Source organism: Giraffa tippelskirchi, chromosome 3, assembly GCF_054371585.1.
Source record: "Giraffa tippelskirchi isolate mGirTip1 chromosome 3, T2T-mGirTip1v1.2.pri, whole genome shotgun sequence".
In the NCBI taxonomy this organism is placed as follows: domain Eukaryota; kingdom Metazoa; phylum Chordata; class Mammalia; order Artiodactyla; family Giraffidae; genus Giraffa; species Giraffa tippelskirchi.
The window spans coordinates 45,066,052-45,137,880 of NC_137277.1; the positions used below are offsets into that span (position 1 = coordinate 45,066,052).

General features: G+C 38.0%; 2 protein-coding genes and 1 long non-coding RNA gene across 55 annotated transcripts; 2 read left to right on the forward strand and 1 right to left on the reverse strand.

The window, feature by feature from the left end:
* Nucleotides 1-1,873: 1,873 nt before the first annotated feature.
* On the reverse strand, nt 1,874-15,282 carry C3H17orf75 (chromosome 3 C17orf75 homolog). 4 transcript variants are annotated; one of them, XM_081579796.1, is made up of 10 exons: nt 14,961-15,282; nt 14,054-14,134; nt 11,699-11,824; nt 10,700-10,843; nt 10,255-10,312; nt 8,633-8,752; nt 7,795-7,859; nt 7,508-7,644; nt 6,121-6,224; nt 1,874-3,140 (listed from the first exon to the last, which is right to left on the reverse strand). In XM_081579796.1, the coding sequence occupies exons 1-10, from the start codon at nt 15,098-15,100 to the stop codon at nt 3,120-3,122; spliced, it is 996 nt and encodes a 331-aa protein (XP_081435922.1). In that variant the 5' UTR covers nt 15,101-15,282; the 3' UTR covers nt 1,874-3,119. The 4 variants fall into 4 exon arrangements, with proteins under 4 accessions (XP_081435922.1, XP_081435920.1, XP_081435921.1 ...); XM_081579794.1 differs by having other exon boundaries at nt 1,874-4,249; XM_081579795.1 differs by having other exon boundaries at nt 14,054-14,137.
* Nucleotides 15,283-18,675: 3,393 nt separating this feature from the next.
* On the forward strand, nt 18,676-42,142 carry ZNF207 (zinc finger protein 207). Of its 50 annotated transcripts, none has more exons than XR_014079443.1 (16): nt 18,676-18,861; nt 20,264-20,390; nt 25,370-25,508; nt 26,455-26,625; nt 26,744-26,819; nt 27,346-27,393; nt 28,493-28,563; nt 29,548-29,705; nt 30,778-30,870; nt 31,865-32,107; nt 32,720-32,879; nt 33,023-33,206; nt 33,426-33,508; nt 36,236-36,290; nt 39,961-40,026; nt 41,854-42,142. XR_014079443.1 is itself a non-coding variant. In XM_081579777.1 (13 exons), the coding sequence occupies exons 1-12, from the start codon at nt 18,821-18,823 to the stop codon at nt 33,181-33,183; spliced, it is 1,485 nt and encodes a 494-aa protein (XP_081435903.1). In that variant the 5' UTR covers nt 18,676-18,820; the 3' UTR covers nt 33,184-33,206; nt 33,426-33,876. The 50 variants fall into 50 exon arrangements, 12 of the variants coding, with proteins under 12 accessions (XP_081435903.1, XP_081435906.1, XP_081435913.1 ...); XR_014079452.1 differs by having other exon boundaries at nt 33,023-33,169; nt 39,964-40,026; XR_014079447.1 differs by having other exon boundaries at nt 26,458-26,625.
* Nucleotides 42,143-58,150: 16,008 nt separating this feature from the next.
* Nucleotides 58,151-63,876, forward strand: LOC145541966 (uncharacterized). The gene is made up of 2 exons (XR_014079478.1): nt 58,151-61,268; nt 63,314-63,876. It is a non-coding gene; the product is annotated as an uncharacterized LOC145541966 (long non-coding RNA).
* The last annotated feature ends 7,953 nt before the right edge of the window (nt 63,877-71,829 follow it).

A 71,829-nucleotide genomic window follows, 5' to 3' on the forward strand; every position in this document is an offset into this window, starting at 1 on the left:
CCTGGTGGGTATCTGGCCTTCCCCTTCCACTTTTACTCTATACCCCGATGAGAGCATAATATTCTATTATTATTGGATGAGTCTTCTTCAAAATATCCTAGATACTTCTTTCGTTATCCCAACAGCCCAGTCTTTAGGTCTTTTTTTTTCTTTTTTGCCATGCGGGATCTTAGTTCCCTGACTAGGGATGGAACCCATGCCCTCTGCATTGGAAGCATGGAGTCTTAACTGCTGGACCACCAGGCAAGTCCCTACATCTTTCTCTCGGCTGTCAGAACCCTGATCCTAAAAAAGGAATAGGAATGACCTCAGGGTAAAAGAGCACAGACAGTTCACTTACAGAAGGGGAAAATAAGAGGAGCGCAAATGTTAAAGGTAGTCTGGTGCTTGGTACGTGTAATAATCAAGTGGGCTTTGAGTGGGTGAAGCCTGAGGAGGTGAATCGTTCTCAGCAGTTTCTCTAAGCTACTGGCAGTGTACGTAGTATCGCCATTCACAGCTTTCAGTGGAGGATTAAATTACCCTGTTAAAATTCATGGTGGGAGTTGTCTCCTATCATGTTTTCACATCAGTTTCTTGTGTATCATTTACAAATATTTCTAAATGCTTTCTGGAATGGCAGAAGTCATCCCAGAACAAATTTTAGAGCATGGTTCAGGCTCAAAATCTACGATCTGTTTGGTGTGGGGAACAGAGCCAAGAAAGTCGCACCCTGTCAACAGCTGGGCTCCCGGGACTCAGTTCCCAAAGGTAAGCTCCCCAGTAGCCGGAAGTAGTTAAACCAGCTTTGCCTCTGTCCTCTTACCACTCTGCTCTTCACTCTTTTGCTTCCTCCCTTGTACCAGCTTCTCATTCTTCCTGTAACTTAAAAGTTACTGATATTAGGGTAATTATACAGACCACTTAGTGGGTACCTACTATGTGCCAGGGCACTGGGCAAGGCACTTTCAGTCTCATGTAATTGCACAGCTACTTGAAGTGGGTATAAGTACACCCATATCTACACATGAAGGGAAGGCTTAGAGAAGTTCAGTAACTTGCCAGCAGGATCACAGCCAAGACGGCCTGGTTCCAAAGTTCATGTGCTCAGCCTTCGGCTGTTTGTATAGAACTTTAAGGACACTAAGTTGGCAGAAGCGTCAGGGCGTTTGTTTAAAGATCCAGTCTCGATGCTCTGGGCCTGGGGCCATCTGGTCACAGTCATGAACCTTGGTGTATTTGCTTGATTTTCACTTAACAGGATCTCTACTTTGTCGGCCCTCCCAGAAGTAGTTCACAAGAAAACTCACAGCTATCAATTCTTTACTGCTCCCTATCACCGCCCCACCAACCCTGACTTCCGAAATCTAGCATTTATGCCAGCTTAGAGTGATATGAAGTCTGTGAGGCACATTTAAGATGTTTAGCGGGTATAGGACTGGAGCTGCCCTCTTAGGCCTCCAAGTGGGAAGGCTTCCTTGAAGCCAGTGGGGTTTCCATGACAGAGAAGACACATGGTTAGCAGAAACATAGTCCTGGTAACTGAACCTGAGAAGCCTGCAGGCTTTCCTGGCATTTGGTGTAACTAATCCTCTGCTAAAGGACAGGCATTCTGTCACGGTTAACAATGAATGAGAGTGGAAAGAATCGACTTGGGTCATTGAATTAGACAGATGTAAGTGTACTGGACGATGAATAAAACACTGTGATGGAAATTGCTCATATACTCTGCCTAATGCCTCCTGCAGGTTGCAGAAAGATGTCTCCTAGCAGGCGATTTGATTTTCTTCAACAAATTCCTTAGCCTAACAAGTATAATTTCCCCCAAAACTTGTTGTGAATTAATAAAAATGTCAGGCTGGAGAATTGAGCTCACTGAATAAAAATGACTGTGTTGCTGAGAAGCTAAGTTTTATTATTATAAATATAATTACAGGTAAATTGAGACCATTTTTGATCCATGACAAACATACATTTCCTGTGTATATAGCACACAAATAATAACACTATGTATTCCACACTTGAACAAATGCTTTTTAAAACTTTGAAAGTTAATATATTAGCTTATTAAAATTTGAATATGATACATGTTTTTGGTCACGAGCTCTTTTCTCATGGCCCACAAGATAGTCAGCTCCATGTCACTATTTTCCTTGTCTACAGCAGGAAATACAGTTTATCACACACTTTTAATATAAGACTGTATTATATATAACTGTGTGATGTCATGAGCCTACAGTACCAAAAATATATATAAAAGTACATATAAAGAATATGTAATTATGTCTTGACTCTATCCATAAATGACTTGAAGCAGGTAATACATCTGCTTTCAAATGCTATTTACAACATGGACTCTTGAATGATATGTGAATTTGAAAATGAAAAACATGTTTTCCAGACTCAAAATGTTGATGTCTTAATGTTATTTATTTAAAAAACTGATTTCCAAGTGGGCAACCCTACCTTGGAAAAAGTCAGATTCAAGGTTGTGCCATAAAATTGCTTGTTTCCCATAGTCATTCTGAATGCTATAAAAAAGATGGTACTTGGATGTTTTTCTACACTGACTACAATCCAAGTTATTAAAGTTTAAAACTATATGAAAGCCTTTATGAGGATCCTGAATTGTATTTCTCATTAAAGAAAAGAAATGGCTCAGTGAGTCACGTCTCTAGATTTCTGTGGAAGAGAAAGCAGAAGGCCGTTGTCAGTCATCTTGACAGTTAAAACTCAGCACTTAATGTGAATTTAGATGAGTTTAGGAGAGGAGTTTGACGGGCTTCTGTTCCTCTGAGCATCCTGAGAGCAGTGAGAACAGAAGACTTCCGATCTTCCAAACAAAAATCATTATCAAATGGATTTATTAAAGAGCTATGCAGAACAAACTGCAGTCATATGTGTGTAGCTACAGCTGGCTTCCATGGGAATTATAAATGGCTCTAACACAGGGCACTTTCAGTTGATTCAGAGTGAAACAATATAAGGCTTGTAACAAATGTACAGAAAACTAAAATCAATGTGAGGAATCTCTGTGCGAGTTCTTTATTTTATGTTTGCTTGTAAAATTGATGTACTTTGTTTCTTTTTTAACACTCCATTTAAAAACTCCAGCATTTTCATATAAAAGAAAAACGAAATTATAGGCTCTTGGCAAATACCTGTGAACAAAAGAATAAAGAAAAGTGATGGGGCCACTTCTGCAGTAGCTTTCCATCAAGAGATAATGTCTTATCTTGAAGCTAGTGCACCTATTTTTAAAGTTCATTTAATTCCTTACACACTCATGATTTATTTGCATATTGACATAAAAGCTGCCTTCATCATCCATGCCATTATCAATCGGACAAAAAAAATACATCAAGCACCCACAGGATGCAGAGATCTGTCTTTGAAATGGCGGCATGGTGTTAATCTGTCCTAAAACTAGGAATAAGTTTTTTGAAAGAAGCTATAGTACATTGAGGGATTCCCTGTGGCTCAGTGGTAAAGAATCTGCCTGCCAACGCAGGAGACGAGGGTTCCAGGGTTCGATCCCTGGGTCGAGAACATCCCCTGGAGAAGGAAATGGCAAACCACTTCAGTATCCTTGCCTGGGAAATCCCATGGACAGAGGAGCCTGGCGGGTTGCAGTCCATGGAGTCGCCAAAAGAGTCGGACATGAGTTAGCGACTAAACAACAACAACAGTACCTTGAGGAAGAAGTATTATGATTTATCTTGGAGGGAAAGTTGCTAAATAGTGCAGCAAACTCCTCAGAGAAACTGCAAAATCACCTCTGAAGGTTTTAAGCAACGACTCCCTGAAGCTAGAACTTATGGGACCAGCAATGTAAAAATTTCACAACTCTAACATACATCTATCTATGACTGTGAAGACATGCCTCAGATTTATACATCTAATTAGGTTTAATCTTGAAAATACAAAATGAAAAAATCTAGAATGTGTTTTCAAATAATCTGAAATAGCAATCCTATAACAGTTATAAAACTACCACAGTTTTAAACACCACGACTTGCATGACTTCACAATACAATCATCTCCAAATACGTCATCAAAAACTCTGAGCAGGAGCTTCTTTCATGAATTCCTCGAGGACAGCTACCACATTTTTGGCTTCGGGCATTTCTTCGTGTTCCACTTTAACAATCTTCAAAAGGATATCTCCACTACCACAGTTCTTTAGGAACATGTAACATTTAAACAAAGCATAATGATTCATTTCTGCCTGCCGGATAAATCTCTTCAAATTATTTGTGTCTTGTATGGCCTAGAAAAAGATTACCCAGTTAAGTGTGTGTTCAGTAAGATAATAATGAAGCTTGAAAGAGATCTCCTGTCCAGCTGAGAACTCAACTATATGTTAATGAAATGTTTGCCTTTTATTTCAAATATTTTAATTGCTAATATGCTTTGCCCTTGATAGTACAAAATCTTTTATATAAAGTAAAAATACAAATCTCCTAAATAAGGTGACAACATGCCTCCCCACCAAAATTCTGAACCTTTAGGCATGGAACTACGTTTTTTGTGCTTCCCAACTATGATATGCCATAAATTATAAAAGACTGATGTCCCTGTAATATAAGCAAGCATTCAATACAATTTATTGGAAATGCAATGATATATACACAGAGGCCACTGAAAAATATAAATGAACGCCTTCTGAAGATTCTAGCTTTTATTTGTTTTTCAAAAATTAGAACATTATTTTAATTATTATGAATAAGGCTTGCTGCTGCTGCTACTAAGTCGCTTCAGTCGTGTCCGACTCTGTGCGACCCCATAGATGGCAGCCCACCAGGCTCCGCCATCCCTGGGATTCTCCAGGCAAGAATACTGGAGTGGGTTGCCATTTCCTTCTCCAGTGCATGAAAGGGAAAAGTGAAAGTGAAGTCGCTCAGTCGTTTCCGACTCTTAGTGACCCCATGGACTGTAGCCTACCAGGCTCCTCCGTCCATGGGATTTTCCAAGCAAGAGTACTGGATAATGCAAATTTATGGTTAAGACTTGGACTTTACTTGACAATTCATCAAAAAATATAAAGATACTGTTTATATATAAAGAATGACAGGTAATACCTTTCATTAGTATTGCCATTACTATTTATAATGTCACTGTATCATAGTGAATACATTTGCGCCATCAAGATGTTTTTCTGTTTATTTGCTAATAGAAAACGAACATAAAAAAATGTTGAGCCTGAATAATAATTAAAGACAGATTTGAATAGCTATGGAGTACCAATATTAAAGTAATAAAAGTAAATAAGACTGATAAAAAAGTGTTATATTAGGTTCTGCATAGAAAACCCATACATATTGCTGAACATTCTGTAATTTGTTCCTATTTTTCTTTTGAAGTACAAGCTGGCAATTTGTAACAGAAACCAAAGCATTCAAACCCTTTGACTTGGTAATCCCACTTTTGGGAATATACATTAAGGTAATAATCCAAATGAAAAAAATACCATCCAGCATTGCTCCTTCTGGGCATCTCTCTGAAGAAAACCAAAGCACCTACTCAGAAAGACATCTGCAGTGCCATGTTCCCTGAAGCATCACCAACAACAGCCAAGACATGGAAACAACCCAAGTGTCAACTGATGGGTGAGTGGACAAAGAAACTGAGGTATATACACACAATGGAATACCACTCAGCCAGTAAAAAGAAGTATGAGATCTGCAACAAGGGCTTCATGCTAACAGGTTCAATAGAGAAAGACAAATACCACATCATCTCTTCTACATATGGAATCCAAATATATATATAAAAAAAAACACAACTCATGGACTCAGAGTACAGAGGCAGCAGATAGGGAGTGGGAGAAATGGGTGGACTGTTTTGGTTTTGGTTGAAATAAATTGAAATTTTTATATACAAATAAAAATAGTGATATACCATTGTCACCTGTCAGACTAGCAAAGACGAAAAGTTTAGATACCCAGTGATGTCTGGGTTTGGGGAAACTGGCACTTTCAATACTGTTAGTATAAATGGAAATTGAGGATTATAGTTTTGAAAGTGTCCTAGTTAACAGATATCATAGCCGTGAAGCAGATTTGTTTCCTGGTCACTGGTACTAACTAAACTTTATGACAAAGATTATATGTGGCACTTAGCACACAGCCAATTAGTTACCTTTAGTTTAAAGTTCTCCAGGACTTGTCGAAAAAGAAAAGGGTTACCTCCTTCAGCACCATTCATAAAAGCCTGCATCCAATCCTCACAAAACCGGTTGCTCCCTATAAAATATTTTAGAAAAATGAATAAAAGTAAAATAACAAGACATTTATTCCTTTCTTTTTATTTCCGTTTTTAATTGAGGTATAATTGAACCATATAACGTTAGTTTCAAGTGCACAGCACAAGGATTCAATATTTGTATACATTACAATATTTTTTCCTCATTTATAAAAACACTTATAATGCATTATTTAAGACTTCTATATTGGTCTAAAAAAACCTTAACTCACCACCTGGCTAAGAAATACTAAAATGGTCGAAGCTCCCACGTGCACCTTCCCAGTTGCATACCCCTATTTTCTTTTTTTTTTTTTTTTGGATAGTAATCCCATGGTGCAAGGATTTCCTGCAAAGTACCTTTAATATGTTTGCATCAACAGCAAGCATTAAGATGTTCTAATTTTGGCACCATAAGTTATATGTGTAGTATTACACAATACCAAGTCACCACTCCAACCAACATTTATCCATATGAATAGAAAAACTGAACAAAAACATAGTTCTGATAAGGCTGCATTCATAAACCCAATACAGTTTAAGGTAATTTTTTTTCCACAATCAAGGACTGCTATTTTTTTTTTTTTGCCGCCCCTCCCGCCACCTCCCCCCAACACCCAAGGACTGCTATTTTAGGATTGTTTTGTTAACGATAAAAAATAGGAATTATTTAGAAGATAAAATACTTCATTGTTCTTTACTGTTATATATAATATTGAGTGTTTTGCTATATAAAATATACCCCCCATACCCCTATTTTCCCATCAGAAAGGATTATCATGCCCATGTCTTTCTTTAAACTTTTGCCACATACTTTATCTCTAAGCCCTATATAGTATAAAAAAATGTGCATATGTTAAAACTGTACTTTTCTTTAATGGCTCTTTCACTATATAGTATGTTTGGATGCTATACGGAGAGATACAGCTTTAGTTCACTCATTGTCACGGTTGTATAGTATTCCATTGTATGAGTATAACAGCTTATCAGTTCTCCTGTTAACAGACACTTGAGTTGCTTTTAGTTCTTTACTGTTGCAAACAGTGCCCTTATGAACGTCTTGTATTTGTCTCCTTGTGTACATACATAAGACTTTCTCTATACACCTAGGAGTAAGTAGAATTGCTAGGCATGTCATGATTTCCATGTTTCTAGAAATGCTATTGTTTTTGGTGATTTGGGGATAAACATGTAAAACTGCACAAGGCAGGGAGGATAATTTGCATCGTTTGTTTTCAGTGTGAAAACGGTGATTGACAAGGCTGTTCCCAGGGTTGTGGCTCACCTGCATTGTGGAACTGAGGCTGGGAGCTGCTGCAGTCGATGATCACAGACTTATGCTGCTCCTCCGTCATGGCCATGCACAAGGACGTCATGGTGCCTTCGTGAATAAGGCCTTGGAGACTAGCCACGCTCAGAAACCTGCCACACATACAATCTTTTTCCACAAACTATATTACAGGATGGGAGGGAGAAAGCAAATTCATTCTGCATTGTGTGGTGGGGGAGTTAAAAATAGAAATATCAGACTGGTTGTGGGAAAGGTTCTCTCTTTGCAAAACTGTTCTTTACCTGTGAATGTCTCTCTTTGTTTTTTCATCTGATCCTTTAACCTCAACAGGAGTATAACTCAGAGCCTATGAGAGAAAAATAAAGCCCAGTTGATACATGTATGCCAATTTTCCTTGCAGAGCAGGTAGTGACTAAATGTCACCTCCCCCAGTAACCACTGCATCAGACCACGTTTGCTGGGCACCACCCTGGAGCTCTCCAGAGCTGTGTTCAGCTGCTCACTGACAGTTGGGAACCTAGCCTTACCACCTGGGTTTGAGGGGCTGTCCAGCCTCAGATGCATCCAACCACCACATGAAAAATGAAAAACCTGGCCACTTACTCAAGTCTTCCCCACTGTCCAGATATTTTAGTGAATATTTTATTTGGACATTTTTATATAGTTAAAAATTACTTTGGATTTCTGTTTTCCTTCTCAAGTTGTTTTAGAAATCACATCTCTCCCACATCACTTCAAAAAGTAATTATTTTAGAAGAGTTCCCTGGTGGTCTAGTGGTTAGGATTCAACACTTTGACCTCTGTGGCCCAGGTTCAACCCCTGGTTAGGGAAATAAGTTTCTATAAGCCATATGGCACAGCCAAAAAAGAAAAAGTAATTAAAATGTTTTATTGTATTAGAAGATAGTATTCGCACCTCTACCTTCGTAGTGTAACTTTCTGGATCTGTGTAAATAGAGTACAGTGTATCCTTATTGCAAGCATAGTCTGAATGAATATTCAGAGGGCAGGTGGAAGTAATAAGTAATGTTCAGAGAAAATAAGTATGTCTTTAAATAAACCAAACTCTGCCAAAGTGATCTTCAATGAAGGAAATACTTTCATTTGGGCAATACTTACAGCATGTAGCAGAAAGGTGAGCTTCTCCTGAAAGAGATGGACCACCCTTTGGATGGGGCAAACAACATCTGCAAACCAGCTGCTCAGGTAAGACTGGATGTGGTTCTCCCCACTGCTTTCCTAGATTAAAAGAGAATGTCATTTGCTTTGATATAAGCCTTCACCTTAATTAATGGCCTTAAACATTTTCTTCGTGATACTCTTGACTGAATAGAAATGGGGACCGACACCTCCTTCTTTTTTTAAGCTAATGCCACCAATTAAAACAAAAGGAATTGTAGGAATTTCCTAGCAGTTCAGTGGTTAGGACTCTGCCCTTCACTGCCAGGTGCCTGGGTTCAATCCCTGGTTGGGGAACTAAGATCCCACAAGCAGAGAGGTACAGCCAAAAAACAAAAAAAGGAATTGTGCTATAACTTTGCTGGGCTTGTTAGGCAGAGAGGGGATTAATTCAGTACTGCATTTAAAAAAACACACTAAGACATGTATTATATAAAACGAAGAGACTGACTTAACAGGGTTCTATGCTATTTCTTCACTGAAAGGAGTTAGGGCATTTACATGTCCATCTCCTCCCACTGTGCTGTGAACTCCCGGAGATACTCTCTTAATAATCCTTATCTCCAAAATTAATGCATAAAACTTCTTTCATTAAAGGGGAGGAAAAAAAATCCTCATCTCCCCAAGCATCTGGTACAGGTTCTGAAACACCCATGGATGAGCTTATAAAGTGCCTGCCGAATGACTGAAGGAAAGCAGACAGCTCATTAACAACTTGAAAGTGAACAGGGAAGAACACAGGTCAACACATCAAAGTGCTCAAGCCCACTCTGGTCAGACACACTGCGAGGAGCTCATCCAGCTTCCCTGGCTCTGCTGCTCCCGAGGGACTGGTGGGAGAGCCCCATCCTGGGAGAGCAGCTACCCTAGACTCGCTTGTATCCCCGGCTCACTCCAATGCTATCATTCCCCTCTGTACTGCCTTGTAAGCACATGCACGACAAGCAGAAGGAATTATTACCACCTGTAATGGGTAGAAAATTAATGAGTTATGACTTAACTCCCACAAACCAAATGCACAGTATTTAAAAGGTATGGATAAAGAAATCAATATGGATGTATCTAATTCACAAAAGATCGATTAATGAAAAACGGATGTTTCTAAACCTCTTTGAGGTTGAGTTCAAGGACAGTCATCCCATTGCATAGCATGTCTATGGTGCCAGCGGCTTCGTAGGCCATTAGTTCTGCCCAGAGTATAAATCTTATATGTCTAGAAATCAGGAAAGCAGCATCTTCTTCCTTGCTTGGCATGTTACCGTATACCTTTGAATTTAATGTTCACAAGCAGTCTTGTGAAACTTGTGAAACTTGTGAATACCTTTGAATTTACCGTATACCTTTGTTACCGTATACCTTTGAATTTAATGTTCACAAGCAGTCTTGTGAAACTTAGAGGACTGTGTTCCCTGCTCCTCTTAACAAGCATCTTCCTACTGGCCCACAAAGTAGCACATTTTCAGAATTTAAGTGTCTGTGCCCACCTGGATGATTTGATAAGAACAGCAGTCACATAATGTTAGTCATTCGGGTCTTTAAAAATATTAATGTAATTGTCTTACCTCACAGTTCATGTTATTTTTCAGCCCTTGAATGTATTTGTCCAATTCAAGCCTGAAAGTATGTTCTTAAGGAAGTGATAAAGGATGAATCAAGACAGAGTTTTATCTCTCAATGGATAATAGGAAAATCTCTTAAATAACTATCGGTTAAAACAAGCCACGATATGGGAATTTCTTGGCAGACCAGTGGTTAGTACTCCATGCTCTCACCACCTGAGGGCTCAGTTTCAATCCCTGGTTGGGGAACCAAGATCACACAAGCCGAGTGGCCAAGAATAAATAAATTCATCATAAAACAAGTGAAGACAAACTGGTCATATGAAGGTATGAAGTTGAAGTTAATGCATAAGATGTAGAAAGGCTTTTCAGAGGTTGGTAGTGATAATCCTCCACTTGCCTGCCAGCAGTTCCTTCCTGATATCCTCAAAGACCAAAGAAAGGATATAGCTCAAGTCCTTTTTCAGACCCTCCTAAAAAACAGACCACATACTCTGAAGACTTCTGCTCAGAGTCCGTTGATGCTGTTTGGGGAAGCAGTTTTTCTTGTTGGAAAAGGCAGTAATAACAACCGACTCGGTAGCCTGGAATTCTAGAAAAGAAAGAAAAAGCTAAAATGCATTCTTTTGATAACTCATGCATGTGGTTTTGTAGGCTCCTCTGAGCCCTGGTCATCCTGATCTGGCAATATCATTAAACTGCTCTGTAGTTCAGAGCTTCCCAGACTTCTCCTTGGTTTACTGATAACAACAGAGGAAAGTGAACATACATCATAATGAGCTTGAGCTAAAACAGCACCTAACAAACACAGAATTTCTTTGAATTCTGCTGTCTTATGTGAAAAATTCACACAAATTTCACTCTTGTTCAGTTTACCCATGTTGACATGGTTTATCTGTGTTTTCCCTCCCATAAACATACATGAATCACTGAAGCTCCAGGAAGATGTGAAATGTTGACCCTGTGGTCTTACCTTTGGGATGTGTCCTCATACTCCTGAAGGGACCTGATGTCAATATCATGGTCTGAAGTGAACTACAATCAAGGGGTGTAATGGAAAGATGGCTGGAATTCAACCAAGGACACCTATATTTAAGCCTGAACTCCATCAGTGTGACTGGCCTTAGGACCTTAACTTCTCTGAGTTTATTTCCTCATCTGAAATAGGAAATAAGAGTATCTGCTTTATCACCCTTTGTAAGGAGAATGGCATTGAAGCTTGTGAAAGCCCTTTACAACTGTACAGTGTACAATTTCAGTTTTGGTAATGAGCTCTTTTCTCCCAAGTACGTGTGTGTGTGTGTGTGTGTGAGGCCCAGGGCTCAGCTGCCAGGAAACAAAGATGAACTTCGCAGCTCTAGCCAGAGCTGATCTTTTGGAGTTTCTCATTGCTTCCCATATTTAGCTAAGAAATAAAATCTCAGGACACAGCACATTTTACACTTACCTCAGCTCTACAGCTGCAACATTACCCAGCCCTTCAAAGACTGCTCCCTTAGAAAGACGCTTTGCAATGAAACTGCGTAGCTCTGGCTCCACTTCAGATGGTAGATTAGTATCCACCAAAGAGAGGCTGGACAAATGAAAGACACACGTTCCTTAGCAGTGGACTCTGCATTTATACCCCATAAGTCAGACATTGGTAAAAGCCCTCACTAAGGACTTGGCAGAGCTTTCTATTTGACTCCTGTTGGTAAGGTTTCTAGGGATGTATGTCACCAAGTACGATCTGCCTCATTGGTTTAAAGTAGTTCTAACTTTCTAGCTCGTTCTCTTCAGTATTATGACTCCACTGGGACCCCCCACCCGCAAACCCACTGACCTTACCTCTTTTTCACAGTAACCTCAAGTTTCTCATCCTCACCTCCCTTCTCCTTACCCAGCTTAAATTCCATGGTCAGTCATTACGATCACCGCCCCACATATATTCTCATTCAACCCCTTGTTTTCACCTCCTGGTGAAACCTTCAGCCCTGGTTAGTCCAGTTCTCTACCTAGTCCGCACCTGCACCTATGCAGCTGAATGTGGCTGGACAAAACCCCACAGCCACAGTGGCTAGGCTCATTTTAAATTAATGATCACTAGCTACCAGCGGGCCCTTACTGCTGCCCAGCTCTCATGCCATTTCCTGGTTCACTCACTCTTCTACATCACTATTTCATGCCTCCTCTTCTTTCCTCAAACCTCCAACTACTCACTGCCCATGAATAAACACACCAGCTCAGTGATTATTTATGACCTAAACACAAACATTTCAGTTTGGTTGAGATTAGACTATAAACAGAAACTATAGTTTGAATATGTAAGAAGATTTTCCATCACCAAACTTCCCAACAGAGAATATGAACCCAATATGCCTCACATCTTTGGTTCCATATTAAGGAAAATTTCGAACACTGAAAAGTAGAAAGAACAGTATAATGAACCCACATGTACCTACCACCCAGTTTTGACAATTATCAGCTTATGGGGGAAGGAAGGGATAAACTGGGAAACTGGGATTGACATATACACTCTACTATAAAATAGATATTTTATCTATCTATAAAATGAATAACTAATGAGGACCTATGTACATCACTGGGAATTCAATCCTCTGTAATGGCCTATATGGGAAAAGAATCTAAGAAAGAGTGGATATATGTGTATGCATAACTGAGTCACTTTGCTGTACACCTGAACGAACACAACATTGTAAATCAATTTTATTCCAATAAAAATTATAAAAAATTTTGTTTTCATCTGTACTCCCATGTTGTCCATACCCTCCACTTCCCAGACTTATTTTGGGCTTTTTTGTTTTTAAACTTTTATTTTGTATTGGGGGATAGCCGATTAACAACATTGTGATAGCTTCAGGTGAACAGCAAAGGGACTCAGCCATACACATTCATGTATCCATTCTCCCCCAAACTCCCCTCCTGTCCAGGCTGCCACATAACATTGAGCAGAGTTCCATGTGCTCTACAGTAGGTCCTTGTCAGTTAAACATTTTAAATATAGCAGTGATTACATGTCCATCCCAAACTCCCTAATTATCCCTTCCTCTGATCCTTCCCCTCTGGCGAACCGTAAGTTTGTTCTCTTAAGATCCAGACTTATTTTGAAGCAAGTTCCAGGCATCATATTAGTTCATCCCTAAACTTCTTGTTACATATCTCTAAAAAATGACAATGTAAAATATATATATGTATGTATCTATAACCACAATACTGTTACAGCACCTGAAAAATTTCTTAAATCATCCATCATCCAGCCTCTCAGTGAACATAATATTTTTGTACTATACCCTACTTTGCATCAAGTGTTGAGGTTCATTCATTCCTTCCCTTAGTAAATACATATTAAACGTTGACCCTGTGCCAAGTACCTATCACTCAAGGTTCTAGGCACAGAGACATCAATGAACAAATGAGACAGCAGTCACTGCTGGCTTGGAGTTTACATTGCTGTATGCAGCAGCAGAGCTATGAAAGGGTATTCAGGGGGGGGGTAGGGAGAGAAGGATTTTAAATTTCTTGATACTCATATGATATTGAATATTTACTGGAGTTCCAATCAAGAAGCTCAGAATAACTGTCTGGCTAATCAACATGGTGCTAATCCCCAGGGTATGTGGATCTGCCCCAGCTTTGAACAAATCAATAAAGGAAAATAAGATGAGGTTCCTAGGGGTGAAGTGGGCTTGATGGTTTCATTCAGGGAAAGGTGAAGGGAAATAAGGTACCTACTGACATCTGCATCCCAGAGATGCCCTTAAGAGAAAAGCACATAAACGGCTTATGGCCAACCTGTTTTTACCTGAAATCATCACCAGAGGGAGTTTCTGCATTTGTGCCACCTGGGCTTCCATCATCGCTGTCCGCTCGCTGCTGTGCCAATCTGCTAGCCACAAAACCAATTCAGTTATGAACTATGGGCTCTAAGTCAAGCAGAGTATGCCCTCCCTCCCCCAGCAAGCAAAGAAGGGGGCAAACAGTCCACTAAAAATGCTGCAAGGTAGAAATGCTTGAACCCCGTCCTCCTCCGCCTAGCTTCAATGACAGGGAAAACCCATAAAGCAGCGCTGACAGGAGCCCCTTCTCTCTCCAGGTCACTTAAAGGGTAGAGGAAAGCCTAAATTAAATATCCAGAAATGTCAAGGAAATTTTCTCTTAAATACACACTTTACAGGGAATTCCCGGGCGGTCCACAGAGGACTCGGCACTTTCACTGCGGGGGGAACTAAGATCCCACAAGCAGCCCAAACAAAAACAAAAACAGACTTTACAGGGCCAAAAGAGCCCCAGGAAGTCGGCTCGGGCGGAGGGAAAAGAGGCAGCAAGGACAGACGGTAACCAGAAGGTGGGGGTAGGGAAGAGGGGTGGGGACGGAGGAAAATGGGGAGACAATGACAGGAAGGACAGGGGGGATGGGGATTGACTTTATTGAGCGTGCGAGGCACTGCGCTAAACAAAAGGCAGAGGTGGCAGGAAGGGGCTGAGAAGATGTCAAGGACACAGCGCTGAGGCATGGGAGGACCAGGCGCAAAAGTCCAGGATTGGGGGCCGGGAAGTATGGCGTGAGGCGAGGAGGGCCCTGAGGGCCAGAGACCTTGGCTGGGAGGGGAGAACGGCGTTTGGGAGCCGCCAAGCTGCGGAACCCGGAGTGGGCTGCGGGGCCGGACGGCGGGGCCAGGGCGGGGCCCAAGGGCGGCCGGGCGCTGCACCTGCTTCCGCGGTAGCTGTAGAGGCTGTAGTGGCTGCTGGGCGGCGGGTCGAGTCTTCGCTCCTCGGCGGAGCCGCCCTCTTCGCTGCTCTCTAGCTCCTTTTCATCCCCATCCAGCGATTCCTGCAAGGAGGGGAGCATCGCGGCGGCCTCCGAGCGGCCCTGCGTCCCCACCAAACCGCTCCCCCGCTGCCGTACAGTCCTCTGTGGCCGGGCTCGTCCGGCTCCCGGCCCTCGCGCATCTGCGTTCCGCTGGTTTCCCGGGCTCTCAGTCGAGAAAGCTGGAATGCCCCCTGATTTTTCTGTCTTCTTTTTCTCACATCATTCAGGTCTGTGTAGAAACGTCACTTCCTCAGAGACAACTTCTTAACCGCCCTATGCAAAACATCCCCCTGGCACCTCCACTGCTGTCGCATCAGTCTCTATCCTATCCCCTTATATTGCTTAGTTCTTCATCCCTTAGTTATCACCCCGAGAAGATGTATTTGTTTACTGTCTCTCCTACTAGAATGTCATCTTGTTCACTGCTATATCCTCTGTCCTAGCCCTTGCTCTATGCGGCTCAAAAACTGCTGAATTAGTTTTAAGGTTTTGTAACGTCAGAAAAAAGAAAAGATTTTGTAACGCCTAGGCATCTTTTTCTAGCACCATATCACCATATTTACCTTATCACCATATTAAAGATAATGAAGTACACCTACATCCCATAACTTTATATAGAAAAATGGTAGCCAACACTTATTGAGCATTTTCTATGTGAGGACTTTTCTAAGTGCTTTACAAATACTTATTCATTTAATTCTCACAACCCTATGCTGCTGCTGCTGCTAAGTCGCTTCAGTCGTGTCCGACTCTGTGCGACCCCATAGACGGCAGCCCACCAGGCCTCGCCGTCCCTGGGATTCTCCAGGCAAGAACACTGGAGTGGGCTGCCGTTTCCTTCTCCAATGCATGAAAGTGAAAAGTGAAAGTGAAGTCGCTCAGTGGTGTCCGACTCTTCGCGACCCCATCGACTGCAGCCCACCAGGCTCCTCCATCCATGGGATTTTCCAGGCAAGAGTACTGGAGTGGGTTGCCATTGCCTTCTCCACAACCCCATGAGGTAGATATTATTATCCCATTTGACAGAAGAGTAAGCCAAGGCCAGAATTACTTGACTTGTCCACTGTTAAATAAGCTTGTAAGTGGCAGTGCTCAGCCATGTCCCATGCTTTGCCACCCTGTGGACTGTTGCCTGCCAGGCTCCTCTGTCCATGGAGTCTTCTAGGCAAGAACACTGGAGTAGTTGTCATTTTCTACTCCAGGGGAACTTCCTGACCTAGGGATCGAACTCGCATCTCTTGCATTTCCTATACTGGCAGGCAGATTCTTTACTACTGGGACACTTGGGAAACCCTAAGTGGCAGAGTGGCTTTCAAACCCACTGACTCCAGAACTCAAGACCACAAAATTGAAGATGACTTGACCTAAAATTATGTCTTAAAGCCATTTATTTGGACAGTTAATCTCAGGGTTTTTTTGTTGTCACTTCTTTAGATCTTTAATTTCTTACAACAATATTTTGGTTTTTCAGAGTATAAGTTCTGAACTTTTGTTAAATTTCTATTCTTTTTGATGCTATTATAAATGGAATTTTCTTAATTCCATTTTCAGATTGCTGCTGCTTGTGTATAGAAATACAATTGATTCTTGTATATTGACCTTTGTTTTAAAATTTTATTTTTTAATAATTGCCTTACAATATATTGTATATTGATTTTGTATTGTGAACTTTGCTGAACTCTTTATTTTTTTTTATTTTTTTTATTTTTTTTTGCTGAACTCTTATTAGCTCTAGATTTTTAAAAAATGTATTCCTTAGAATTTTCTATATATAAGTGTTTCAGTTTTCTAGGGTTCCAGTAGTACCAGTTAAAGTGGTTTAAACAACAAAAATTTTTTTTGGTGGGGGCTGTGCACCTTGGGGTCCCAACAGTAAAAGTGCTGACCCCCTAACCACTGGACCACCAAGGAATTCCCTAAACAACAGAATTATCGTCCCACAATTGTAGAGTTTTAAGTCCAAGATCAAGCTGTCAGCCGGATTGGTTCCTTTGGAGAACTGTGGGGAGAGTCTGTTCCAAGTTTCTCTCCCTGACTTAAGGTGGTTGTCTTCTGTATCTCTTCATATTGTTTTCCTTCTATGCCTAACTCTGAGTCTTACAAGAAAATTTCCTTTTTGTGGTTAGCGGTCCATGCTTTCACTCCAAGAGGCATGGTGCAGCCAGAAAAAAAAGGGGGTGGGGTGGGGGAGTTGAAGTAATTTACACAAAGTCACAGAGTAAGTATGGTGCTGAGTTAGAGTTGAGTTTTATAAGTCATTTTGGCTCAGTAGTGAGAACAGTGGATTGGAGACTGAGAGGCATGTCAGAGAATGTGACAGTAACCTGGATAAGAGATCAAACTGGTCTGAAGTAGGGCATTAGTTGCAGAAAAGCATTTTATTCATTCTTCCTAAAACAAAAAATAAGATAATTCTATTTATTTATTTATGCCATGTAGGATCTTAAGGGTCCACTAACCACTGGACGACGAGGGAATTCCCTACAACTCCCATAAGCTCTTTTTTTTTTTTCCCCATCTGTATTAACCGGGTGATAACAATGGCACCTACATCACAGGTTTGTTGAGACAAGTAATGTAAAACTTACACCTTGTCTGGCACACAAATACTTCATGGATATCCGCTATTATTTTTTCCTTCTAATAGGAACATGTAATTTACATTACTAGTTACTTCTCTATGACAAACTGTGCTCTAAGTGCAGGCAGAGAAAGTTTAAGTGGCTTATCCAAAGTCATGCAAGTAGGCGGTAGAAAACGATCCCAAGCACCTGGACTCTAAAGCAATTATACTCGTATTTGTGTTATTCTCTAACTGTCCTCTTAAAACTCTTAGGTTGCTACCCAGGGACTTCAGCATAAAACGCAATTTCTCAGACTGCTCGAGAAACTCAAGAAGTCATCTTTGCCAGCCTCCCCAGCATCATCTCTTGCCATCAGCCCTTTCACTATCAGCTCCAACCTTACTACCTCTAGCTTTTTTTTCAGGTGCTCAGGCTCAAAGACTTGCACTTTTTGCACCCTTAGGAGATACCCTCTCCTCCACCTCGCTTGCTCCCATTCACCCTTCTGGCAACCTTCCTTGATACCCTGATGACCGCCAAGGCTCTATAGAAAGGCGTCCCTCCTTTGAGGCCCCGCAACACCTCGTATTTCCATCACCGCGGCGACCACGCTGCGTAGTTTACGCATCCATTACCAATGTGTGAGTTACAAGACTGAGATTGCGACTTCTTTGATTCAGTAGTAGAAAAACGTCCACCGCTGACTACAAAAAGTAATCACGGCAATGAAACAAAACGAAAAACTAGGCGCTGTCTCAGTTTATTTGTAATTTACCCTGAATTACGCTGGGTAATCTTTTCAGCTTTTCCACCCCCTGCTCGCCCCTCCAATTCGCGAGCGTCTCGGCGTACCTACGTCACGATATTCTTTACAAAGAAAAACAAGCTATGAGGAACTCGCTCGCACACGAAAGCCGAGATGACAAGCACTCACAAGATGGCCTCCTGCCCTCCGCGGCCGCGAGTCTCCACCCACTTAGGGCGGAGGCCTGCGTCACTTGACCCTCCCCTGCTTGGCACCGCCTCCGGCCGCAGAGCCTGACGGGAGACAGAGCAGCGAGCGAAGGCGTCGGCCATTTTGTGGATGTTTCCTGTGGGACGCGGTGGTGACGGTTGGGTCGGAAGAGTGAGCTATTATTCACGTCGTTTTTTCTTGCTTGTTTTCTCTTTTTTTTTTTGTCGGTAGAGCGCAGTTATGGGTCGCAAGAAGAAGAAGCAGCTGAAGCCGTGGTGCTGGTATCCTTTGTCGGTTTGAAGTCGAGGCCAAGCGGGGGCGCCGGTTAGTGGTGACTGGCTAGGAGAGGCCTCGCTTCGGCCTATGGCGGAGAGTGGGATCTAGGCCTCGAGGTCGGTGGTTTGGTGGTTGGCCTTGGATTTGGGAAGACTTGTCAGAAAGTAGGGGCCCTGAGGCGAGAGGCTCTGGCATTTGTGGGTCGTGGGATTTCGTGACTCAGGAGGTTCTTGCTCTGGTGCGAGTGTTGACCCCCTGAGGCAGCTTGGACCCCTCTTCACCAAGGACAGAGTCCCTTGAGGACTCTTCTGCCATACTCCGTTGTTTTGGTGACGATTCAACAAAGGGACTTTTTTCGAGTATAATACGCTGATTGATTCTGGAGGATTAGGAGAGAGCTTCCGGAGTCTGTCACCCACTTTCTTTTTCTGGTAGAATCAGTGGTTTCGTAAAGGCTTCTGTTAGTCAACCCTGATTTCGACCCCCCCTTCCCCCTCCTTTTATTTTACGGGAGTTGGGGGGATCTGTCTTCCGCGTCTCACCCTCTGGCGCCTTAATCTTCGAGAAGTAACAGGGTGGGGTAGCTTATCTTTCTACCTAGCTTTCTAGGAGTGAAAAAAAAATGCATTTTAGGAATAAAACGTGGCGTCTTTTTTTTTTCCGGAAACGTTAATAAACTATGTTCCAATTTTTTAATTCACTGTCTTGTACCTAAAGAAGCTTTGCTACAGAACTGAATTTATTTTTGTAATAGTTGAGAAATGGTTACACGTTTTGTTAAAGTACTTTTAGGAAAATCTGATTAGTGAGTTAATTCTCGGTAACATAATTCTTCTGTGAGTTTAAATGAAACCTTTGGCAACATAAATTCGGAATTGGAGGCAACTTTATGGGTTTTTATAGGAAATGGTTACTTTTACTCTCAGTGAATTCATTTTCAGATTCCAAATAAGTGTTAAATTCTAAATGTAAATTCTTAATCCGATTATTTTTATGTTCTACTTAATCCTTGAAGTTCCGTCGATATAAACTTTTTTTTAAAAATATTGATCCCGTGCAGTTAACAACGTGCGTTTGTAAATGTTGAGAGAGTGAACAAAAGTTAATTTCACATAAATCTGATAAACGCTGAAATTTGACAAAGCTATATTGCCTGCAGAGATGTGTTTATTTAGGGTTGGTGAAGAAAGATTGTGGGCTTCCGGGACATTGAAAATTCCAAAATTAGTGGCAGGTTTATTTCTAATTACATAATACCAAAAGCGGAGTTTATATAAAGTACTTTAGGTTTTAGCTGTTCCCCGTTTTTAATGTTAAGTAGGGAATAGTGTTCTCTTTAATTGCAAATTTATTTTCTATAAGTAATGTTATTGTGCTGTATTTTTGTACCTTAACAATAGTGACCAGGTATTGTAATAGAGATTTTGATGATGAGAAGATCCTTATACAGCACCAAAAAGCAAAGCATTTTAAATGCCATATATGTCATAAGAAATTGTATACAGGACCTGGCTTAGCTATTCATTGCATGCAGGTAAGGAGTTTTCTTCTCTTAATTTTTGCTCTCTTGTAGTTTGGAAACAACATGGTGGAAAAGTCTTGAATTTCTTTTTGAAACCCAAGGATTTTTTTGTTGTTGTTGTTCATTGCAAAAGGTTAGATAAGATGACCAGTTAATTAAAAAAGATTGTTTAGCCATGGAGAAGATAAACGATTGATTTTCTATGTTTAAAGAATTTTTATTAGTATTTACCTTTAAATTGTTGATGTCTTCATCCTAGATTTAGATACGTGACAGGCTGAAATCACAAAATATTTCCTCAATACTTGGGCAGGAAAACAAAGATCAGTGATTTAAATTTTGTAGGCAATCTGACCAGTTCTAATCCTATAAGAATTAGTACATAATTAACTGCCATTACTCTGCCATTGAAGGATTTGTTACAATCTGTTGCCTGCCTGGGGCTAGGTTTCTTCCACCGTTTATTCCATGGAAGGGTAGCATTGTGTTTCATTTAAAACTTAGGTTTTTTTCATTTTTAAGTAGGGGGAGCTTTGGAATGTATACTTCTGAAGATCTAGTAAGTTTTATTTTTGAAGATCTGTTCTATTCAACATTTCTCCTACTTTGCCAGTCCTAGAGCTGCCTGAATTTTTGCGTAATTGGACCCTAGAGAGGCTTGAGATGAAGAAATCCCCATTGGAAATTACTGTTGGTAGGAGGCAGGGAGGTAAATTAAAACAAGATTATTGCTTCCCCAAGCTTAAACATAAGTTTTTGTAGATCTTTCTCACTTCTATCAAGCCAATCAGTAATTTCAAGTCCATTCAGAAATATAAGCACCTGGTACATTCACAGTTTTCCATTGTGGCAATAACTGGTTGTTAGTCGCTAAGTCCTGTCTGACTCTTCTTGACTTTGTGGACTGTACCTGCCACGCTCCTCTGTCCTTGGAATTTCTCAGGCAAGAATACTGGAGTGGGTTGCCACCTTGAATTCAGGTCTCCTGCACTGCAGGCAGATTCTTTACCGCTGAGCCACAAGGGAAACCCCGTCACTAGTTACCTATGACTATTTAAAAAGAAATTTAAAAATGAAAAGTTAAATTCCTCAGTTGCATTATAGCCACATTTCCAATGCTTAGTCACATGTGACTGGTAGATGACTATTGTATAGTACAGATGTAGGACTTTATCATTTATGTGAGACAGCATTGTACAATGAAGCACCATATATATAGCAGTGAATAAAATAGTCATTTTTGTGACATTTAGATTAACATTGTGGAGGAAAACAACCTATAAATGTTTACTTAGTCTTATACTGGTACATGATAGAGAACTAAAACTAGGTAAAGGGGAACAGGGGAGTGCCGTAAGATTGTAAAGGCCTGAATGAGAAGCTGACATCTGAACAGAGATCAGAGGGTGAGGGAGAGATTCCAGGGAACAGCAAATGAAAAACTGCTACATCAGGAGTATTATCCTATATTGAGGGAAAAGCAGCAATGTGCTATTTTATATAGGAGGTCTTGTCGGCTGCTGCATTTCTTGAGTATGAATGAAATGGGAGGTTTTAATTGAAGTGTAACATGCTTTGGTGTACTTCGGGTCATTTTGGCTGTAAGGTTAAGAATAGACTGTAGAGTGCAGTTAAGACTGCTTTAGGAGTATTCCAGCCAAGAGGTGATGGTGACAGAGATAAGAATTTGTTGATGGGTTAGATGTGGAATGTGAGGGGAGGAGGATGATCTGAAGGATTTTGGCTTGAGCATTGTGAAAAGTGAGTTGAATACAGTGATAGTCAATTGGCCCTTGGTATTTTGGTATCACTGGATTCAACCAACCACAGTTGGGATTCAGTTGATTGAACCCTCAAGTGCAGAAATCTGTGGATACTGGAGGGTGACTGTACTGTGCCATTTTATATAAGGGACTTGAGCATCCTTGGTATGGGGCGGGTAGTCCTGGAACCAGTTCCTCCTTGATACCAAGGGATGACTACTGATGTGTAAAAAGCTGTGGGAAAAATAGGCTTGGAGGTGAGAATATCTAGATCATCTTGTGTTACTTTTTAGTATTTTAGAGAAGGTCTTATTGAATATCCAGATGGAGATGGCATATAAGCAGTTGAATCTACAGGTCTACAGTTTAGAGAAGTTGGAGCTGGAGATAGAAGTTTGGGAGGATGCAGTATAAGGATGGCTATTTTAAGCCATGATACTAGATGTCCTTAGGGAGTATAGATAGAAAAGAGGTGCAAGGACTCTACCTTGGGTGTCTCCCAGCATTTAGAGGTCAGATGATTAAAATAAACCAATGAAGATTGAAAAGGTAGGAAAACCAAGAGACAAATGCCCTGGAAGCCAAATGAGCTGTTTTAAGGAGAGAATTAATTCAAAGCTAGTGGTAGGTCAAGAAAGCACAGGATGAAGATTGGTTTGATCAAAGTAGAGGTCATTGATTACTTGCCAGGAGTGCTTTCCTAGGATGAAGAAGATGAAAGGCTGATTGGAGTGCTTGCAAGAGAAAAGGAGAGGGAAAGGAGAAGCACTATTTTAGGGAGTTGTACTATAAGAGAAGAGCAAAGGAATGTAATGAAAGCTGGAAGGAGATTAGTTGATAAACTATTAGTAACGTCTTTAATTGAAATGTTCTATTTATATATTCTTATAGCAGCCTGTGACATAGGCATGGCAGTTAAATCAGATACATGCTCCAGTTTTTATAGATAAAAGATGTTTTTTCCCCTCGTCACTTAGAAACGTAATGAAAACTAGTTCCTGTGTCTGTGGATGTAACTATATTTCTTTAAAGAACATAGGGATGACTTCATGTTCATCATCAAGAAAAGTAACATTCTAAAAAACTTGGGGGGAAATGATTATGTCATTTATTGAGTAGCTTTATTCATGGATCTTTAATCATAATATAGTTTCTAAATTTGATTTGCATTTCAGTTTTTAAAATGTTTGAGATACTCCTCTAGGAAGAAAAAACAGTTTTCTTCACCTTTCTTCTGTTCTGTGAAAGAGTCTTAAAGGAAAAGAAAAATGTATTACTTGGACAACTGTATCAAAGTCATTCAGTTCAGTCGCTCAGTCATGTCCAACTCTTTGTGACCCCATGAACCGCAGCACGCCAGGCCTCCCTGTCCATTACCAACTCCCGGAATCCACCCAAACCCATGTCCATCGAGTCGGTGATACTATCCAACCATCTCGTCTTCTGTTGTCCCCTTCTCCTGCCCCCAATCCTTCCCAGCATCAGGGTCTTTTCCAATGAGTCAGCTCTTTGCATCATGTGGCCAAAGTATTGGAGTTTCACTTTCGGCATCAGTCCTTCCAATGAACACCCAGGACTGATCTCCTTTGGGGTGGACTGGATGGATCTCCTTGCAGTCCACGGGACTCTCAAGAGTCTTCTCCAACACCACAGTTCAAAAGCATCAATTTTTTGGCGCTCAGCTTTCTTCACAGTCCAACTCTCACATCCATACATGACCACTGGAAAAACCATAGCCTAGTCTAGACGAACCTTTGTTGGCAAAGTAATGTCTCTGCTTTTTAATATGCGGTCTAGGTTGGTCATAACTTCCCTTCCAAGGAGTAAGCATCTTTTAATTTTATGGCTGCGATCACCATCAGCAGTGATTTTGGAGCCCAGAAAAATAGTCAGCCACTGTTTCCACTGTTTCCCCATCTATTTGCCATGAAGTGATGGGACCGTATGCCATGATCGTAGTTTTTCTAAATGTTGAGCTTTAAGTCAACTTTTTCACTCTCCTCTTTCACTTTCATCAAGAGGCTCTTCAGTTCTTCTTCACTTTCTGCCATAAGGGTGGTGTCATCTGCGTATCTGAGGTTATTGATATTTCTCCCGGCAATCTTGATTCCAGCTTGTGCTTCCTCCAGCCCAGCATTTCTCATGATGTACTCTGTATATAAGTTAAATAAGCAGGGTGACGATATACAGCCTTGACGTACTCCTTTACCTATTTGGAACCAGTCTGTTCCATGTCCAGTTGAATACAGGTTTCTCAAGAGGCAGGTCAGGTAGTCTGGTATTCCCATATCTTTCAGAATTACCCTTAGCCTATAAAAGTGGTTCTCAAACTTGAACATGCAAAGGAATCACCTTGAAGGCTTAGATTCATGGTTGCACTCTATCGAGTTTCTGATTCAGTAGGACTCAGGTGTGCCCTGAGAATTTGCATTTCTGATAAGCTTCCAGTTGAAGCCAGTGGTCTAGGCAAACTACTTTGATATCCTTTAACCTAAGTTAAAACATTTTGCTGAAGGAACAAAGACTGACCAGGGTTTTACCATATTGGCAGAGGGTTAGAAATGTTTGATCTAGCAAAGACCATACAGTGAAAAAATGTCCTGAATCCTCAGTGTTTTATGATAACACATCTTAAGAACTTCTTTTTGTGATCAACCAAATACTACATTCAGAGATAGTGACAGCTTCTCTGCTGTGGCAGTGTTAAGCTCCTTAGGTGACTCATTAGTTATGGGTAATTACTATCCTGTCAAGTACATCATTGGAAATTTCACTTTATTCTGATAGTTAATGTAATAAGGCTTCATAAGCATTACTTAATTCAAACTTCCCTTATTTGAGTAGTACTGTTACTTCAGTGCTAATAATTCAAACAAGATTATAAGCTAAACTTGAAATTGTTTATTGATGCTTTGATATTTGCTACACATTGCCAAGTGCTTTTTATATACAGGTTTTTTTTTTTAATCTTAAAAATAACCTGAGAAGTTAGGTACTAAATTAGGTGAAGTAAACTGAGGCTTAGGTCAAATGATTTGCCCAAACTCTCAAAAGCTGGGGGGTTGAGTTCAGTCTTACTATAGAACCCGTCATTCTTAACCTTTATACTAAATGGTCTATGAGTAATTTAAAATTCCTTTTTAAAAAAGACTTTCATGAGGCACTTTTGTCTATCTAATGGAAGACTTGTGTTTTGTTTGTGTGGGTTTGTTTGTTTTTTAATTTTAGGTGCATAAAGAGACAATAGATGCAGTACCAAATGCAATACCTGGGAGAACAGACATAGAGTTGGAAATATATGGTATGGAAGGTATTCCAGAAAAAGATATGGATGAAAGAAGACGACTTCTTGAACAAAAAACCCAAGGTAAATGCTAAGATAAATGCTTTTTCTTAATAAAGTTTCACTAATGAGAGGAGTATTACTATTATCAAGTATAAATTTAATGGTAGGTATTAGATCTATTCGGTCTTCCCTGGTGGCTCAGATGGTGAAGAATGTGCCTGCGATGCAGGAGACCTGGGTTTGATCCCTGGGTTGGGAAGATCCCCTGGAGGAGGGCATGGCAACCCACTCCAGTATTCTTATGTGAAGAATCCCCATGGACAGAGGAGCCTAGCAGGGTAGAGTCCATGGGATCGCAAAAAGTCAGACACAGTGAGCGACTAAGCATAGCACAGCACATTAGGTCTATTCAGAATTCCACAATTTTGAGGAGTTTTTTTGTCTTATGTTTGAAATTAATAGATTTTATTTTGTATATGTGGTTACATGGTACTGTTTGAATAATTCCATACATTATTTTTTTGCTCATAACTGAATTCCAGGTAGATTTAGCAAGTGTTAAGGCCTTTAAAAATGAAGGTACCTTGTTTAGATTTATGAAATCACTAGTTGTAAATTCTTAGTACTGTATTTGACTTGGTATTTGCAGCCCTCTCCTATCCAAATGATTAGTATCTTCTTAATAACCTAAGACATTTTTTATTTTGAAAAGTGTTACAGGGAGGTCAGACTGCTTTGTCATAATTTACCTTTTGGAGTGGAATAGGAAGCTTGTTTTGTAAAGTATAGCTGATGTAGGAAAATGATTTTTGCCTGCCATAGAATAGGGAGAGGATGTTAACCTTCTTGCTTAAATTGAAAAACCATTTGAATAGTAAAGAACAGTGTTGTCTGAATTTATTTTGCAAAAAAAAAAATCTCAAGAGCTAGTTGCACTGAAATAAAGTTTTTAAATGTTGAATGTCTTAAACTTGCTTTGTTTTTCTTTTTTTTACTCTATGGGAAAAATTAATCGAAAGTTTTTTAGCAGAGAGTCAAAAAAAGAAGCAGCAAGATGATTCTGATGAGTATGATGATGATGACTCTGCGGCTTCGACTTCATTTCAACCACAGCCTGTTCAGCCTCAGCAAGGTTATATCCCCCCAATGGCACAACCAGGACTACCACCAGTTCCAGGAGCACCAGGAATGCCTCCAGGTAGCACCTAAGGCCTCTTACAGTTTAACATTCTCAAGTCTTCATTGATACAGATTAGAAGTATTAATTTTTCCCTCTTGTTGTATGTTTTCTTTTTGGTGAAAATTCTTATTTATAGGCATACCTCCATTAATGCCAGGTGTTCCTCCTCTGATGCCAGGAATGCCACCAGTTATGCCAGGAATGCCACCTGGGTGAGAAAACCCTTTTAATTGACTTGTGAGCTGATGCCTAGTAGTGATCTTTCTCAGCTTGGGTGTTTACATGAATTAAATGTTACTTTGTGGGGTTTTTTTGTTTTGTTTTGTTTTGTTTTTTGCTTCTAAAAGGTATGGGCTCTATTAATTATTAAACTTATCTAATAAAGAAATCTACTAATAAATTTAAGGAATATAAATTTGCCTCTGGAGAGACTAGATTTATGGGTTTTAGGATAAATGTAGGCAGCCATCTGCTTCAATTGCATCTGATGTAATTAAAGTAGTTGGTTGTAGGTTTGAGTTTTTGAGATTCAGAACTGTCCATGACACTTTGTAGTTGTGACAGAAGCAAACTCTGTAAATGATTTGTCAAATCTTCAAGAACTAAAATGAATATGAGGTGCCCGTGCTCATCACTTTTACTTAAAAATATTGTTGGATGTGAAAGGTATACAATACACTTTCCCACTGTATTTTGAAAATCACAGTTAGATTTTGATTTTGTCATACATTTTCACAGATTGCATCATCAGAGAAAATACACCCAGTCATTTTGCGGTGAAAACATGTAAGCATCTCATTCATAATGTAATTCAGGAGGTATAATCATAATGTCATTTTTTTTGTGTGTTTAATGGTATCTATTCAGTTGACTTCAAAACTTTTCTAACCTTCCTCACTAAAACTTCTAAAATTTGCAAACTGACACAGATCTCTTAAAGGAGGGAACTAAAAAACATCTGAGGAAATAGTAATAGACCTACATAAATCATTTTCTAATTGTGCAGCTGTTTTCCCTAAACTGCTAAAAGTAATGAGACTTACTAGAGAGGGTTGATATTTAACAGTATATTCTTTTGTGAAATTACATGCTCTATTATGGAAAATAACAGAAGTTTCTTTAATAAAACCTATATATAGAAGTTATTCTGTTTAAGAATCCTAAATCAAAAATTCACAAAACTTGTAATTTTTTAAGTGAATTGAACACTGATATTTGAAGGTGAGCTCTTCTAAGGAAAGGAAAATAAATATGGGTTATGCTTTTAAGTCCTGGTTTAGTGTTAGGAACTTTCTACATAAAAAGTAGAGACTGTGAGTTTAGTTTTGGTTATCTTTCATTTTGATGGTAGTTTATGTGTGCCCATCCCCCAAAAAAGAAAAAAATCTTCACTCCATAGAATACATTTAGTATTTTTTCTTTTGAAAAAATCTTACAGCTCTAAAATGGAGGGTTCTTTTATTTAAGGGGGGAAGTTTTTTGGTTTTGTTTTTGTTTTTTAATTTATATTCTGTCGATATATTCCAAGTGAGACAAAAAGTGATTTTGTTTTTCAATTACATGTTTTAGATAAGCCCTCTTGTTTTTAAGAAGAGTAAAATATTTGTTCTCAGTAACTTTAAATGTATTAAAATGTTCTTTTAGCAGACACTGAATTTCCTCCCCTCCATTCTACTGGTAAACCAGAGAGTTTGCTGGGGTTTAGGGGATTTATTTTGATAGGATTGTTTTTAGTGTGTTGTATGTTCTTTCACTTTGATAGATTTCAATATTAGAGGTCAAATTCAAGTCTTTATTGTTGTTTCAGGCTTTTAGCTAGAATATTTTCTAATATTTTATGCTGTTAATTAACTTTAGTTGTCTCTTGAAATTTGCTTTCTAATAGAATGATGCCAATGGGTGGAATGATGCCACCTGGACCGGGAATACCACCTCTGATGCCTGGTATGCCACCAGGTATGAAATGTTAGACAATTTCCTTTTTAATATGACAGGCATGTTTTATTCTTAAATATTTTGAATAACAGATTTATGAGCATTGGTACAATGTGATTTTAAATTTTCTATAGGTTAGTAACTTCTTTTAAAATTACTGTGAGAAATGTGTTTTGTTTTGTTTTTTGAAATAGTAAAAGTAGTCTTCATAGTAAAAGTCGTCTTCACAGCAACCAGAATGAGTCACTGAGCTTTGTGACTTAAGAATTTATATTAAGAATATTTTAGACAAGTAATGGAGACCCTTAGCAAGTAACAGAAAAATCCAACCCTAAGTGGTAGATTCGGTGACTACAGAGATAACAAGAACCCATACTTTCTTAAATTTGCTGCTTTGCCAACTTTAGCTTTTGTTCCTCAGACATATTACTCAGTAGTTCCAAGATGACTCAGGCAAGAAAAATCCAATTCAGAAAGTCTGCTTTTATTTCTTTTACTTTATGGCAAAGTAACTTTCCCAGAAGCTCTTTAGCCTCTTAGATATCATTTGCCAGGAGAAGGTCTAATGGACCCCCCAGGTACAAGGAAGCCTGCAAATTAAAATATCTTGACTTTTTGGTCTATAATGTGAGGGGATGGGATTTGGTTAGCCCAGAAAATAAGTGTGCCACAGAGATCTTCATGAGCGTCTCTTGATCCATTGCCTAGTTTTTTAATCCTAGCACGTTTGATTTGCAATCCATAACAGATTCACATGTACTCAAGTGATAGTATAAAAGGAACAGGAAAAATAAAGCAGCAAAATTTGAATCATAGCTAGTGCAACCATTAATTTTTAGGCAACAACTTCACATACATTATGATCTGAGATAACTTTAGACCTTTAAAGGAATAAAGAAAAAATACCCTATTTGAGTTCAGCAGTCAAGAGTTAGTAATTTTACAGTATAGGGTTTTGGGTTTTTTGTTTTTTAATTGGCTAAGAATTTTTTAAATTCTCTGCAGGTATGCCCCCTCCTGTTCCACGTCCTGGAATTCCTCCAATGACTCAAGCACAGGCTGTGTCAGCTCCAGGTATTCTTAACAGACCACCTGCACCAACAGCAACAGTTCCAGCTCCGCAGCCTCCAGTTACTAAGCCTCTTTTCCCCAGTGCGGGACAGGTAAGGTGAAATTCTTGAAAAAGGAGTACATTAATATTTAAAGGTAAAGTTCAGTTTATTGAAATCCTTCAGTTTGTCATAGGTTATTTAAGTATTTTCTAATCTTTTTAATATAACTTATTAACTATACTAAGGAGTGGCCTATTCTCTCCCATGTTTGCACACATTGATTTCCTGGTATGTTGTTTCTTCATAGTAGTTAATGCTGGTTATTCTTCACTTTATTAGAAATGAAAATTTAATTTCTGGGAGCTTAAATAAAAATGTTAAGAACTCTTCTTTTACATAATGAGCTCTGGGTACAATGAAACCAAAGACAAAAATGTAAAATCCTAAAACTGTAGCAAGTTATTTTTGGGCTCTTCCTTTAATCTAGAGTTGTTAAACAGTGTTGCACTGTTGTAGGAAGGGCATCATTTAATGAATTTTGACCTAGTCCTCCCCAGAACTCAGAAGCAAAAGATTATTTTATATGTAGTATGTATGTAATGGTTGTTACCCCAGTTTTATTCTGAATTAGGCAGGTGTATTTAATTCATTCAGAATTCAAGAGGTCAGGATGTATGTTTTGTTCTTTATTGATGTTTTCTTTTTTCAACTTTTTCCTATTTGTAGTTGCTAAATTAACAAGCATTACTTTTTAAGTGCCTTTTAAAGCATATTAACTTATGTTTTTGAGGTTGGGGGTGATTTTTTTTGAGAAATGTTATTAAACTTTTGGCAGATATTGTTATTGAGAGAACTGAAGTAAACTTAATGCATCATAATTCTCAGTTTAAGGTATCAGTTTTGAAATACCATAGTGCAAAACACCTTAGTTTTAGGGGGAAGAAAAAACTATGGTTAATTAGATTTATTGATATAGAATTAAAGTTTTTTTGAAGCTCATACTGTCACTCTGTTTATTATAAATGCATTAACTGCCTACCTCTATATATAAAACAATTTTGATTGCATTGTATTTTGCATTTACAGAAATGCAATCTATACTGGAAAAAAAAGTCTACCACGTGGCTTATTTTCACCCATTTGTTTGGAGACTTTTCATTGTTTCCTTTCTTTTATGCTACAGATGGGGACACCTGTAACAAGCTCAAGTACAGCTTCATCCAATTCAGAAAGTCTGTCTGCATCTTCTAAAGCTCTGTTTCCTAGCACAGCACAAGTACGCAGGAAGTTGGCAGTTTAAAATTGTTAAAATGGCTTTATAACTTAACCCTTTGGACCCTACTTTAAAACTAAATCTTTTCCCCAAAATATATTATTTAATTTTTAAAAAATAAAATTAATGGCTTATAAATCAATGATATTTGAAAATTTGAACCACATACTAATAGAAAAAAAATGTACCCCAAACTCCTATGGCTCTAAAGGGTTAAAAGCATGTAAGCAGTAAGTGGATTATAGTGGCCAATGGTTAGCTTGATGCATGATTAAGCTATTCTGTTTTATGCTGTTTAATGCATCACATATAACGTAAGGAAATTTAGTACTCTGCATTTGGTTCTAAAAATTGGCCTAGTTTACATGTTTCAGATGCATAGTGTTACAGAAAGTAACATTTTTTACTGGTAACTTTAAAAGCTCTACTAAACCCTTTTGTCCATCATAATCATACAGACATTGTTAATTGAGCGGACCTTGTATTACTATATAAAGAATAATTCTGAAGGCCATATCTTTAATGTGTCACCATTGATAATTGTTTATGGTAGGCTTAGTAACTGAAATTTATGCAAACACTTTTTTGTGTTCTATAATTTTCTTGTTTTTTTTGTTTGTTTGGTAGATCAGTTTTTAAAAAAGAGTAATGAAAATTGAACATACGCTATTCCATGATACAATGCAGTATTTCATCACTTAGGAATAATACAAAGCTTTGTAAATTAAATAATTTTTGGTGAGGAGATATATGCTGTCTGAGAAATGAAATAAGCAGTCTTGTTTCTTGTTTTCCCTGCTGTGTTTTAGATGTGCTTTGATTCAGCATCTTTCAGTATTACATGTTATCTTAAGTTTTGTGGATTGATCATGATGTTAACTTAGTTTTAAAATTTTGTCCCTTATTGAATGTTAGTGTATTGTTTTTAAGTTGAATTGGTAGTAGATACATTCAGTTTTGAGTTTTGAGGTTTTATTGATGAAAGATTGTTTTACAGGCTCAGGCAGCTGTCCAGGGACCTGTTGGTACAGATTTCAAGCCCTTAAATAGTACCCCTGCAACAACTACAGAACCACCAAAGCCTACATTCCCTGCATATACACAGTCTACAGCTTCAACCACTAGTACAACAAATAGCACTGCAGCTAAACCAGCAGCTTCCATAACAAGTAAGCCTGCTACACTTACCACAACCAGTGCAACCAGTAAGTTGATCCATCCAGATGAGGATATATCACTGGTAAGTTGTTTGCAATTTTTTACTAACAGAGTTTGATTGAGTACTATCATAGCAACTTGTTCATTTGAAAAAATTTTAGTTTGTGTACCAATGGTCTTACCATCTGATTGAATGCTAAGTGATTTTTGCCATTCAAATTTTTTATTTTTACCATTCTAACTTCACAAAACAAAGTGAATATTGCATATTTTGATCTTAGATCCATTCCACCTCCCCTAAGACTATGTCTAAAAGAAAGTAGTGAGTTGGGTTCTTACTCTTAAAAATTAGTTTAGTTGGACATAAATTTGTAAATGAATTGAAGAAGCAGTTAAGTGTGAGATAGAATCTGCAGATTGCTTACTGTACATACACCTTCATTACACAGTTTCTTGCTGAAGCAATTTATAATTCCTGGAAAGTTGTTCAGACATAACATACTTCAAATATAAAAATAGGTGATGTTTTCTTAAGGCATCAAGGTTTTAAGTAGTTGGGTTGATTTGTGTTGTGAAAGGAATTGGAATATAAGAGTATATTTAAAAATGACTATAAAGACTTTAGATTCTTGCCTTCATGCTTAACAACTCTCTGTGTTCATATGTTTCACATTTCACGTATTTTTATTCCTAGGAAGAGAGAAGAGCACAGTTACCTAAATATCAACGTAATCTTCCTCGACCAGGACAGGCTCCCATTGGTAATCCACCTGTTGGACCAATTGGAGGTATGATGCCACCGCAGCCAGGCATCCCACAGCAACAAGGAATGAGACCCCCAATGCCACCTCATGGTATTTCTCTTTTTAACATTTTTTTATTTAGTGGCTTTTCTGAGTATACACATAAAACAAATCTATATGCAAAATGCATTACATCTAAAAGTATGGTGCACAGACTGAATCTGTCTTTTTTGTGTTTTAAATGTGTTTTTTAGGTCAGTATGGTGGTCATCATCAAGGCATGCCAGGTTACCTTCCTGGTGCTATGCCACCGTATGGGCAGGGACCGCCAATGGTGCCCCCTTACCAAGGTGGGCCTCCTCGACCTCCGATGGGAATGAGACCTCCTGTAATGTCGCAAGGTGGCCGTTACTGATCTTACTTCATCCAGTCTAATAGGTTTGGAGATTAAACCTTTTCTCAACTTGTGCTGTTTATATAGCCAAGCTTCCGTCAATAAGGCGTCATTGTGACTTTAACAAAAACATTATCTTCCCACATACCAGGAACTATTGGACATTTATTTTACATGGGAAAATTTATTTGGAATAATAAAGCAGGAACTTTTCCTGAAGTTGCAATTTATACTGTATGGCTTCTTTTTCATGTTTCATCTAGGTTTTTAGAAGTGAAGTATAGTAAATTTGGTTCGTTATATTGTGAAGGCGCTGGAATTACATGAACATACCACCTTAATAAAGGCAAGTTCTGTAAGCTTACATTGCTATTTGTAAAGTTATGCCTTCACAGCATTTCAGATGCTGTTGGACTTCATGTCCCCAACCTAGCTTGGTGAGGGCTGTAACTGTCTCCAAGTACCTGTACATTGGAAGTCTGAATGTGTAACAATATTTAATGTATTTAGAGTTCCTCATGTTGCAGGGTTTAAGAAATCTGACCCTCCAAGGTCATGTGACTTTTCTGTACTGTTAAACTTCATTGTAATAAAATGAGAGAAAAATTTATGCCTTTTTATTCATAACCCAGCTGTGGACCACTGCCTGAAAGGTTTGTACAAATGCATGCCAGAGTAGATGTCCACATAATAAAATTTGTAGTTACCAATGCAGTTTTGATATATCATTGGATTCTGTCACTGAATTGTAGGTTGTTTGTTAGCTGCATGTTTTTAACTGGACAGTATATGTGGAATTGTATGTTAATCCTTCAGTTGACAAAAAACCTAGAGAGAGATATATATATATATATGGGTCATTATATGAGTATGAAATCTTTATATTGTGTCACCTTTCCACCCCCTTGGTGTCAGTACATGTTAGATATCATCGAGACTTAAAATGTAAATCCTAATATTCCCTTCTTCTTGCTGCTGATGTTTAGAGCCTAGTGCCAGACCCATTCATTTCCTTTTGATTATTTTTGAAACTGCGGTACTGAGTGGACCTCAGAAGCTTTTCAGGTGCAAAATTCTAGAAGCTTAGGTGCATGCAGGAATAGCCTTTTGTGCTGTTAATGACTGGTATGTACTCTAAGTGTAATTATGAGAATCTACATGTGCCTCTGTTAAGATGGTTAACAGATGGATTTGAAATTTTTTATTATGTTCCTGGAAGATTTCATTATTTCTTTGATTAAATGGCTGCCTTCTGTTATTAAGCCTAAATGGCTTTTTGCTGTTAACCTTTTCATCCTTGGAAATTTGAATGTTAAAACTATTCTATGAAGAACCTTTCTGTCGATGACTGCTATTATTCAGTATCTTGTGTTGCAAGTCTCATAATAATAGCTTGTTGACCACTTTTTGGCATCTATTTTTAAATCTTTTGTAGAATACTTTTATGATTATTTAAGTATCAAATGACCTGTACAAAGTATAATTATTAATATTATGAACTCAAGTTTAGTTTTCCTTGATATAAAGTTAAGACAGCTAAGAAAATAACATTTCTTTATAACTTTATGTGGAGGTGTAGGTATCAGACAAAATCTGAAGTTTTGTTTAAAAAAAAAAATGTTTAACCATGTAACAAAATACTGAAGGATGTTTTAATTATCATAAAAGAGTCTGTATATAAGTGACAAGTAAAGTCATTGATTTAAAGAAAACACTAAGTATTAAAGCTGAGTGCCATTTGTTTTGCTCCAGTGGTGTTATAGCTCCTGTGCTATTTATCACCAGGAAAGCATTTCTTATTCTACCCCTTTTCTTAACAAACGCCTGTCTACCTAGATAGTTTTGGAATTATCATATACTTCTTAGATTTGGCAGTACGTATATCATACTGCCAAAGAAAGACCTGTGTTGAGAATCTTTAAGGTCAAGATGGCATAATTTAAATTCAGAATTATTAAATAGGAAAACCAAATGTCTCCCAAGCATTTCATGTACAGGGTTATCAACAAACCGGGAATGGATGATAGCAATGGGGCAGAGGGGGCAGGAAGAGGGTAAAAATGGGTTAGTAATGTTTCAAAAATTTTGCAAAGTTTCATTTGCATTTAATGCAAAGAAAACCAATATATTGAGGTTGCTTTCTGAGATCCACAAGGAGAAAACATTACTACTTTTGAATAAGGGGTAGAATTCTAATTAGAAGTTACTTCAAAATGTTATGCACAGCAGTTAGACTTAGGCACATCATCTCTTGTGTTTGTATGTATATGGCTCAGATGGTGCCCATTTGGTATATTTAATGTGTAATTTGTGCATGCATCAGAGCATAATAAGCTTCTAGAACATACTTTTTACCTAACTGCTTCTGGGGTCCATATTATGATTCAGTCATGAGTGGAACAAATTATGTTGAAGTAATTTTAACTCTTACTTTGACTTAACTTTTTAAAATAATGGATGGAGTTCAGTTGAAGTAAACTTCATCTGCCCTCACAGAAGACAGCTTTGGGGACCCAGTTATATACAAGCAGGCATTGTGATTAACATAATTTAGGAGATTGTCAGATTAATGGGACTGCCAGCTTTGGCTCTAGCATACATCCATTGTCACCACTTGAAAAAAAAAAAAAGAACCACCATTTTTGTCTGGCACTAGTTTCTATTATGTAGCTTTTACTACTGTATGACAGTAACAAGACCAGCAGGTGAGGATCAACTTTTGAGTGACTGCTGGAATATCATTTGACTTGAATACTACTATGTTAGCAATCTCACACATTTACCAATTAGAAATGGGGTAAATATTCTTTGAGCCCTCCTATTCCACTGATCAAGTTACATATTGAACTTAAACTCAGTTTAATTAAATTTAGTTATTTGGCGGGGGGTGGGGGAGAGTCCCAATAAAAGTATGGACTCAAAATGGAATTACAGTGGACAATAGATTTTTTTTTGTAAGAGCTACTCCTTTTTTCCTATGCTTTGCTTGATCATTGGGATTTTTTTTTAATGCATGTCTTTTAAATTAATTGGGTAATGTTTTTCTAAAATTAAAATTTTCTTCTTCCTATAGCCCTGCCATAGGACAGGCTGAGGCTGAGTCTCAGTGTTGCCCTGTTCAGTCTGAGGCAAGTGGGATTTATTTTATTCCTTATAGGGGCTTTCACAGCTTTATGGCTGTTGGATATTCATGTCCCCAAACTTGCAGCAAGTTTGGTGAAGGCCCCTAAATTTAATTAAATTTAGGGTTTTTATACTCTTTTGGCAGAGAAGGCTCTATATTAATATTCACGTTTGACTGTGGTGTTAATAAAATATTTGACATGTAATTTGTGTTACATAATACTTAACAGCCTCAGTAAAGCTGGTATTACTTACATTGAACTTTAGTAAATTGACAAAATTTGACATTCTTGATTTGGAGGCCTGATATATTTCATTCAAATTTTCCCTTTCACTTTCTAGGAAAATCGGACTGGTTATTTTCTCCTTAAACTATTAAATTTAACCTCAAGGATAAGGTTAATCATTAGACATGCCACTGGATAGTGAAATCTGCTTTTTTAAATCCCAAAGTTATGCATTGAAGGTTGAAAGGCCATCTGGAAATGCTTGTGATTTTTAATATATATAAATCTCACCACATTAGAGCAAATGTTAATGTAGAGCCCTGTGAAAAGTGGGAAGATGGTGTGTATGTGTGGTATGTATGCGTATACACTACACATTTGGTATAAAAAAGGATTGGGTATTACGACTTACAGTATGGGTGGATTATTTTTGAAGCAGTCAAATTGTATCACATAGTAAAGTTAGTATATTGAACTGTGGTTTTGGAATGATTATTTTGAGTTTCATTTTATCTTTACTGAACAATATTTGATACAATTATGCACACATGAAAAGCATCTATGTATGTTTCCAACTAAAAATTGCTTTTATATGGTTAAGAAAAGTATTTATGTGTATATGTTGTAAGGGGCAAGTAAAGGGGGAACTGGAAGAGAGGCCAAAACATTAACTTTGATTACTTTTGTTTCTTCCTGTGTTAAAGCCATCATTCTATGCAGATAGCATTTTCCTCTGAACAGTAACAGTTAACGTAGTACAATGTTTAGCAAACTCAGGCTTGTGTTTCTGTGTGGTTTTAATTCTTGGAAGCTTAAAGAAATACTCAATGAATTCCAAATTTTCACATCTGTAACTAGAACATACGCTTTTCTCTGTAACCGAATCATGGAAAGAAGATACCAATGTTTGAAAAAAGAATGTGTCACCACAAAAAAATTCCATTGGAATATTTTACTCCCTGCTCAGTCATTGCACCTTTTAAGACTCCTTAGTTGGAGGTTCTTTCTGTTACAGCCACCATTGCCCCAATATATTGAAATATTCAAGAGTGAAGTTGCTTGTCCCAATTCTAAGAGTGATCATTGAAATAATTATAATTGAAATATATACTCTTAAACATTTGAGTGCTGGGGTGGGAGGGATTTTCTAAGGGTGACATAATTTATTTGAAGGTGATAAGACGTAGGTTCTTTGAGCTCTGTAGTTCTGTGATTCAGACAAATAACAATTTTAAGAATTACTTAACTTTCAGGTGTCTATCATATCCACTGGTAAAACTTGGTAAATTATGGGAAGGAAATGTTGAAGTCACTTACTTTGTGAGATAAAATTTTGTTTAAACTGACACTTGTGTTGGTTACGAGATTTTTTAAAGTAGGAAACATGTAATCTAGAATTTGTGTAAATCAGGTATGTCTTTTTTTTTAAGGTGGTATTTATCTACCATATTGAATAACTTTTGTATGTTATTCCAAAATGAAACTGGTTCTCTCTTACTCTTATGGAAGTCTTCTTAAAGAAAGGATTCATTATAAGACTATTGACTATAAGGCAGAGTTTTGTAAGTAAACATTCTCCCAATTATACTTCTGCTTGCAATCTTCATGATATGAGTATTAGTGTAGGTTACTCCTCTTTTAACCTTCTTTCTCAATATTTTATTTTCTGTTACCTGAATCATTTTAATAAATAACTTTGTTTTTATAGCATATAAATAATTAACATTTCTGTGTGGTTTCTTGCCAAAATAAGCAGCTACTTATGCACATATTGGATATTCACAATTTTGTGGTTAAAATATCTCCCAATATTTCCAAGTGTTTTCATGTTTTTACTTGGCATTTTGTTGGAAAATAAAGCATTTAAAAGAAACTAGATTCTTCAGTAAGGCTTGGAGAAGAATTGCTTTTTTATAAGCATTGTTTTTCCTGACCTAGGTTTTATACACTTTTGCATAGTAATTTGGCCATAAAAGGAAGAGCCTTTCATTTTCTTCCGAACTCAAAGAAGAATAGTTTGAAACTCTTACTAGTTTGAAATTATTGAATCTTCTCTCTTTAAACTTAATTAATCTCATGTATTCTCAGGGGAAATTATAGTAGTCAGGATATAGAAGTCATTTTAAGGTAGAAATTGGAAACCCAAAGTCTATCTTCACTGAAGCTAGTTTGAACTATTTATTTCTATTTGATGCAAATTGAACATAGTATTGTAAATGAAGACTGGTTCATAGTTAGGTTCTTTAGGAGGCAAATAATCACCAGCTTTATTATGAAAATATGTTTGTGTATTGTAATTTTTGTCAAATTAACTGTAGAGAAAATACATGTGAGTAAACTGTTCTAACAACTGATTACTTGGATCCCAGCCATTAATTCCAAATATTGTAGTTCTGTGTAAAGTTGTAATACAGCACAGCTTCAGTAATGTGCTGTGTTGAGTCAGGGGTTTCTATAATGCTTTGTGTGTAAAAAGAGGGAAATCCTTTATTGCAATTTTCCAGGCCTTTTCCAGGCCTCTCTTACTGTGTCTGGGTTTTGTTTTTTAACCATTATTATAGTTAAGAATTGTATGTTTTGTTTTGGTTTAATTGTATGTTCAGTTTTGGTTTAAATATAAGGAACTGGCAATGAAATTCACTGATGCCCGACTTGGATAAAAATGAAGAATGTTGTTTACCCAGCTTACTACACACAGACCAGTAGTGATTATTTGGGAGAAGCCACTGTATAGTGTTGTTAGACTTTTTTAAGAACCATAAATGTAACGAAAAGTGACAGCATTCTGGCCTTGGTTTACATTCATTATGAAAGGTTTCACCAAATCATTTATTACAATGTAGCTTGTTAACATTTTATTCATAAGTAGTTTGGTGGTCAGTCAAAAATGAAAATAAACAAGATTTGCTGCATCATTTCCCAGTTTCTGTTAATAAAACAAGGCTGCTTAAGTACCCAAGTGGACCAAGGAAAGAGTTACTAAAGTTTCTGGAAGTTTGAGTTAGAAGAATGAGACTTCATTTAGTTATTGAACAGACCCTCTCTTTTAGTTATTAGCTTGTTACTATACTTGTAGGAGAAGTGATAGAATTTTTTCTGCCCGGGTTCTTAAAATTGAAGATCTTCAGTATAAGGAAATGAAGTCGAGTATTTTAAAAGTTGAATTTTAAAATATTCAAGTTTACCCTTTTAGAGTAACCCATGTTTTCATAGTACACATACCAAAATAGTCTATTAAAATTGAGATGTATCCAAGAGATATACAGTATTACTAACTCATTCTCGTAAGATCACTCTAAATAGCCAACATAAGGTAATTTTTTAAGACTTAGGGAAAAAAAAATTTTAACTGTATTAATGTCAGACTCTGAGGAAATATTATGCGCATTGACTTTTTAAACTGAATTGAACTCCTCAGTTTAATACAATTTGTGTTTTTGTTAACTAGCAGCAGAATTTCAGCATTTGCTACTTACTGGTAGAGAAGAAAAATCCCACAGCCCTGCCAGTACAGGTTAGTTTAATCTGTAAGTACCTGATGTTCCTATTTTTTTCAAACATATCCATATAACCCACACAAGGAAGCAAGCTGTGCAGTTATTAAATGTGAGTATGACTAATAGAGATCCATTGGACACTTCACACACAAATACTTGGGCCAAAGTAGCTCTAGGTTTGCTCACCTTAGTTGTAATAAAGGTGTAATACTGCTCCTTTATTATCTGGTTATGGTTGAACCTAAATAGATAAATTGTACATAGAAGGAAGACAGTGGAAGTTTCAATTGGCTGTACGCTCATGTTGGTATATAGAGTGCAGGTGTTTGGCTTCAGGGTCTCCTACTTAAGCCACTCCTGTGGTGGAACTCATACTTTTTAAACTTTTTACAATATGAATCAACAGACAAAAAGTCATGTTTCCTCACCTCTAGCAGTGATAAATAGCATGCAATCATAAGCTAGAATATGTTTTTTTACACCTTTTTTGATCTTACATGTTTTTAGCGTCTTTTGCTGTGATTAAGTACTGATTTTGTTCATCTTTTTTGTACACTATAACCTATTCTATTGGTGCACCACCATTGTGGGTTCGTTTTATTTTGAACTGAGTAGTAGTTCAATGACCAAATGAACGCTGACTATCAAGAAATCTAGACAGGTTTCTTTGTGTATTCCTTTTGAGGGGCAGTGAGGACATACCTGGTTATGAAAGTTTCATTAAAGGTTTTGTTAGTTTCATTATTTCTACCAGGATTCATTGTCAGCTTGAACCATCCTTCAAAGATTTCCTTTAAGCTTTAAGTATTATGCTTTTATGTTGATAAAATTTTTAAATACTGAGGAGAGAAGAAGAAAGTGTACAATTTAGTTTACACAAGCCTGAACCATTCTTCAGTCTGTATGGCTTCCTCTTCACCTTAAGTGTAAAGTTGTATAATACAGGACAGTCTGTTCATAAAACCAGCTGATCTTTTATTCCTATTAAACTGGGCTGGTGATGAGACACTGAAAACAGATCATCTTAATGTTAATATGGAAGTCATGTTTTCAGTTAAGTGTTTTAATGACCTTGATTTATCAACATTTTTTATAAGATATTCACTTGGTTTTTAATATATAAAATTACCTAAGGGCTTAAGTTTCATTGCCTTTCACAGTTTAATCTGTATAAGAAATGGTGTAGATACAGTGGAAATGGTTTTCCTTAAAACCATCTCTTTAAAGCTGCTTTGCTGGTGAGTACTTACTATTTTGCACTTTGATATATTACTATTTTTCTAAAGTTGGACACTTTGATGGCAGTGTCTTGAGTTTCTGTGTTCTTCCAACTATTATCTGAATCAAGAATGTTAAGGTGATTATTTTACTTCCTCAAAGTTCCTAATAATTGGGGGTCACTTTTTTTTTTCTGACTTTCACTTACTAGACTATAACTGCAGAAACTTAACATGTAAATTACTTCTTTTGGTGAGATAGGGAAAATGTGTTTGCTCAAAACTAACATTTAAGAGAAGTCTTACAGATTTTTTTGTACTTGACAGGCAGAAAATTTTTTTCTCAGTGCTTTTTGATTGCCATTTTACATAGGTATAAAATTTAAAGACTTGATCCCTGTTTAAATCATTGTAACACGTGGATATTTTTTTTACCCTTTAGCTTTTAGTCACATCCTAGCTAATGTCAATATATGCTAAGGATGTTTTCAGATTGTTTTTCCTGCTGTGATCTTTTTAAGTCAGTAATAAAGAGGCAACTCTTGCTTTTTAGTATGAACAGTGGTAGTCTTCTAAAACCTGAGAATTGATGTCTGAGTATGTGATAATGGTGATGTATTGTTCTAGATAAGCACTAAACAAAGTGTGGACCCTCAATTGATGTCTTTTAAGATTTAAAGTGAAGTATATTTCTAAGGAACTCTGTCCTTTCCTAGCAAGGATAAGCAGATGCTGAAAATTCGGTAAGTATGTAACTTTAAATGCATGTGATAGTTACGTGAATAAATAGCTAAATTTCCATGGTTTAAGATAATACCTAGACATGAACAAGAATTGTTGAATATCCTTTGCGACTTAATGTGTCTAGCATTTTTACAAATTTGTGTGCACACTGATTAAATTGAAAGGTACCTTACTCCTTTGTCTCTTTGTTTTTATTTTTATGGTGCATTACTAATTTCATATTTCAAACTTTTTTCAGAGTAGAAATAAGTGGCGGGTAAAGAATATCTTCAAGGAAGAATTATTTAAATGTCCCCATCTTAAAACCCAGTGATGACCTTCTGTTTAAGGCTTCTGTTTTTTCAGCTCCAGTTAGATCTGACAGATAATAGGCAACTGATGGGAATGAAATCCTTGTGCTCTTTCTGGAATATTGTGGGAATCACTGTATAATAGTAAAATGTTACTTAAGGCAACAGTGGATTTTCAGGGAAGCAGTGTTTCTTAAATTAAGAGAGAAAGGTAGTGAGATTTTGAAATCTCTCCTCCCTGGTACACCATAACTCTTAATAAAAAGAGGGTAAAGGGAGGTTCAAGTGAAAACATTGAATTGCTACAGCTGGGAAGGTGATTTACATCTGAATAGTATGTCTGCTTCTTTCCAAACTGATACAGCATTTTGTGATATGGTACAAGATCTCAAAGGGGTGGGGAGAACAGGGTGGGTTCCCTCCATTCTGTCTCCAGGCTTCACTCCAGCATTGTACTGGCAAGGAGGGAAGTGGAAGAAGAGCAAGTCATACAAGGGATATGATGGTAAGGAGAACCTAAACAGACAAGGGAGGATAAGTGCTAGTCCATGTGTGTGATTAAATGGTCTAGCTAAACAACTTTTGACTGGTAGCAGAATTGTTTTATGTAAGTAAATGAACTTACTGACTTAAAAGTTGTAATTAAATACTAGCTTAAAATTTTTACTGACTTTTAAAATTAAGAAAGACGCTAGCAATTAAATTAACACTAGGATTTGTGGGGCAGGAGGCAAGTGGGGGGGTATTTTTAAATTAAAGCTTTCTTGCTTAAGTAATAGTGCGTTTTGTCACCTTGACATACCACTTGGAAGTTAGAGCATAAGAAAAATGAAATGGATGACCGCATTTATAGTGTTTATATTAAATTTTAGCCTACTGGTAGGATTTGAATGGAAGAGGTGTTCCCAGATGTTCCTTCGTGTGTGGAACCATACAATTGGAGCTCACAAAGAGCCTTGAGGTTTTTTTTTCTCTCCCCTCTTGAGTTTGTCTGGAAGTGTTTGCAAGGCTTTGAGAAAGCCAGAACTACCATTTGAAAAATGGTGCTTTATTTTCATATCTGAAACAACTTTTGGGTTGGATCTTCAGTTAAAGGTGGAAGGATTTTTGCTTCTGCATTATTAAAAGCAAGTGCCTTTTTATTCCAAGGTAATGATTGACCATTAACATTTGAGTGTTGTTTACAAAGATTAATAAAATTTTTCATTTCTTAATAATACTTGTCTGAGCCCTATTTATTAAGTTGTATCCAGAAGAGATTATACTGAAAATGAATTATACACATCAGCTGTCCTGAACAGGGTTTGGTGTGCCTTGGAAGATGGAATCCACAGTTAGTAAATATGGAATGTTTATTGGAGGAAAGTATTTAAATGGTAAATAAGTTTTAGTACTGTGGGTATGGAGTAATTGGTGGTTATTAGGTTGAACAAATAGATGGAGCCAGAAGTAGCATAGTGGTTTAGGCTATAAGCATAAAATTAAACCTTGCAGTCCCGTCTATCTCCATCATTTAGTAGTTTATGACCTTGAGGAAGATAGCTTCTCTAAAGTGATGGTAATAATTTTCCTAGGCTTGTGAGAAAAAGTTAGTGTAACAGAACTTATCCATGTCTACCAGACCAGTGGAAATGGCAGGGTTAGGGTCTAGGTATAGGCAGTTACTGAAAACCTAAAACTTCAGTAAATGCTTATGAATTCCTGCCATATGCTTGGATACTCTCCTGTATACAGGTAGACAGAAGATGCATCCCAAAAGGGACCTTGCAGCTTAGGATTTAGGAAGCCAGCCCTTGAAAAAAGTTTTGGGTGAGTGTTACAGGCAGAGGGAACAGTAGGTACAGAAACAGATGGGAAAGCTTAGCCTCTTGGAGGAACAAAAAATGAAGTATGAGTGGTGGGTTGGGAGGGTGTTTGTGGAGGTTGGGGAGGTAGGTAGACCCATCACATCATGGTTTGAATTTTAGTCTAGTGGAAGTCATTGAAAGACTTGGAGCTGGTGAGTAGTATATGTGACTTTTAAAAGCCCATTCTAAGGTGTGTGAAGGTGAGGGGTGGATGGGGTGGGCATTATAGGGATTGGTTAGAAGGCAAGAACCTGGCTCTAAACAGAACTCTAAAGATAACAAGTTACGAATTGCTATGGCTGGATAATCACTGAAGTTAGATTATGCCGAGCCTAAGCACAGAAGAATTAAAAAAAGCTTGGATAGTTAACATGGTTTAGCCCACACCTGACCTTTCATTTAGGAAGTACTGAGGATCTATAAGGCATTGAGAAAATTTCCGTCGTCTTGGTTTTAAGGATAAGTGCTAACATGAAATAAAAATGCCCTCTGAAGAGGTTTGGAGGATGATAATTCCACCTGCCTTGATTCTGGGAAAGAGGTAGCATTTTAATTAGGTCTTGAAAAATTGTTAGGGCTTGGGCAAATTAAAGAGTATTAGGGAATGCCTGGAAAATATCAATATAGAGAGGAATGTGAGTAAAAGTTGTAGAGAATGAGAAAGTAATTTGAGGTAAACATAAAGGTCACTGAATGCCATGTTAGGGATATGCATTCTCTCTGGGAATTGAAGTGCCTTTGTTCATTACTGATGAGAGCTGTGGTTCTGGACTACTCTTCAGGAGCAACTTCTACTCCCAGATCACCAGACGCTGCCACCATTTTTCCATTGCTGCTATTGTTAGGATGTGGAGTAGCAGGGCTCAGGAACCATAACTGGGCCAGACTGCTATTGACCAAGTTAAAAACGAGAATTCCTTCTTTTCTCCAGGGCTAGCTTAAAATGTTTTGACAGCACTCTGTCTCAGACCTTTACTTGGTCATCTTTCTGTAAATACTTCGACTTTTTTTCTGGCACTTTCAAGTGGTAAGGCATTGATCTCTCCCTTCAAAAGCCTTTATGCCCATGTAAACCCTATTTCATATAACTGAACTCTTAATCTGAACTTCAGCTTTTATGAAAACTGGTTTTCTATAAAGGTGCAGAATTGAGTATGCTATTCTTCCAGATTATCTGAACCTGGAATTTGAGAGGTAGGATCAGTGACTGAAACAAACCATTATTTACAAATATATTTGTTCCGTGATTTACTCCTGTGATTTACTGACTCCTTAAAATTCTCTTTTATTGAAGTCTGGCACACTATGTAGTAAGTGCTCAATAGTTGGGCTGTTTGGGGTTTTTTTGGGTTTTTTAGTGATTTTTCTTTTTGAAGATAGAGATTTGTGACTTTTGTGTTTTCTGAAATTTATGTCACCAAGAAAGACAGGATTACAATTTTTTTTTTTACTTCCAGATTGAGTTGGTACAGTATTCTTGGTTGTCAAAATATACTCATAGCTTTGGTTCTTTGAAATGGTAGATATTTGTGATACATGGAAGAGCATGATATATAACTATGATCTTAATTACATAAAAGTGGATGCTTAGCTGTGAAAATACACAAATGAGACCTTTGACAAGGACACATCAAACTTAAAAACCTTAGAAAATACATTCTTTGAAGAATATTGGTTATAATGACATACTACTGAAGACAGTCACACAACTTTGCAGGTTGGTGTTTAATAGTGTATAATAATACTGTGGATGTATTATGGATGTAACAAAACCATTTCAACCTTCACTGTGCTCATGATGCTGTGAAGAAATTCTTTGTAAGAATTCCTTTTCCACTGATAGTTCCATACCTCTTCAAATCCTCGTCAGCTTCTTTTCCCTGCCAGCACACAGGCACTTTTCTCATGGTTTTGCTTCCTAATTCATGAAGGATGTAAAAAGCTTTCTTTCAGACCTGTCAGTGGAAGTTGGTCGTGTCGGACTCTTTGCGACCCCATGGACTATACAGTCCATGGAGTTCTCCAGACCAGAATACTGTAGTGGGTAGCTGTTCTTCTCCAGGGGATCTTCCCAACCCAGGGATCGAACCCAGGTGTGCCACATTGCAGGGGAATTATTTACAAGCTGAGCCACGAGGAAAGCCCAAGAATACAGGAGTGGGTAGCCTGTCCTTTCTCCAGCAGATCTTCCTGATCCGGGAATCGAACCGGGGTCTCCTGCATTGCAGGTGGATTCTTGACCAGCTGAGCTACTAGGGAAGCCCTTTAGATATCATATCTATAAGTAATCTGTATTTGTACACTTTATTGCTTTGTATTGAGTATTCAATTCTTCATGGCTAACGTCTTTTACTATACTCTGGAATTCTGTAAAGTGTGTGTGTGTTTCAGAGCAGTTCTAGGTTTGCAGTAATTGAGAGGAAGATACAGGGGTTTCTCAGATACTTTCTGTTCCAATACCAACAAAGCCCCTCATATCGTTGTCATTCATCATTCACCACGGTGGTGTATATATGTGAGTGTACACCATGAATGACCATACACTGGTACATCATAATCACCCAAAGTCTGTAGGTCTGTAGTTAACCATAGGGTTCACTCTAGATGTACTTTATATGGGTTGGAATAAAAGTATAGTGATGTATCTACCATTGTAATATATAGAATGTTTTCATTTCCCTAAAATTTCTATGCCTATTCATCTTCTCTACATCCACCCCTAGCAATCACTAGTCTTTATTTTGTTTCCATACTTTTTACCATTTCCAGAATGTCATACAATTGGAATGATACAGTATATAGACGCTTAAGTTTCAGTAAAATGTGTTTAAGGTTCTTCCATGTCTTCGTGGATTTCTTTTTAGTGCTGAATAAAATTCTCTTGGATGTACCACAGTTTATCCATTCACTTACTTACTGAAGGACATCTTGGTTGCTTACAGGCTTTGATAATTACGAGTAAAGCTGCTGTAAGCATCCATGTGTAGGATTTTGCATGGACGTTTTCAACTTCTTTGAAATAAGTGTGAAGAAACATAATGCTGGATTGTATGGTAAAAAGTTTTATAGATGCATTCCAAACTCTTCCAGAGCGGCTGCTATTTAACATTCTCACCAGCAGTGTATTTAGGCTTCTCTTGCTCTGCATCCTTGACATTTGGTAATATCAGTGTTCTGGACTTTGACCATTTTGGTAACTGTGTAGTGGTGTCTCTTAAGTTTGTACTTCCTTCATATAATGTGGAACATCTTTTCATATGCATGTATCTTTAGTAAGGTTTCTTGTTAAGGTCTTTGGACCATTTTTAAATTGGGTGGGTCCCTTACTTGAGCAAAGGGGCTTCCCTGGTAGCTCAGATGGTAAAGCGTCTGCCTACAATGTGGGAGATCCGGGTTCGATCCCTGGGTCGGGAAGATCCCCTGGAGAAGGAAATGGCAACCCACTCCAGTACTCTTGCCTGGAAAATCCCACGGACCGAGGAGCCTAGTAGGCTACAGTCCATGGGGTCGCAAAGGGTCGGACACGACTGAGCAACTTCACTTCACTTACTTGAGCAAAGATAGTGAAGGACAGGAGCCTGACGTGCTCCTGGGGTGCCATGCGGTGGCAAAGAGTCACACACAACTTAGCAACTGAACAATGAAAGCAACTGCTTTTCCAAGTTCTCACTTAATGACTGCTCTTTTTCCCTTAGGATAAAACCTGAATGATGGAAAATGGCATAAATGATAGAAGTCAAGAGTGATACTCAGGTTTTATTTTCATAATCAGACCCTTGCTAATCTTCCTAGTTGCCCTTTTCTTATGGTAGTCAGTTCAAACTCTAAATCCTCTCTGCCTGAACACCCTTTTCCTCTTTTCTTTGTTCATGCCCTCATCTTTACACTTAGCAAATGTTAGTTTAGAGTTATAAATCCCTGAGCCTTCATGACCTTCATGTATGCTTTCATTAAACCAAGTACTCAACCATTAATGTTGCCTATGTGGACTGGACTGCAACCCCCTTGAATGCAGGTATGTGTCTTGTTCATTACTCCCCAAAACCTAGAATGCTGCTGCATGGTACTTAAAGAGAGGCACTTAATTGATAATTTTAATTAGACTTGCCTTTCGTGGGTTAGTTAACTTCGTCAGAACAGAAGCAGTCCAGATAGACATGTGCCTTTATCTGAGCATTGTGCAACTTAAATCTGTCTGACTCATCTATTCTTTTGAGCAAGAATTTTTTTTTTTTTTTTTTTTTGCTTTAAAGCAAGATATTTAGAAGGTACTTATTGATTGGCTAAAGAATAACTATCCAACACTAAAGGTCTCTTGGACAAAACTGAGAAACTGTAATTCGTGCTTTTTTCAGGAAGACTGGAAATATTTTTTTAGAACTTAACTTTTCCTATAGGATGCCTATCAGAATAAAAAAAATCCCCTTTCCTACATGGTGAAGGATTAGCTCTAGTTTACAGGAGAAGCTGGACTAGGGATTGCAAACTAAAATGCCTAGAAGGACCAGATACATAGTAGAAATGAGTGAGATGAGCCAATTGGAGAGTGTCGAAGTCATGACCCTTCTAAATGAGGTTTATGCATGTGTAATGTTTGATCAGGGTTGCCAGATGTCATTTTCCTAGAAAAGTGAGAAATATTTTTGAATTTGGCAAAAAGATATTTCTGTTTTAAAAACTTGTGAGCCAAACACACCTGCAGACTAGTTCTGTGGGTCACCAGTGTGGGACTTCCTGGATGGAAGCTGATATTTGTGGAGATCTACCTAACAGCTGTCAATACCAGGAAACCCAGATATTCCCAGAGTGGAAGGTTTGGCCAAGAAGCAAATGATCTGTCCGCAGTGATGGAGCATGATGTTAGAACAAAAGTGAATTACCAGTAATTGGCGATTATGACCCAGCTGCAGGTTGTCGATGGGAATAAATACAGAAATTAGTGTTCAGCATCAGGATTTCAGTTCCTAGAAGGGTTTTGGGTGCAGTGCAGTACCCTAAGAGGTTTGAGAACACAAAACCAGAACCAGAGTGGATGTGTTTTGGTGAAAAAAAGCAAATCTTGGAAACAGTCATAATAAGTAAGTATATTACCTTGCTGTTTGAAAGAAGTTATTACGCCTCTGATGCACAGTGCCTGGCACATAGTGGGTAATAAATGTTTGTTAAATTGAGTATGTTCATCTTTGATCTTGTCAAAAAAATCTCTGATCACCTTCAGGATATTGACAGGTGTACCTCAGACCCCTGTTTCTCAATCAGTAAATAGTGGTAAGATGAAAAAACAACTGCAGAAGTTAATAATTACAGCATGTAATTTTTTACCTGATCCTTGGAAGTTGATACAGAGTTCATACTGTTGCTTTTTTCAACAGTAAATTTTTGTTTGAAATGTAGCATATCATTTTTTAAAAAGTCTAATGTGGGTCAAATGAAAAAGCAGTAGGGGATTTCCTTGATGGTCTAGTTGTTAGGACTTAGCGCTTTCACTGCCTCGGGCCTAGGTTCAATCCCTGGTCAGGGAACTAAGATCCCACAAGCTGCATGGTGTAGCCAAAAAATAAAAAGCAATGGTTCCCTGCCCCACCCCCAGTCACAGTCCCAAGGAAAAACTACTTTTAATAGTATTTCATTTGGGTTCCCTCAAGTATACATAAATAACATCCTTCTGCTATTGAGATAAATGTTAACATTTGTTGATTTCTACTCATAGGTAATGATTTAGCTCTTCTCTCATTTTTGTAGTTCTATCACTTTTTGTTCCACTGGTTGTTACCTCTGTAAAATATCTTTATTCCTTGTTCCATCAATTAAAAACAGTATCGCAAAAAAACCCTAAAACCCCCAGTATCTCAATCCCTTAATAACATATCATTACTCTTCCATTCTTTTTCTACCTTTCATTTTTTTACATGTATACTTTTCTGCAGTGTCAAGGCTGAGATATTTGCATTTTGTTCTATAAACAACATGTTTTGTGTATAGATTGATTTTAAAATTGAAAATAGATTTCTTATGACTGTAAATATTACTTAGAAGGCCAAGAAGTGTAACTTGCATTTCCTTTCCAGTAAAGTGTTTTGTTTTACCTGGAGTCAATCAGTCTGTCCCTGTGTGTGTGTGTCTCTCTCATTTTGTCGACTTTATTATATCTGTTGGTTCTTCTGAGCTTTTGAGGACAGTGTCAATCTTTGGAATCCCCTCTCCTGTATTTTGCTTGTGTGCCTTTTCTAAGAAAAATCCATCATGTAGTATTTTGAAAGTTTGCTTGCAAATCCTGGATGCTTTCTGAAAGATGTCTTTATATTAGAATTGAGAATTGTGTTCCCATCCTCCTCTCATGACAAGTGCTGTAAAGCCATGTTAACCTCTTTGTTTCGACAGGAAAACTGAAATTAGCCCACAACAGTAAGATTATGTCAGAAAAAAGTATTTTGCAATGTCTTGGGTATATATATCTAGGATATCTAAAGCATTTAGTTGACAAGTATAATCCATTGGAAAAATGGGCAAAGGGTATCAACAGACACTTTACAAAGAAGAAAACTGGAATGACCAATAAATATGAAAAGATGACTCAGCTTCACTAGTAGTCATAAAAATTCAAGTTAAAATAGTAGAATATCATTTCAAAATCCTGTATCAATTTGGCAGAAGTTAGGGTCTGATGGGCTTCGCAGGTGGCACAGTAGTAAAGAATCCACCTGCCAATGCAAGAGATAGAAGAGACGCAGGTTTGGTCCCTGAGTTGGGAAGATCCCCAGACATAGGAAATGGCAACCTACTCCAGTGTACTTGCCTGGAAAATTCCATGGACAGAGGAGCCTGGCAGGCTACAGTCAATGGGTCTGCAAAGAGTAGGGTATGAATGAGCACACACACACAAAGTCTGATGATAAAAATGTTGACAAAGGTGTGGAACAGCATCTCTTGTGAACTGCAAATGAGAGTGTGTTTCATTAGGATACACATTCTGGTTCTTGTAATAAAAATCCAACTATAACATGATTTAATAAAGTGAGAGTTTTTCCTCTCATAGGAGTCCCAAGTATAGGGCTGATAAGAGTGTGACACAGGCTCTTTCTGTCAACTTGAGTAGGCACTGTTATTTGGTTTCATGATAGCTACTCCAGTATGGCCATCATATCCATATACCAATTAATAAGGGGGAAGGTCTGTTTCATCTTTTTAAAGATGTGGCCCAACTTCTATTTTACATGATATTGGCCAGAACTTTGGCCCATGGCCACAGATAGTTACAAGAAATGATAAATGGTATCTATTCTAGTCAGCTATGTACCCATCTAAAATTTAGAGGATCTGTTATTAAAGAAAGAATAGAATATTTTGGACCTCTGCAGATGTTGCCACAGAGAAACTAGTTCAGTCACCTGGGAGAGCAATTTGGTAAGATTATCAATAAAGTTGGAGATGTACATATTCCTAGATCTACCACTTCCACTTCTAAATCTATGTCGTATAGAAAGCAGATGTGTACACGAGATGTACAGAAATACTGTGGTATTATTTGTAATTGAAAAACTTAAAGCAACTGAATGTTCATCAATAGAGGAACAGATCATTCGAATATAGGTAAATACAAAAATACAGTTAAAATGGACTGTCAACATGGATAAATACAATGTGTGGTAAGAGGAAGTTGTATAAATATATGCACAATATTATGCCAAATAATGTTGGAAACATGCAACACTATTTTTTTTTCATACAGATATGTGTAACAAAAGTATAGAGACCTGCATGGGAATGGTAAATACCCGATAAAGGGTAGAAGTTACCCCTTGTTGGGGGTAGGGATAAACAAAGTGCTTCAACTGTTATCTGTTGTATTTTATTTCTTAAAAATCTGCAGCAAATACAGCAGAATGCTAAAGCTGGGTGGTGAATATGTGGATATATATGTTTGTAATATAAGAAAATAGCACATGTTTTCATAGAGCTCACAGTCCAGTGGAAGAAACAGACAATGTTTTCAGCAATGTAAAATGTGATGTAATAGTGTGGTGTGCAAAGGACTGTAAAAATGGAAGTGGATTACTTCTTAGTCTGGCAGTGGTGGTTGAAGAGAGAAGACTGTATGGGAGTGATACCTGAGTCTTGAAGGATGTTGCACAGACTGTAGATGGAGTGGGAGAAAGGTAATCCATTGCAGAGAGGACAGCATATAATAATGGCTACAGTTTGCATAGCAAACATTTATCTCATGTCTAAATGGAAAAAAATTGATCTAAGCAATTCGCAGCTCTCTGTCATTTAGGTAATCCAACCACCATCTACCATGAAAAGGGAACTCAGAAGTTATAAAATTTCAGAGGCAGAGCTTTCCAAAACTCTTACAGAAAGTGTTCAATAAACGTCAACCAAAAATTAACTGTTAAAATACAGGATCCTATGGAAATTTAGCCTAGGATATCACATCTAAGAGTAAAGGCCTCACAAAGTTCTTATCCAGTCTGTTTTTGCTAGAGTAAGCCGTGTTTAAGTGTAGCTGATCCACATAACTAGAGATGTCAGTTTGGCCTGCCAGTGCAGCTTCTGGCTGTTTCCTAATTAGAATACTGGTAGACCACCCAGAGACTGCATTCTTGATTAGCACCTGGATTATAGCTTAACCTAAATAATACATTTAACCACATTGCAAATACTGAAGTATTTTAAAGTAAATTAGAAACACTTTTCTTGACTTCATCTGGCCATCCTCAATTTTTTAAAGTATAAGATGCCAAAAACACCAATAATGTGTATTTGTATTTCAATAATGTATTTCAATACTCAAGTACTTTTTTGAGGATTTCATTGTGGTAAAAAAGTTAGAGAATGAGTAAAGAATATTGGTACTTGTCTCATTATATGTTCTGGGTTGTTTTTTTTTTCATAATCATTAAAAATGTGACTGGAAAAAAAATGTGACTGAGTTTTTGCTGGGGAGATTTCTGGGTTTTTTTTTTTTCCCTCTTTGAAAAGTGTTCTTTTTTATGAAACATAAGAGTCTTATTCTGGGGTTCATACTCAGTGGCTGAAAACCTAGGTAATAATTTTTTACCTTAGTTATTATGCAAGTAGTGAAGCTTTGTTCTGATACTTTTCAAATTTAGAATTTTATTTTCAGTGTACATGCTTGTTATCAGAAGCACTTCACAATTTGAAAATGAAATACACTGTGTACGTAGGATTTTTGTATTGTAATATGCCTCATCAAGTTGGTGATAAAGATACTTCCCCTGTAATAGATACTGTGTATCTTATATAAATTTCATCAAACTAATTATACTTTTAGATAAAAATTAGTACAAATTCTAGGCCAATGTATTCTTGACCAAGAACCTTCAGGCCTCTTGTATTACTGAAAATTTTTTTTATGATCTCTGTTTTAGGGATAGAGACAAAATTCTGATTTTCATTCAAAAATGTTTGTAAGCCCCTTTGCATAGTTAAAAGCTAAATTTGAGGTGTTTTGTTTTCACCTAAAAAAATTTAGAAAAGATGGGTAGGAAGTAGTCAGAAGGGATACAAATATTAGGAGTTTTGATATCTACAAAATGAAATCTTTGTTAGGGAATTTACTTGAATATTTATCCATATTGCCATTATTCTGCTCTTGTTTTTCCTGGCCCTGTTCACATATGATCTCTTTGGATTGCTTCTCTGATTCAACCTTAGTGTTTTCTCTCTTCAATAAGGCACTATTAAACACTCTAGTGCTGGGAAAGCTCAAGTCCTAGGAAACCCAAGGCACCTGAATTGGTTCTTCCAAGCTCCCTGCCAGGAAAGGGAGACACATTTAGCTTGTCTTTTAATTTAAGCCTAGCAAGGTAAGAAGTTTTACATTTGGAATCAGAACTGCTGTATCTAGTTTGAAGATTGGAATTTTTTTTATTATCCTGCTTAAAAGTACTGTCTTTGAAGACCCATAAGATAGAGACTTAGAAGGCACGTTAAAGATCATTTTACAGAGATGTAGAGAGATGAACTGCTTGAAGCAGCTATTTTAGGCATATGTAGGAGGGGGCAAGGAGAAGGCAATGGCACCCCACTCCAGTACTCTTGCCTGGAAAATCCCGTGGACGGAGGAGCCTGGTGGGCTACAGTCCATGGGGTCGCTAAGAGTCGGGCACGACTGAGCGACTTCACTTTCACTTTTCCCTTTCATGCACTGGAGAAGGAAATGGCAACCCACTCCAGTATTCTTGCCTGGAGAACCCCAGGGACAGCTGAGCCTGGTGGGCTGCCGTCTATGGGGTCGCACAGAGTCGGACACGACTGAAGCGACTTAGCAGCAGCAGCAGCAGCAGGATGGGGCAAATTAGAACCTGTAGGCCACCGAAATTAGTAGAAAGTGTTGGTTTTTTTAAATTATTTATTCATTTATTTTGGCTGTGCTGGGTCTTCTTTGTGGCACTCGAACTTAGTTGCCTCTCAGCATGTGGGATCTTAGCTTCCCAGCCAGGGATCAAACCTGTGTCCCCTGCATGGGGAGGCAGATCAGACTACCAGGGAAGTCCCTGCAAGTGCTTCTTAGTTCTTTAAAAATATGGTATTTTAGGCTACCATTTCCTTAATGTGACTGTTTTTTTTGCTGACTTTTAAACATACATATATTTGTCACTGTGGTCTTGTTTATTTAAAATTCTAGAAGTGAAGGAGAGGGTTCCCATGATGGTATGACATTTGTCATCTTTATCCTGGGAATTTATAATGCAAATTTCTAAAACTTTTTGTCATCACAAAGCCCCTTTTCATTCTAGATGTTTTCCTTAAAATTTTGTGCATTTTAATTTTATGAAGAATTTCCTGTCTTCCTGAAAATGAACCAATTTATTATACTTCACACACCTTCAGGTTTTTTTATTAATTAAACTTTGTATGCCACCAAATGACAACTAGAAATTTCCTTTTTCCTCTCCAGCTTAAATGGTGCTGTACTTTTTTTTTTGGAAAGAAATTTTAAAATACCGTTATCTACATACCATACAACTTACCCATAAAAGTTGTACAGTTCAGTAGCTGTAGCATACTCAAAATTGTGCAAACATTGCCACAACCTAATTTTTTATTTTTTTTTGCAGTATCTTAAACTTTATTTTAAATATACATGTGATTGTAGCTTATATATATATGTATGCTTAAAGTGAAGGACTAGGGTAATTGTCTCATAAATCAGTTATTACTGATTTATGTTCATTCAAAATAATACTACTTTGGATCATTTCTGACAGGCTGTATTGTAAAAATGTGTTATATTCTCAAATGAAAAACTGAAACAATAATTAGAGACAAATTTATCATCTATGCAGTATTCTGTTGCTCAGGGTCAACACGTTAAGGCTGCTCTCCTTGCTTTGATCAGAAGTAGTTCTCTCAAACTTCTTCATCTCCTATAATTAACCAGTTGTGTATCGCCATTCATCACATATCTAAATCTTAATGAATTATTTTCTGTTTTTACGTTATACTACTTCCAAGATGGTTCAGTGGTAAAGAATCTGCCTGCCAATGCAGGAGATGCAGGTTTGATCCCTGGGTTGAGACGATCCCCTGGGGAAGGGAATGGCATCCCACTCCAGTATTCTTGCCTGGGAAATCCCATGGACAGAGGAACCTGGCAGGCACAGTCCATGGGATCGTAAAAGATTCAGGCATGACTTAGTGGCTAAATAACAACAACAACAAAGGATAACAAATGGCAAACGTTTAGAACACTTTGTGAAAAGCAACGTTTAAAAAAGTTTGTTAATTTCCTTTTCTAAATGTCATACAGCGTTAAAGTTACTGGAAACATCACAGTTCAGCCTATTAAACCTCCCCTATTATAATATATTTCAATCTTCTTTTCTCTTTATTTTTTCAGTTTTCCCAGGTATAACAACACCACTAATTTCAGTCCATTCTGTCACTCTTAATTCCCCATTATTTTCAGTATTCATTTTAGGTACTGATAGCTCACAGTGAACAGTGTCAGAGTCTTGATCTCCGAAGAAGATTTTGCTTCGGGACCAGGGACCAGGCTTGATCACTCAAACGCTTTTGCATAGCAGGGTTTTGTTAGAGTATGAAAAAGTGAAATCGCTCAGTCGTGTCCGACTCTTTGAGACCCCATGGACTGTAACCTACCAGGCTTCTCCGTCCATGGGATTCTCCAGGCAAGAGTACCAGAGTGTATTGCCATTTCCTTCTCCAGAGGATCCTCCCGACCAAGGGATCGAACCCAGGTCTCCCGCATTGCAGGCAGATGTTTTACCTTCTAAGTCACCAGGGAAATCCTGGTGAAAATATGAAAAGGGCCAGAGAAAACTTCTGGCATAGACATCAGAAGAGGGACGGAGAGTGCCCCCCTCACTAGTGTTAGCAAGGGAGTTATATCTAATTTTTTAAATTGTGGTAAAATATTGTTTAGTTGTTAAGTCGTGTCTGACTTTTGCAACCCCATGGACTGTAGCCCACCAGACTCCTCTGTCCATGGGATTTACCTGGCCAGAATACCAGAGCGGGTTGCCATTTCCTTCTCCTGGAAGTGCTGTACTTTGAATTTAAGATTTGTGAAGGGTACCAGATAAAATTTTTAAAATTTACATCAGCCTAATAATGTATTTGCCTTAATTTTATTGCTAATAAACTACATCAAAATGTGAAAGAAAAGTGATGCAGAAACTTAAACTGTATTGAAATAAGTTTGATTGTTCCAGTTTGCTCCTAAGACATCTTTATAATCTTTGACTCTCTGGGGCTGAGACAGGCACTCTTACCTATATTCTCATAGAACTTTCCAGTACTTCTGAGTGGGAATAATAATAATTTGCTTCAAGATTGTTCTGAAGATTAAATGGAATAGTTTATGTGAAGTGTTTAAAACTGTTCCTAGATCAATAAAAGTTAGCTGTTTTTATTAATAGTGTTTTGATTATGTATAACCTATCATTCATTGAGCAGTTATATATTTATTGAAGACATATTCTGCTATATATATGAAATATAGTTGTAAAATATGGTTAGCTTTAAGTCAGAGGCCTAATGTAGTTTTTAAAGTTTTTCTTTTTAGAACTAATAGGATATTTAAAAAAGAATTCATTATCTGTAATCAAAATTGCCTAACAGTATGGTATTCATATTTGAATGCTGGATATGGTCAACTCCAAAGTGAGGTCCAATTTTTTTCTTTTTTAACTTTTTTAACATAATAGCTGACACATACAAAATATGTGTGATATGTTTTTATCGTATTTTTGCTTTTGTTTTGATTTTGTTGTACGTCTACTTATATCTAAACAACACATTGAGTTTTGTTTCTAAGCTTTATAAAATTGGAATCATGGAAATTATGCTAAATCATACTAAGATTCATCCATGCTGTTTTGTGTAGCTGCATTACTTTCATATCCATTTTTGTCTGATATACCAGAATTTATTTATTCATTTTCATTTTGGTGGCCATTTAGGAGTCCAGTCTTTCTCCTTTACAGTGTTGCTGTGAACATTATAATCTGTGTCTGCTGGTATGTATGTATGAAGAGTATTAATAGTGTTTCAATTATGTATAACCTATCATTCATTGAGCAATTATATATTTATTGAATAATTGCTGGGTAATAGGATATTCAAAGATAAACTTCATAAGACAGTGTCACATTTTCCAAAGTCGGTGGATTGATTTATACTTCACCAGTGACATATGAGTTCTCATTGATTAATTTCTTTCCTAACATTGAAGGTTCTCACACTTTTGCATTTTTTTGCCAAATAAGTGTGAATAAAATGATATCCTAATATAGTCTTATGTTTCATTTTTTAACTAGCTTAATTCTCCCTGCTTTTATTTCTTGTATTTCTCAAATGTAAATAACTATTTTTTGTGATTACAAAACTGACTTACTGATATGCATTTTCAAGAAATATTATGTGCCAAGTATGCTTCAAGGTTCTAGGGGGAGATACAGCATTGAAATAGAAAAGACAAGCCCCTTCCCTCATGGAGCCTCCATCCTAGTGTGAGAGATTAACAATATTCAAAGAAAAAATAACAAGATAATTGAAATTTCAGATACTGATAAAATACCATGAACACAAAAAGACAGTAAAATAATAGTGATTTGTGGGGATGGGACTCCTGTGAATTGGTTGATCAAGGAAGAGCTTCCTGAGGAAATAAATCATATGTGAGCTGTCTCTAATAATGAGAGAGACAGCCCTGTAGACATGTGAAGTTTACATGTGAAGGACTTAAACATGTGAAGAAGATAGGTTAACAGTGTTTCAGGTGGTGGAAGGAGCAAGTCCTAAGGTCATGTGATGAGGAATTCTGGTATAATTTAAAGGGTAAGAAGGGAAAAGAACTTAACGCCATCCGGAGACAACATGTTAATATTTTTGATGCATGTTTCTCCACACATTTCTCTCTGCGTTTTTGGTATTCTCATCTTCTGGAAAGGTAAACGGCAGATTTTTTTTTTTAATTGAAGTATGGTTGATTTACAATATTGTGTTAGTTTCAGGACTAAACAGCTTAGTGATTCAGTTATGTTTTCTATGATTACATTCCATTATAGATTAGTACAAGATATCAAAATGTAATTTCCTACACTATACAGCAAATCCTTGATGTTTTCTCTGTATCTCTTTTTTGTATTTTTAAATAGCATATATTTCTTGGTTCATCAAGGATAAAATTTATTAGTTCACTCTAGTAAATGTAAGGAAATGATCACACTTGTATTTCTTATCTTCCCTCTACTTATTTAGCTTTAAGAGTTCAAATAGTAACTGTTAGTTCTTTCATATCACAAATTCCAAATCAAAAGCACATTCTCATGTTTCATAAGTTGGTTGGCCGGATGATGTGTTCAGGTACGTTTTTCAGAAATGTATATAGCTGGTGTATTTCTTGACTTTCTGCATATTTGAGAACATTTTTCTTTTGCCTTCAAACATGACCAGCAATTACTCTGGATAAAGAATTCCCATCAATATTCTCTAAGTTTTGTACCTACTGACATGATGTAGCTAAGGAGACTAAAACCAGCTTTTAGTCTAAAATTAAACCTCTCCATTATCAATCATTTAAATTGACTTTTATCTGTACTTACATGATTTATTTCTAATCTTTAAAGTTCACTACCTTAACCAGGATCTATGTTCCTGTTTGTCTTTTTTTTTCCCTGTGACATACTTACACAAAAAGAAGTTAGAATTATCAGAGTTCCTGTCCAATCCTTGGAGAACTTTTTTTTTCTTCTATTTTTTGGCTTTGCAGTGTGCAGGATCTGCCCATGGATTGAACCTGCACCCCCTGCAATGGAAACACAGGCATCTTAGCCCCCTCGATCACCAGTGAAGTCCCTTTGGAGCACTTTTTTTTTTTTTTTAATATTTATTTATTAGCCTGCACCAAGTCTTTAGTTGCAGCATGTGGGATTTAATTCCCTTACCAAGGATTGCACTCAGGCCCCCTGCATTGGGAGCTTGGAGTCTTAGCCACTGGACCACCAGGAAAGTCCCCCTTGGAGCACTTTTTAGCTAGATTGAAGAGGTAGATCCTGGTCCTAAGATTCAACAGTAGGCAAATGGAAAGTTTTCTGCCATTAGTAGGATCTGCTGACTTCCTGGAGGGCTGTGAGAAGTATTGAGAATTATTTTGAATCCAACTAGTTTTATTGGGAAAGAGTACTCTGATTGAGTCAGACATGACTGAGCGACTGAACTGAACTGAACTGTGATTGATTAGTGATGTCTGCCTCGAGTGAGGGAGAGTATTCAGTTCAGTTGCTCAGTCATGTCAGACTCTTTGCGACCCCATGGACTGCAGCACACCAGGCCTTCCAATCACCAATTCCTGAAGCTTGCTCAAACTCATGTCCATCGAGTCAGTGATGCCATCCAACTATCCTCTGTCGTCCCCTTCTCCTCCTGCCTTCAATCTTTCCCAGCATCAGGGTCTTTCCAGTGAGTCTGTTCTTTGCATCAGGTGGCGCAAATATTCGAGTTTCAGCTTCAGCATCAGTCCTTCCAATGAATATTCAGAACTGATTTTCTTTAGGATTGACTGGTTTGATCGCCTTGCAGTCCAAGGGACTCTCAAGAGTCTTCTCCAACACCACAGTTCAAAAGGATCAATTCTTCGGCGCTCAGCTTGCTTTCTGGTCCAACTCTGACATCCATACACAACTACTGAAAAAACCATAGCTTTGACCAGATGGACCTCTGAAAAGAGGGAGAGTATAGTAGTATCTAACTGACCTCTCTGCTATCTCTGAGAGCTATCTTAGATTGTCCTCAGAGAAAATTAGGAACATTTTTGGAAACCAATGAGAGCTCTTTAAATCCACTGACGCAGCAGAAACCCCGAGTGCTACGAGTCCAGACTCCAGAGAGCTGGTGCTGCTCGCATTTTTTTACTTAGCTCAGAAGCTATAAATAACCTCCTATGGCCTACAGCATGATGTCCAAACCCCTCAGCCTATTATGGCCTTCATGCTCCTTCATGCCCTGTTTGATATATCCTATGGTGCAGTTACCCCAAACTAATTTTTATTCTCTGTACACTTCTATAATCTTTTCTTAGCAGTTGTCTACTTTGCCATGGTATATGAAATGCACTTAAAGAATTAGAATGTTAAAGTTGAAAGAAATATTGAGTATCCTATCAGTGACTCCCAATCCTGGGTGTACATCAGAATCACTTGGGAAGTTCTTAAGAATACATATTTTCAAGTCTTATCCCTAGAGTTTTATACTTCAAGAGGTCTGGGGACCAGGTTTGCATGTGTATTTTTTTTTTTTTTAGCTGCCCTACGTGTGCCACTCACGACAGAAGCCCTTTTTTTGCATGTGTATTTTTATATTTCAAATTTTATTTCTGTATATTATGCTTTAATCTTTGCTCATATGTATGTTTGTAATAGAGCAATTATGTAATTTTTATAATTTGCTGTTTGTAACGTTTTTCTGTGTTGCTGCACTATCCACAATTTTTGTCAGAAAGGCTGCATAATAATTTTAGGTTATTTATCTGTTTCTTGACAAGTTGTTTCCTAGATTTTACTTTTATAAATGACTCTGCTGTGTGACTGTCTTCCTGCATATAGCATATGTATTTTTTTTTTAAGGAGCCAAACTGGACATTTTATATAAGAATAACATGAAACCTAGAGAGGTAAGTGGCTCACTTCTTGTTACACAGTTAAGAAAAGGGGTAAACTTGAACCTGATTTTCCAACTCCCAATGCAACAACGCCTTCAACAACCTGTGCTTTTTAAATCTTGTCCTTCATAGCCTTTTTCTGTCAAATTCTATCCATCTGATAAAAATTTGTGTAAATATCACTTGCTTCACAAAGCCATTCCTTGCTCACCCACTTGGAAGGAAGAAATGTCCTCTTAAATGTCTTTTATTATGTACAGTTCTTTTTTCCTTTTTCACTTTTGACCTTGTATGATGATAATGCTTTTTGTGTCTTATCTGCCTTACCACAGGCAGTATGCATACTGGTTAGGATTTTGGGCTCTGGAACAAATTGGAGTACCAGCCACAGCACTAGATCATAGCTCTGTAAACTTGGGCAAGTTACTCAACCTCTAAGCCTGAGTTTTCTCAGCTTTAAAATGGGATTAATTGAAATACTAAATGTAAAAAACACCTAGTACAATATCTGGCACACAGCATACAATTTATTTTATTTTTTGTTAATATTATTGCTTTCATTAGCAGTTCATGGGACTTCCCTGGCAGTTCAGTGGTTAAGACTCCATGTTTCTACTGCAGAGTGCGCAGGTTCGATTCCTGGTGGGGAAACTAAGATCCCAGGTTTGAGATCCATAATATGGACTCCATAAATATTTGATAAATAAACAATAAAATTAATATTTAAGGTATGTGACTTCCCCAAATACTTAAAGTAAGAGGCCCTGGGTAAATGTTTAATATGATACTGCTGGTACCCTTCCAGGCAATAATTCAAACTCACTGGCAGCCATCCTGACTAGCTAGTACCTTGTCCATAAAGCTTCACCAGTCAGAACTCAGCACCTTGGGATTATGTAACAAACTGAGCATTTCTCATCCAGACACAACTTTGTGAGGCCAATTCATTAAAATTTTAGTTTTTGAAATTGGTGGAAAGAAACTTAAAAGTTGAGATTACTATATATGGATTTTTGTAATTTAGTGATCAATCTCTCAGTTCTCCTTGACCAAGAAATTTGGATCTGAAGTAGATTTTTTGTGTGTACCATTGAGTTTAGGGTACATTATTTTATTTATTTTTAAATTAATTGATTTATTTTTGGCTGTGCTGGATCTTCATTGCTTTGCTCGGGCTTTTCTCTTCTTGCAATGAGCAGGGGCTACTCTTGGTTGTAGTGCCTGAGTTTCTAATTGCAGCGGTTTCTCTTTTTGTGGAGCACAGGCTGTAGGTGCTTAGGCTTCAGTAGTTGCAGCTCTTGGACTCTAGAGTGTGGTGTCAGTAGCTGTGGCACACGGCTTAGTTGCTCTGGGGCATGTGGAATCTTCCTAGACCAGGGATTGAACCTGTGTCCCCTGCATTGGCAAGCGGATTCTTTTACTCACTGCACCACCAGGGAAGTCCTGGGGTACATTATTTTAAAGTTTTACTCTTTTAAGGTAATTGACACCTAGGAGAAAATGGAACAAACTTGTCTTTAATAATACCCTGAAGGACTTCACTGACTGTCCAGTGGTTAAGACTGCATTTCACTTAGAGGGCACAGGTTTGATCCCAGGCCATGAAACTAAGATCTCGCAAGTCGTGTGGCACAGTGCCCTGCCCCCCTGCAAAAAAAAATCTTGAATTTATATTAATATCTCATTTTGAATGCAAATTGCTTCATTCTTGAGGAGTTAGGTTTCTGTGGTTTGCTGTTTGTGAATAATGTTCACTTATAATACTAAAAAGTAAAACTAGAACAAAGCACTAACACATTTGAAGTTTAGTTCCGTGTGTCTTCTTCCATGTTGGTGATAGGGTCTAATGCTCTGAACATATGGACTTTCACATATAGGTCCGTGACCTGGTTTCCTTATCTCCACTGGTGGGGCCTCTTAGAGTCAACCACAAACTCATGCTAAACCTCAGGCTTGAGACTGACTTCCTCTCTGCCCTCCTTCTGTTGAAATCATTCTGACTTTAGTTTTAGCATCTGAGCACATGTCTTATTTCCACCTTCTCTGCCATACTCCAGTTTTCAGAACTGACCCTCTTTCTTGGCCTACCTGACATCGAGCTCACTGAGGACTGCTTTGCTCTCACAACCGCGTGAGCCTGCTGCCCACGATGCTTCCTCGTCTGCTGCCAGCCTTTCACGTGATTCTTAATGAGCGGCTAAACTGCCCCAGTGTCCGTGTATATCAAAGGACAGAGCAGACCAGAGACACACAGATGAAGCAAACTATAAATTGTTATTTGTGCACCCACTGCCCCACATAGGACTGCCTCCGCTGCTTGGTGCAGGCAGACAGCTTCCATTTCATCTCTGATGAGACATTTATACCAACGATTGGATCACTCATCTTTTCTCACAAGTTCTTTAGATGTGACTAAGTATTTGTTTCACTTCTTCCCTTCTGGTTCCAGTAGACCATTTTAGGATGCTGGCAAACAACTGGTTGAAATGGGGAACCTTTTCCAGTTTCCATGATCAGAATTTGGCACTTTCTCCTCTTTGCATCTGTAACTCCAGTTTTTATTTGCCTCTGTTATAGTAAATTTATAGTAAAGAGAATAAATGTTTAAAAAACTGTTAAAGCTTAATTTTTTTCTGACTACAAAATACATTCTCATTTTTAAAAATGTATAAATAATTAATTACTTCTGATTGAGATATTGCAAAGAGTTCATGCTTCTACACAATTCTGCCTTGAACACTTAATGGTTAAGATAAAAGCAGATATATTTATGTAACTAAAAATGAAAGAGAAAGCCCTCATAGTGAGTGGGAACTTGGGCTCTGGGTCTAGAACCAGGGTGACCAAGAGCGTGACGTCTACTGGTAAAACAGATCTCCTTGAGAGTTCCATGATCAAGACAGAAGATCTAGGAATATTGATCGAAGCCAAGGCCTGGGATAGGTGTCAGCTTATGAAAGCAGGCTGGTGATACTGTTGACTTCCCGCCTGGGACTGTTACTTTGTTAAAAAACAAAACAAAACAAAACTAGCCCCAATGAGAGTAAATGAGAAAAACATGGTTTTTGGGATTTTTAAAACCAAAAACAGCTAAGTAGCTTCTTGGCTCAGTAACTGGATCTGTGATTTAAGACTATCAAATTAGGCTCAAAACACTATTTAAGACCTAGTTCTTTTTTTTTTTTTAAGACCTAGTTCTTGATTGGAGACTCTGGAGGAGCCTTCAGGGACAGTTAGAGTGGGATAAGAAAAGGGAGAGATTTTAAAAATAAGTAGATAGGTCAGCTCTCCCTGCCTAACAGGAAGTTGGCCCACTGTACTGGCAGTGACCCCCCTCTCCACTCTGATAAACTTTATTCTCGTCTCAGAAAAAATAAAAACAAGCAGACAAAAATTTTAAGTAGAACCTTTCTTTGAAAGTTACTGAGAAACTTATGGTTAAAGACTTCCAAAAATAAAATAATAGTAATTCAGAATGTGCTTTATACCAGCTGAAAATAATTTTTAGGACAATATGATATATGCTTCAAGAGATAAGTGAAAGAATAACATCTTTTTAAAAAGAAAACTATGAAGCAAAACAGACAGCCATTAAGTAAATTCTTATTAAAAAGAACATATCAGGAATTTTGGATATAGAAAGTGTGATCATTGAAATAAAATAGAAACTCTAACATGGACATGTTGAAAAAAAGAATCAGTTAACTGGGAGATAGAAAAGAATTTTCCTAGACTGCAGCAGAGTGGATTGATAAGAATTAGGAATGTTAAAGGATTAATTGAAAGACCCCAGCATATATCTAGTGGGAGTTTCAGAACAGGGTTTCAGAGTCTCAATACCTTTGCCATTTTGGGCTAAATAATTCTTTGTTGTGGGAAACTGTCCTGTACATTACAGGATGTTTAGCAGCATCCCTGGCTGTTTCCTCCTATGCTAGTAGGACAACCCCCTCCCCACAAAGTTGTGACAACCAAAACGTGTCTCCAGACACTGCCAAATCATACCTGGCTGAGAACCACTATTCTAGGGGAGTAGATTTGGAGGATGGCAGGCAAGTAATATTTGAGAAGGCAATCATAAACTTTTTCTAGAATTCACAAAAAATGCATTGCTTTTCAGATTAGGTGTGTATCCTGAGGACCACGCAGGATAAAAAAGACAAATCCATCATCAGGCACATCATCATTGTGAAACGGTGGGACTTTCAGATAAAGACAGCAAGAGAGAAGACCCTGTCTACAAAGCGCCACCGGTTATGCTGTCAGCTGACTTCTCATCAGCAACAGTAGAGGCCAGGAAACAATGTCTCAAACGCTGTGGGTATATATGTCCACGTAGAACTTTATCCACAGCTAAACTAACATTCAAAAAGGAATGCAAATTATAAACATTTTTAGACATGACTTAGTACAAAACCTCACATAAAAATTATTAAAAGATACATTTCTGCAAGAGAAGACATGAGAGTCAAGTCTTGAAGCAAAGTAGTTTCTGTAGTAGGAGAGAAGGTGGCTAAAAAAATAATCTGAACACAGTGATTTAACAAGACAGTACATTTAAATCAACTATTGACTGTAGACACTGTTTTCTGATAAGAAGCTGAAATAAACATTTAAACAAAGAAAATTTAAACCAACAGTTTCCAAATGTGTTGGTCTTGTTGTTCAGTTGCTAAGTCATGTCCGACTCTTTGTGACCCCATGAACTGCAGCACGCCAGGCTTCCCTGTCCTTCTTATCTCCCTGAGTTTGCTCAAACTCATGTCCATTGAGTCAGTATGCCATCCAGCCATCTTATCCTCTGTCGCCTCCTTCTCCTCTTGCCCTCAATCTTTTCCAGCACCAGGGTCTTTTCCAATGACTCGGCTCTTCACAGCAGGTGGCCCAAGTATTGGCGCTTCAGCTTTAGCATCAGTCCTTCCAATGAACATTCAGGACTGATTTTCTTTAGGATTGACTGGTTTGATCTTCTTGCTGTCCAAGGGACTCTCAAGAGTCTTCTCCAGCACCAGTTTCGAAAGTATCAATTCTTCAGCATTCAGCCTTCTTTCAGGTCAACTCTCACACCTGTACACGACTACTGGAAAAACCATAGCTTTGACTATTAGTATCCTTTTATACTCTTAAAAATTATTGCAGGCCCAAAGAGCTTTGTGTGTGCGTGTTGTATCAATATTTACCATATTAGAAATTAGAAATAATATTTTAAAATTATGATTCAATTTACAAATAATAGGCCTGCTATTTTGGAATTTTTTAAGAAAAATATTTCCTAAGACAGAAATTTAATGAGTGGCATTTGTACATTTTTGCCAATGTCTTTAATGTTTGGCTTAGAAGACAGCTGGATTCTTATATACAAATTATGTATTCATCTTCATATTATTATAGATGAAACACATTATTCATAAATTCTTATTTCTGAATTGAAATACCTGAGGAAAATTCAGTCTCATACAGACATGTAGTTGGAGAAGGGACTATATTAATAGCCTTTTTGCTTGAAAGCTTAAATTCATTTCATTGCAACAAGTACTGATTTGTTTTCCTTGAAATGACAAGTTCATTTTATTTTCAAGGAAATGACAGTCACACACCAATGTCTGTAGAACCATGGCTTTTCTGAGTCTTTCAAGTAAAAATGATGTTCTGTGAAAAAAGTGGTTTGCTAAACAATCACATGAGTGCTTCTCCAAGAGAAAACCACTGTATTTCTGTGTGCAGTGAAAGTTCTTCATGCATACTTCCTATATAATCACCCAGATTTTTGAAGAGATGTATTCGTGGGTCAAAATTTAATAAAATCCACTTTTACTGCCTCATCAAGGGCACTCTGAACCATAACTGGCTTTTTCCCCCTTTTTTTCTCTTCCTGTGAGTTTATGACAATGAAGAATATGATGACTCCTGGGACAGTTTGGTACCACTGCCTTGATTCATGCTAAGGCACCAGCTGTTTCACTCGTCATTGCTTTTGTATCATCAGGACAAATGTCAACAGAGTGGGGAAAAGCAATATCTTAGTGATATTATAAAATAGCTTTAACCTTGCAGATTCTTGAATGGATCTTGGGAAGCACACTTAGAGAACTGCTGCCTTAATAATGAGAGAGGACCTATTTAATAAGAATGTCTAGGAGGAAGCATAGCTGAAGAACTTTCAGACTAAAGGTTAAGTGTGTCCTTTAAAAGTAAAGAGGAATTATTGAAAGAAAAAGAAGATATCTGTAATTTCCAAACAAGGACAGCTGTGAAAGGGAATATTTATTGTTTAGTTCAGTTCAGTCGCTCAGTCGTGTCCGACTCTTTGCGACCCCATGAACTGCAGCACGCCAGGCCTCTCTGTCCATCACCAACTCCTGGAGTCTACCCAAACCCATGTCCATCGAGTCAGTGATGCCATCCAATCATCTCATCCTCTGTCGTCCCCTTCTCCTCCCACCCCCAATTCTACCCAGCATTAGGGTCTTTTCCAATGAGTCAACTCTTTGCATGAGGTGGCCAAAGTATTGGAGTTTCAGCTTCAACATCAGTCCTTCCAATGAACACCCAGGATTGATCTCTTTTAGGATGGATTGATTGGATCTCCTTGCAGTCCAAGGGACTCTCAAGAGTCTTCTCCAACACCACAGTTCAAAAGCATCAATTCTGTGGCGCTCAGCTTTCTTCACCGTCCAACTCTCACATCCATACATGACCACTGGAAAAACCACAGCCTTGACTAGACGGACTTTTGTTGGCAAAGTAATGTCTCTGCTTTTAAATACGCTATCTAGGTTGGCCATAACCTTCCTTCCAAGGAGTAAGCGTCTTTTAATTTCATGGCTGCAATTACCATCAGCAGTGATTTTGGAGCCCAAAAAAATAAAGTCTGACACTGTTTGCACTGTTTCCCCATGTATTTGCCATGAAGTGATGGGACCAGATGCCATGATCTTAGTTTTCTAAATGTTGAGCTTTAAGCCAACTTTTTCACTCTCCTCTTTCACCTTCATCAAGAGGCTCTTTAATTCTTCTTCACTTTCTGCCATAAGGGTGGTGTCATCTGCATATCTGAGGTTATTGATATTTCTCCCGGCAATCTTGATTCCATCTTGTGTTTCTTCCAGCCCAGCATTTCTCATGATGTACTCTGCATATAAGTTAAATAAGCAGGGTGACAATATACAGCCTTGATGTACTCCTTTTCCTATTTGGAACCAGTCTGTTGTTCCATGTCCAGTCCTAACTGTTGCTTCCTGACCTGCATACAGGTTTCTCAAGAGACAGGTCAGTTGGTCTGGTATTCCCATCTCTTTCAGAATTTTCCACAGTTTATTGTGATCCACACAGTCAAAGGCTTTGGCATAGTCAATAAAGCAGAGATAGATGTTTTTCTGGAACTCTCTTGCTTTTTTGATGATCCAGCAGATATTGGCAATTTGATCTCTGGTTCTCATGCCTTTTCTAAAACCAGCTTGAACATCTGGAAGTTCACGGTTGACGTATTGCTGAAGCCTGGCTTGGAGAATTTTGAGCATTACTTTACTAGCATGTGAGATGAGTGCAATTGTGCGGTAGTTTGAGCATTCTTTGGCATTGCCTTTCTTTGGGATTGGAATGAAAACTAACCTTTTCCAGTCCTTTGGCCACTGCTGAGTGGCTCAGTCGCTAAGTCACGGCTGACTCTTTTGTGGCCCCGTGGACTGTAACCCACCAGGATCCTCTGTCCATAGGATTTCCCATCAAGAATACTGAAGTGGATTACCATTGCCTTCTCCAAGGGATCTTCCCAACACAGGGATCAAACCTGCATCTCCTGCATTGGCAGGCAAATTCTTTACCACTGAGCTGCCTGGGAAGCCCCCAAAGAGAATACAGAAGTCTATCAATTTAGTAGAAAGCAGGAAAAGAGACAGAATCAGAAAGAAGGGTAACAGGGGCTTCCCTAGTGGCTCAGTGGTAAAGAATCTGCCTGCCGATGCAGGAGACACCGGAGATGTGGGTTTGATCCCTGGGTAGGGAAGACCCCCTGGAGGAGGAAATGGCAACCCACTTCAGTATTCTTGCCTAGAAAATCCCATGGACAGAGGAGCCTGATGAGCTACAGTCAATGAGGTCGCAAAGACTCTGCATGACTGAGCACACACGCAAAATCTCGTCTTTTTATTGCAGTGTACTTTTTGTTATATATTTCCATAGAGTTGCTGGGAGGATTAAATGGAGTAATATATAGAGAGTACTTTTTACCTTCTGCTGATCTGCAGGCTACAATCTAACGTCACAGAATTGCTGTTCTTGGCTTTCTGCTAAGGATCCTAAGGAGGTGGTTTGCAAAGGGAAATTTATAGATACTAGATGAAATAAAAAACCCAGGTGTATGAGGAGTCGTGTGTAAGATCTCTCTGTTTTAATCTGACTGATTAAAGTTTTGAGCAAAGAGAAACTGTGTGATATCAGGGATAACTGTTACTATTCACTCATAAATACATTTAGTTTATATATTACATAGTGGAAATGCTACCACCTTATACCAGAAACAATTTCTACTAGGAAGATCCATTCTGACAGCTGCTGCTGCTGCTGCTGCGTCGCTTCAGTTGTGTCTGACTCTGTGCGACCCCATAGATGGCAGCCCACCAGGCTCTGATTCTGACAGCACAAGGTTCTTATTTAAAATTTGGACAGATTATCTGTATTGTTGAATTAGCCAACTGAGAAGAGAAATATCCTAAAAATATAGCTTGTGATTTACCAACTTAATGCAGACTGCTTATTTGTCTAGTAACCATGCAGCTCTGTCAAGACTTTGCACATAATATGTTGGAATCAGCAACATTAGATGCAGTGTGGACTAATGCAGTGAACTTGGGCTAGAAGTCCAAAGTACTGGAAGCAAGTCCTGATGTTATCTGAGACCAAGGGTTCTGTTATACTGATCTTTTTACAGTGGCAAAGCAGTGGTAAAATATGGACTGATCAGAAGCATTGTGCAGGATGAAACCTTGCAACTCTGTATCAATGTGTGTGTGGTGGTGATGGTGGTGGGGATATGATGGCTAAAACTGACCAAAGCAGTAAGCTCTAATCCATAAAAAAATACAACAGATTCCTTATAATACCTAAAAATAATTGTAAGTTTGAAAAACCCTCCCTGAGATACACCAAACCCTGACTAGACTTTGATTTTCTTTGACTATGATTTTCTTGTGGTTCTGTGTTACTGTATCCTGAAGAAATGGTAATCAGGTCCTGAGAAGCGAAGGCAGGTAAGAGGTCCTTGAATTTATTAGCTTGCACCAGACCGCCCAGTAAAGTTAGGGCATTTATTTGGCTCTGACTATTCTTCAGAAAGGGACAGTGAAATGCTCTTGAGACAACCTGGGTAACAAAAAGTTCAGGAAAAATTGTCTCAGAAAAGGGACTGAGGAGAAACGGAGACCTCCAGAGAATAGAAAGCTACCAAATGCCTGTGTATCAAAATATCTGCCAAGAACACAGGCATTGAATGGTGACATCTGAGTGGCTTTGTTTGTTGGAGTTGTCCTCAGGTGAGGTAAGTTTTTATCTTCTCACTCTCCTTGATCTTTGTATAATTCCCTGGTGCTTTACACTCCACACTCCATTAGGAGGTGACTCCACAACCTCCTAACTGTGTGTTCTGGGAAAGTTTCTTAGCTTTCTCTAAACTAGCCTCAGTTTCCTCATCTGTAAAACACAGATCTGTGGTGCCTGCTACTAAAGATGGTTTTGAGGATGAAGTGAAGTAGTATATGTGAGAGTTTCACTATTGGTTCCTTGATAAGCTCCCTCCTGCTCAGGAGCTCCTGAGGTCAAGCCTGATACCACTTCACTGCTAGCCTTTAGCTGCAATAACGCTAGCACTCTGAGTCTTGTTCTGACCTGTAATCCTTGTTTTCAATCATTTCACTTCTGCCCAGTGGAGGAAAAACAAATGGAGCGTGTTTTAGACATCACTAAACCCTTTATACATGGTTGTGAAGCCAGTAATGCTCTCGTTCTTGCACAGGATGGGTTTCTGAACAAGCCTTCTTCGTACAGAGTGTAATTTCAGAGGCCCGAGGAGAAGTCTGAGTACTCCTCACAGAGGCAGAAGTGTAAGCAAACAGTTGCTTCTTAAAAAAAGGGGGGGGGGGAATTGAGATAAAATTCACATACCATACAGTTGACCCATTTGAAGTGTAAAATTCAATAGTTTTTAGCATATTTACAGAGTTTTGCAACTGTCACCACGGTCAATTTTAGAAGATTTTTATAATTCCAGAAAGAAACTCTACACCCACCAGTCATTCCCCATTTCCCTCCAGCACTCCCAGGCTTAGGTAACAAGTAATCTGCTTTCAGTGTCTATATGTTTGCCTTCTCTAGACATTTAGTATGAATGGAATCATACAATATGTGGTGTTTTGTGACTGGTTTCTTGCATTTAGTGTAAAGTTTTCAAGTTTCATCCATGTTACAACACATATCAGTACTCTATTCAATTTTATTTTCAAATAATATTCTATCATATTGATAGATGACATTTTATTTATCCATTAATTAATTGTTGGTCATTTGGACCGGTTCGTTC

Excerpts from the sequence above, each read along its gene's own strand:
- C3H17orf75 (XM_081579793.1), bottom strand. The coding sequence starts at position 15,100 with ATGCTCCCCTCCTTGCAGGAATCGCTGGATGGGGATGAAAAGGAGCTA. Across the intron at positions 8,753-10,254 it reads AAAATAACATGAACTGTGAG|GAAAGCAGTGGGGAGAACCA; the intron begins GTAAGACAATTA and ends CTTTTAATCTAG. Across the intron at positions 4,250-6,120 it reads TGGAGAACTTTAAACTAAAG|GCCATACAAGACACAAATAA; the intron begins GTAACTAATTGG and ends ATCTTTTTCTAG.
- ZNF207 (XM_081579775.1), top strand. The coding sequence starts at position 18,821 with ATGGGTCGCAAGAAGAAGAAGCAGCTGAAGCCGTGGTGCTG. Across the intron at positions 29,706-30,777 it reads TTTTCCCCAGTGCGGGACAG|ATGGGGACACCTGTAACAAG; the intron begins GTAAGGTGAAAT and ends TTTATGCTACAG. Across the intron at positions 32,108-32,719 it reads CAGATGAGGATATATCACTG|GAAGAGAGAAGAGCACAGTT; the intron begins GTAAGTTGTTTG and ends TTTTATTCCTAG.